This window comes from Ruditapes philippinarum, unplaced genomic scaffold (genome assembly GCF_026571515.1).
Source record: "Ruditapes philippinarum isolate M1 unplaced genomic scaffold, ASM2657151v2 ctg848_1_1_1_1, whole genome shotgun sequence".
Classification (NCBI taxonomy): domain Eukaryota; kingdom Metazoa; phylum Mollusca; class Bivalvia; order Venerida; family Veneridae; genus Ruditapes; species Ruditapes philippinarum.
Window position 1 is genome coordinate 353,925 of NW_026860662.1, and position 52,987 is coordinate 406,911.

Below are 52,987 nucleotides of genomic sequence, written 5' to 3' on the forward strand. Positions count from 1 at the left end.
TCTTTAAGCAAGTGATGATATCTACAAATCATAAACATACAATAAGCTAGGTTTTATTTAGGAAACAAAACACTAACCCATTTACACGGTTATGATCTGTGAAATCTGATCCTTCTGTTTCCAGAATATTCTTAGCATGGTTTTTGATAAAATAACGATGATATCCTATGTCCACCATATCTGTAACGTGTCACTGATTAAATTTGTTGAATAATCCTTTGTTGCATGCTTAGATCTTCTGCATGCTCCAGTTTGACACATAATTATTTACATTGTAATTACTTCCGTTGAAAACGGATGTTCATTTTTTGACTATTCAGCAAAAAGATATTTTATACGCGAAAAGCACACCAGGGTGCAAATAACTAAATTTTATGAGTGTCATAGGGACTCCAGAGGAGAAATTGATGTCCTATCGGGGTTTAACGTTGAAAATAAGAATGAATCGAGAGAAAAAATGGCAGCCATTTTATTTCATTTTATTTAGGAAATAGACCACGTGACCTCTTAAAAAATACTGTTACCTATGTAACAGTACAAAATTTTTAGTCACGTGGTACACTTGCATTAACAGTAAAAATAACTCCAAGAGGCCTATGGGAAATTAGCATTACGAAAAAAGTGAGGGGTAATAATAAGAAATGTTATTTTTTCAAAAATGAAAAACATCTAATGTAAAGGATTCAAGGTTTGCAAGGCAAATGACGAGATATCTAGCATCAAAGATTTCTAATGTAAACATATTGTCACTCTGTCTTTTTGCTTGTATTATCTAAAACGCGTTGATAAAAAAATCGCATTTTTATATATTGACTGTCAACATAAACAAACCAGGTTCGTTTGTCATCAAAGCGAGGTTTAAAACATCTTTGTAATGAATTAGTGTATCTCGCATATTAATAAGTCATTCATTTATGAAACTCTTTGTAAAAGAGAGCACTTTATATAAATACATTTTGAGTATTGTTCACATACACTTTTAATGAACATGACCATTTTAAATCTGAAAAAAAAATCATCATTTACAGTGAAAACATTAATATAAATACCAACTGAATAGTGAACAGCACAGATCATGATGTTCCGGCTGATATAGGCCGTACTTGTAGCATGAGTAGAACAAATTGCAGCTAGCAGATTATGGATTAAAAATAAGTAGATATTCAATATAATTGAGTGGTGTTATTAATTAAACTATAGCTCATCCTTTATTCCGTTTACATTGATCATATAACGCTGTACAAACATTACATTGATCTATTGTGATCTCCTGAATGATTTGATAGATGAATGACATGGGGGTTTTAGAAAGTAAATAAAGTGACACGGACACCTACTTGTATGAAATAATGAACAATTTGTTGTTGTCAATAATGCTGTCAACAAAAATATCTTGGATTTAAAGGATCTTTTAATGTTAAAAATGAAACGATGTTTACTTTGTACGAATATGCATCGCGTATACAATTGATGACAGGTCAAATCGTTCAAATCAAGACAATCAAACAATTCTTTCTAAACCGAAAAAAAAACGAATAACCAATAGTCAAAACCGAACTATTGTACGTTGAAATAATCAAATGTCAATGAAAACAAGCAATTATCATAGTATTGCAAGCAATCCATAAGTCCCCTACCGGTAAGAGCCCAAGCAACATTCTGAAGGGCCATTGTCCTTTCACTTATGTTCCTATTTAAATAAAAAACTAATAAATTTGAAAAGCCAAAATCGTTTAATATGCATTTTGTCCGTTAAAAAGACAAATCTGTTCTTTTTTCAATGACACGATCGATTAAATTACCGAATTTACTTATTTTACTGTTAACGGAAATATAATTCATATACTTGTTCCAAAATTACTTCAGTATCGTCAGCGAATAATATCAAATAGATCACAATTTGATTAATGTTTACACCAGAGTCAACATCGTCTTATAATTGCATTTCAATATCATTTAGCCAACGGAAGAAGAGGATACAAACCCAGGATACTATTAAATAAAGCACATTGTCATATATGGTAATTTACGGAATAACACGTGACCAAACTATTTATATACAAACAACGTTTAACTAATATCATTAAAGTTCATTTCTGCAGCTTTAACACCTATAATATATTTAATATACTAAATATAACTCATAAAGCGGTTTATATTTTAAACAAATCAAATATTTCAATAGGGTTAATGGCAGTTCAATTAAACATGTAAGATATTGTTTGCAATCAAGAGTTTAAAACTTTTATAGTAGTTTATATAATATTATGTCAATCTATAAATTATAAGATAAACATTTCAATTTGCACGTTTTATATATAAGTGCAAATGAGAATAAACCATATTAAAGTGTAATAGTTAGCAATTTTCGTTAACGTGAGATACCAGCCTTTAATATTTACATTTTTATTAATGCAATCATAAGTATACAAGAAAATATCATTACATTATTTGTTATAACATTTTCTATGGTCATACTGTCCAGTATAAACGGTTGTAAGATACTATAACCCGACCCACAAATACACGATAATAACATGCTATAAGACTTTATAACGAACTGACAATAATGCACAATTATATGTTTAATTAGATTATTATTTGTTTTAAAGTGTACTGAGTATATTGGTAATAAAAAACGTCATGACTGGCCAATGGAAAACGACGTCGCAAACGCGCAGTATTATAATGTAAGCTATTGTCTATTAAATCATCAGTCATACACATTTCATACAAGTGCAATTATAGTTTGTTTTTATAAGTTTTGTCTATATATGTGAAAGACAGAAAATGTGGTAAATTTGATAAAATAATTAGTAAGTTCAATGTACATAATTACAATCTAATAACATCTAAAAATGTAGATTTTGTACTATATTATTAATATCTGTAATGAAATGAAAAGAAAAAAATGTATCAATATTAATTTCATTTATATTTCAACTCAATTTGTTTGAATTTTGTGCAATAAAACTTATGACCAGAACACAGTTGTTAAAGAAATTAACATGTTCATTTTGCCAGTTCTGAATTAAATATTTGCATATGTTTTTATGGACAGTACCTTGATCAATACTTTTATTTAGTTTTACATATTGTATTTAATGGCTTTGAATGTGTTCAGGTTATGTTACGTTCATTTTTTTTATTCCGAGACAAATGTTGGAATGATGATCCAGTTATTTTAGTGTGATTCAAATTACATTAAAATGTATTAATGCCAGATACAGATCTTATATCTGATTATGCGAAAAATACGAAAATGAACATGCAACAATTTCACAAAGTTGAAAGACTTATCTTCTATGGGTTACAGAGATCCAGGAAGTTACATACAAACCTTTGTAAACAACAATGATGCCTTTAAAAGATATGGAATTCTAGACAAACATTGTATTTAGGCCCATTTCAAGAGACATATTTGCGTCCATTTTTAGGTATTTGATTTCATCTTAAGCTTAGTGTATATGTGTTTTTTTTCATTTCCTTTTTTTCCATAAGATGCATTAGTATTATCAATTTTACACTAGTGATGTGATCATCAGTATAGGTTATTAAACATTTTACTGTACAATACAGGAATATAAACAGGACATTAAACATTAAACAAGTACAATACGGAATATATTTGGACGGGTACACAGCTGGAGAAACCATATTGGAAAGTTATGTACGTATCCAAATTAAATCAAGGAAATGCGACTGAAATTGTTAAGGCTTGACGTTGCAAGAAACTTGCAACGCTCTTAGATTGAAAAGGCCAAACACACTTAACTGTCCAATACAGGATAATTATAATGGACTCTGTAGCTTGAGAGTATATTGGATAGTCACGTGGTAAAATTTGAAGGCAATGATTCGATGTAAATAATCAATATAGAATGAGAGAGTTATTGCAAAACATGTGAGGACTAGGATCAGTATTATTTAAGTTGATTTTGTGACTACTGTTTGAGCTAAAGATAGTTTGATCAATAGGTATGACTACATCATACCTCAAGTATTAAAATACAACCTGTATCATAACCAGGTTTTATCCTCACATAAATAGATGTCATCTTACTAATTCAAAATAAGCTGGAGTCACTAAAGGATTGACAAGATATATAGCATCATAGATCTACAATGTAAATATATCAAAACTTTGTCCTTATTAATATCAAAGATATCTTTTATTATCATTTTATCTTTATTGATGGGCTGTCAATCTAAACAAACTTTTATGCTTTAAAATTCAAACACGGTTTAAAAAGATTGTGGTCCGTCCATGTAGCGATTAATTAGATGTGTCTATTGGATCTCAAATAACAATCAGAATGATTTATTCATACAATGTCGTGTAAAATAACGTCTGTAGAACTATCATTAACAACACTGAATACGAGAGTGATATTTACATATATCAAGCTGGTAATCATTCTATATATTCTTAAAAGGTTTAATTAATAATCTTTATAACTGAACCTTTATTAAAATTGCATTGATCGCATTACGCTTTATTAACATTACATGTATCTACTAAATGATATGATATAACATGGAACTGTAAGAAGATGAACTTAGCGATGTAAAGGACATATTGGAAGGTATTTTTGTTTTTGTCAAAGTTTCGAATTTGCAGTATTGTTGCTTTAAGAACTGAAATAACATATCTGCAATTGAAACAAAAATAAGTTCAAAATTTCCGTAGTTTCACGATTGTTTCAAAACACTTATAATGTGATAGAACCTCCATAGTATGAATCAGTTCACTAACAAAATATTTATTGTTCATGCATGCAAGAAGTTATCTTACTTTCATATGTACTTGATGTTTTTCGTCCAATTGATTTTAATCCAAGTGCTGTTTTTTGATAGATATGATTGCCAGTGAATTACTTCATTGATGAAATAAGTAGGCCACAAACCATATACCTTCATGGAATCCGACACTTGTATTATTAGTAAATTATTTGCTTCGTGGATCAATATCTAAACATAAATGATGCTTTATATTTCAATCACTTCTGAAAATGTTTAAATGTCGTATAAATTTAAGCACGAAACACATTCAATTAATTAATATAAATGAGAAAATATTGAAACTGAAATATTATACTTGTTGAATATATAATATTGCACTTCGGAAACTTTATATATACTGTTCAAATAAACATTTAAAATGCATTAGGGCTACGATGCTACTGACAAACCAGTCAATTTAAAAGCAATAAGATTTTTTTAATCGTTTAATAAATTACATAGTTTAAGATTAATTCTGTTTTACATAATGATGTCTATCAAGAAAATATTGAGGTGGTGTATTAACATGTCGTGGCAGCATTTCGTCACCTTAGTGCACCCATTAAATGGGAGATATCCTGTTACTGCAGTAAGGTTACGACGTTGTTTAAGTTTGGTCTCACCATGTTACGTATTTCATTGCTAACTCACTGTAACACTTCTGTACCCTATCATAACTTTACACATTAAAAAACTATCTTAGCTGTTAATATTTCAAATTAAAAACATTAATCAATAAATAAGTAGATTGGCTTTTTCTAATTACACCTTTTTAAACTGACAATTTAAATGTTTTAATCTCGGCAAATTTGAAAATACATGCTTGCTTTGTGTTAGTAAAACAAAATGAATAATAAGTTTGGTGTGATCCGTCTTGATAGAATTTGGTTTACATAACATGGTGAAAGAAGTAATCAGCAATCGAGGCGTCAATAAATTTTGTAAGCAACACCATGGTTGATGGACAAATGTACTATACAATAAGCCACTATTAATGTTGGCTTTATGTATATAATACAATACAGACAGTATGGACGTCATATTTTGTTTAAGATTTAGTACAGTCATCACAAACACAAAGCAGTTTATAATTTTCCAGAACTTTCGTGTGTGAGAAAAAATTACTTTTCCAAACATTTTGTGAACTTATTTATTATAAGAAATTTCGTCCACAGTTATATTTTGCGTCAGTTCTTAAAAAAGGGAAATATCTTTTTAAAAAGGGAAATATACAATAACTAGAGTTTTGTATCATAGTTCGGAGACATTTCTGTTGAAAATGTGTCAGGGTTAAATCGTATAAATATACATGCACCGTGCGTTAACTGGAGTGCGGGTATTAGTTACCCGCACTCCAGAGCATGCCCATTGATTGGCTCATTTTTGCTGGGGTTTACATATTGTGACGGCAGAGAAAGGGAAAGCGACATAAATATCATATTCAGATGTTCGTTCATTGGTTCATTTTTGCCGGGGTTTCATATTGTGACAACAATATGTTTTTATGATACAAAAGAGAAAGAACACCAAAACACTCGGTAATCTGATTAATACTCGGGGGCTACGCCCCCTCGTACAAATCAGATAACCTCGTGTTTCGGTGCTCTTTCTATTACTTGTTTAATGCATCGCCGAAATTAACATAAACACCATGTAATGTTGAAATAACTGTAATGAAATAAACTAAATACTAATTGATCCAAATTTCATGTGACAAAATTTTAAACCAAATACTTTAGAATAAAATTAAAAAAATATTAATACCGTTTTGTTACATTATTAAGTCTAGAGAGGATAATTATATTCTTGCAGAATAATTAACAATGGCAAAAGAAAATAATGATGAATTTTGAGTACCTGTTCAGTTATTTTTTCGACAATTATTTCCAATATCCATGACTTATATCACATCTCACGATATATTTATAAGAAATATATTCTGATTACTCAATGTAATTCTTATTTTCTACGTGATAATATTAATTCTATTTACCAACAAAGTTAAAATAAACTTGTAGAATTAGTAAAGCAATGTTACATAAACACTTACCCTTACCAAATTGATATCTTATTATATTACTTTTATGTCACCGATACGTATATATAAATAACAATGGTATTTCATCGATACTTTCATAAATAAAACCTTTATGGTGCTACTGCCTGAGGGACAATGTAATATAAAATTATACAATAAAAGTTAACAATGGCTTAAATGATCACCATTTTATTTTAGATAGATCAAAATGTAAATAAATGTTTTACATCGGCGTGTATCAAGTATATTTATACATACAATTATCGGCATGCGACACCACATTTGTAAACTTTAACTTTCAATTTTCGTATATTTGTTTTCTTAATTTTCGGTATGCAATACAACATTCGTATGCTTCGATATTTTAGGTCTGAAAATTAAGCTGGCTTTTAGAGCTTTATATGATTGATTTAGATAATGTATAGACACAACACACGTAAGTACATCTTTGCTGATACGTTTAAAATAGGTACATGGCTCATCATATCAGTAATATTTAATCTTGATATGACTTCACATTACGATTAAGAAGTTCAGATATGCACCATTTCAACAATATTTACCCTAATTGCATGTATTCACAAAGAGGCGCAGGTAAATACCATGCCAGCACAACGGTATGTATTGAAAATGAGGCAAAAAAAATACGAAGTGCCATCCATAGTCCAAGATCTACTGTTGAACAGGAGGGACATTTGTACTTCTTTATTTAACTCGTCAGAACGAAATAATATCATGTCCGACAACATGATTATCTCATTTCTACAATGTGTTAGCTTCTTTTCATGAGTTAGTATCTTGTTTCCATGAGATAAATAAACCATTGTACATGTCATATTTAAGTCACCGTTACTGTGGCACAGGGGTGACAAGTGCACACCTTTATTTATCTCATGGAAACGAGATAATATCACATGGAAACGAGATAATATCACTTGGAAATGAGATAATATGACATGGAAATGAGATATAATCACTTGGAAATGAGAATATATCATATGGAAATGAGATAATATCACATGGAAATGAGATCATATGGAAATGAGATAATATCACATGGAAATGAGATCATATGGAAATGAGATAATATCAAATGGAAATAAGATAACATCACATGGAAATGAGATAATATCACATGGAAATGAGATAATATCTCATGGAAATGAGATAATATCATATGGAAATGAGATAATATCGCATGGAAATGAGATAATATCGCATGAAAATGAGATAATATCGCATTGAAATGAGATAATATCGCTTGAAAATGAGATAATATTGCATGGAAATGAGATAATATCGCATGAAAATGAGATATCGCATGGAAATGAGATAATATCACATGGAAATGAGATAATATCACATGGAAATGAGATAATATCACATGGAAATGAGATAATGTGACATGGAAATGAGATGATATCATATGGAAATGAGATAATATCGCATGGAAATGAGATGATATCACTTGGAAATGTGATAATTATGGCATGAACGAGATAATATCTCGTAAAGAAGAGCATATTTTACAGGTGTGCTACAGTAAACATCACTGAATGCTCGTGTGTAAGATCAATGGGTTTATATACGAGTATTGTGGTACGGAATTAGCAGGAATTTCATTTGTACAAAATAGTTTAATCGACGCTCATCTCGTGTCACAAAAGTGGTATAGATACGAATGCATACCTGTTTTTACATCTGTTCTGTGGATACTTTAGCTACAAATATAAACGTATTTAAAACAAAACAAAAACTAAACAATGACACAAGGTAGAAGTACCACGAAAATATAGCAATAGAAATACCTACATAAGACTAATCCAAATTGAGTCAAACATGTATTAATTTATTAAACAAACCTGAACTAGATGTTGAAAAGTTGTCGAAAGTTTGGACCATTTTATTGACAGTATGTGGCATGATCTATGTAGTACATAAAGATTTCATTTGGAAAAACAAAAAGAAACTATGCATATGAAACGTTATAATGAAACTTTAATAAATGTACATAGTACACAAAATCATTATGTATAGGATGCCATCAGGGCAAAAATTTCTAAAACAGAAACAGATTATTTAATAAATCACAATTATATAATTATGTCAATTTATGAGGTTACGAGATGATTGTTAATTATTCGTCATGTGACGGTAGACGTTGGATAATTTTGTCGACACCTATTTGGAACACGGCTGTTAGACTCGCCTGGCGTTGTCGTCTCTTGCCCTTTAATTGTAATAGCTTCTCTTGTCTCCTGTCTTCCAGGGCTTTCTTCACCAGACTTTTAAGTTGTGATACGGCCGCCTTATCATTAGGGTCATCCGAACTCTCGCCACTTCTCATTTTTTTCATCGCTTTTCTGTAACCGATCTTATATTCACTGAAATCATAATAATAGAGCAACTTGATGCATTATCTTAGTTATTACATTCTAAAGATGTGGATATATATGGGGAAAAGTACATATGTCCGTACATTAAAGGAAAATAAAGCCTAGCTGTCTAGTCTGTATCAGAAATACCAAAAGGTTTAGAATAAATTTTAATAAAGAAATTTTGAATTAACTGAAATTGAAAATTAGATTATATAATATTGGTATATATATTTTAGTGATAGAAACGGGTAGTTCAAAAGTATATGGATACTAAAGATATAAAGAATTAAGTGGTTATGAATGATAAGTATGAAACATGTTAGCAAAATGTTGTATGAACTATAATATTTCTATAATTTAGATGTTTACATGTTAATCATGAACTCAACTAAAACACAGTTAGTGCAAGGAAGGATATACAATACTATACAATGTTAAAGTGACCATGCAAAACATCATCTGGTGCTCTTTAAACGTGCAACTTCACTGTAGAAACATATATAATTACATATAAGACAATGGGAACAGCCTTGGCATTTATTTTCGTATCTGAAATACAGCTTGTAAACTTTGTCGTCGTTGTAAAACTCGTTGTGCAGCATTTGTTCGCATTGCAGTTCTTTTTTCTGCCAGAGCGGTATGTATGAGTTTCCTTAGTCCAGCCATTGCATCTTGTTGCGCCTCACCGTCGTTCCCTCGAATCTTTGATACAGTCTTTCTGTATCCTGATTTAACCTCGCTATATTCGGGGTAAAAGTTGATATGTCATGACCACAAAACTAAATACATGTTATTAAAAACAAACAATGGAATCCATGGAGACTTTATAAACAGTTAACAGATACGTCTCCAATACGATGTCAAGATAAGAGAGATAAGCAAAAACGTAGCGTAAGACCCATTTTGAATTGCGCCCCTTTAAACTTTTAAGCAGCGGTATGTTAAACTGTCATACTTTTTTCATACTCCATAAATATTTGTTTCTATTATACGTATGGTTATAGATATTTTTCTCAGAAAATTTTACATCAAAAATTCGACATCGAGATATTTAACAACTGAAAGGAGAAGAAATCTATAAGACCAAGTCTTTCGTTCTAATCATCCTAATATTGTCTAATGTTGTATGTGTATATATTTCAAATGTTATCATGTAAATATTCTGAGAATAAATATGGTTAAACTTAAACTGCCATAACAACGACTTTGAACAACAAATTTGCATGCCTCGTCGAAAACTTTCAATTAATCACATAGGTTCAATTAAACATAGATATACCAAGAACACATTAAGATGTCAGAGTAAGCAAATTTATCAAACAATTTAAGCTCGATCGCCAAAACAATCATTGAAATTTTGTATCTGCTTTCTCAAACTAACCAGTACTGATGTCATAAGAGACAATACTCGTGACTAGAGAAGCGCCCTCTACGATCAACATGTTTTATAACATCAATTAAAATAACATACTCGTATTCAATTTCGTCATTGTCGTTGATATCGAGTCTCTCAAACAGTGAATCAAGTGCATCATCTGTCAGAGGCATGTTTATTGTCTGTGAATAAAAACATTATCCGGTGAAGTGCCGGCCTATAATTTTGCAGTATTTATAGAGTTTTTATATTTTTCATAAACGATAAACATTCATGTATTCTTATAAAAACAAACATGTGATGTGAATGTTATTTTATATCGAAAACAACATCGTTAAGACAATCATCAAAAGTATGGAGATAGTTTAAGTATAGTTACTTACTACAAAACCTTCTTTTAGCTCATCCTTAGATACAGATTGGCTAGAATCCGTATCAAACGTCCGGAACAAGTCAATGAGACGTAGATTCTCCTGTTTCATATATTCAAACAGTATCATAGCAGGGTCGTAGTCTTTTAATGTTCTCTGTCTGATAATTGGGGTCACTTTTTTCTTGTTCGGGTCGCGATGGAACACACGAACTTGTCGAATCTTTAACAATTCATCTAGTTCGTCCAGGAAATCTGGGTTGATTGGAATATCCTGGAATACAAAAGTTTGTTTTCAGGGAAACAGTGACACGCACTATAGTCAATTAGAAGTATATATATCCTTTGAATTGTTTATCTCAATCTTAATATGTCACCGAGACTCATGTCATAAAATCAGGAAAAGTTAAGACCACCAAATTGATAAAGCATTTGTTTTTGTTTTCTATATAATTTACGTGACTTACTGTCATGTATAAATCTGTGAGCTGAGACACTTTTGACTTCTGTAAACATTTTATTACAGCAATAGCGCCATCTGTTGTCAGAGGATTCTGGTTGATCTGAAATGGCATCATTACATAGTGAATATTAGGATATAGTTATTACAGTATTGCTGCTTTGTATGCAAATGAAATATAAGTTAATCCAGTTGTAAAAATAGCACACCATTAGTTCTGATTGATTACCAATCTAATATACAATAACAATATAAATGTGTACATGTTCACATATGCATCTGGACCAGCTGTTAGCCTATTAAATATTTTTAGGTAGGAAACGGGGCCAGATATTTACCATGTTTTTCTTAGAATGCAGTAAGACAGTCCACAGTTTCATGACAGTCTTATATTATATCTTATTCATATCTTACTTTGATTAATAGTTGTAGTTTAGTATAAAAAAAACATTTGAGCCACGTCACGACAAAACCAACATAATGGGTTTGCGACCAGCATGGATCAAGACCAGCCTGCACATCCACACAGTCTGATCAGGATCCAAGCTGTTGGCTTACAAACCCTATAACAAGTAGAGAAATTGATAGCGAACAGCATGGATCCTGATCAGACTGCGCGGATGCACATGCTGGTCTGGATCCATGCTGGTCGCAAACCCACTATGTTGGTTTTGTCGTGACGCGGCTCATTTTATGCCATTCTTTGAAATGAGAAAAATCACATACAAATAATATCACACTGTTAAAAATGGAAGAAATTCTAAATTTTGCTTCCCGTTCTTCTTTATGTTCATTAAAAGATAAATGAAAGAAGTACTCAGAATGGCACATTTATCACGTTAAATAAGGTCGAGCCATTCGGCGTCGGACTGGTAACATTTGATTATATTAATGCAAAAACGAAAAAACCAAGTACAATGTAAGACGACTTAAAAAGACAAACAATTAGCAAATCTTACTACAGAGTGACTAGTACATATTTACATTTTCACTGGCTTTTAACTTCTAGATAATAAATATAATACAATGTATGTTATTAGAAACATACCCTTAACACTTTAAGCGTGTCGTTCTTTTCAAGTCCTTTCAGCAGATCTTTAAGGCAGAATATACTTATTCTGTTACATGACACGTCCAACTCCTTCAGTGTGTGGTTACATGGCAACGCTTCTGCTAGAGCCCTGCAGCCATCCTCTGCTAAACCATTCCATGACAAGTCAAGTTCCTCTAGTATATTGTTAGACTACAAAAACATCAATAATATGTTGCAACTGTTACTGGTTTAAAACAACCACAAAAATCTTAAGATTTTCATTTAGGATATATATATATGTACATGGTAAATACAATACAGCGAATCGGGTTAGATAATGGTAGACCTATTCATCATTTTTTACTTATTTTGTGACATGAGATATGTCTCATTGAAATGATTAAAAAATATACAAGATTGTTAGACTTTAGAGTGTCTATAATCACAGTTATATGTCTCCTAGAATGCATGCTCTATCTAGATGTTTTGAGATATATTGACACCGTTACTAGGCCATACAGAAAACTGTCAAGTTTTAACTGGTGGAGGATCAGCTCCAGTACACCTTCAGATTTAGTGATAGAGTAAAACATCTGGTGTCCTTATATGCTTTATATCAGACAATAGCGAACACTTGAGTAGAACAAACAACTTTAGATTCAGTGACCACAATTTAGCATTTCAGACATATTCACAAATAGTAGGTACACATTTTATAACTACTATTTAAAGCAAGAGCATGTTTTAGCTCGTTTGTGACATTTTGCTCATCCAAGTGTCAATGTTGTCAAATTTATTTCAATACAAACTTCCATCTATTTCTACATTGTGACAACATTGTTATCATACAAATGAGGGGGTAATCTGATCGTCATTCGATCAATTTAAGAATAACTGTTCAAATCAAAACAGTTCTTACTTCAATAATAATAATAATAATAATAATAAAAATAATAATAATAATAATAATAATAATAATAATAATAATAATAATAATATTAATAACAATAATAATAATAATAATAATAATAATAATAATAATAATAATAATAATAATAATAATAATAATAATAATAATAATAATAATAATAATAATAATAATAATAATAATAATAATAATAATAATAATAATAATAATAATAATAATTATAATAAAAATAATAATAAAATAATAATAATAATAATAAAAATAAAAATAATAATAATAATAATAATAATAATAATAAATAATAATAATAATAATAATAATAATAATAATAATAATAATAATAATAATAATAATAATAATAATAATAATAATAATAATAATAATAATAATAATAATAATAATAATAATAATAAAATAATAATAATAATAATAATAATAATAATAAATAATAATAATAATAATAATAATAATAATAATAATAATAATAATAATAATAATAATAATAATAATATTAATAATAATAATAATAATAATAATAATAATAATAATAATAATAATAATAATAATAATAATAATAATAATAATAATAATAATAATAATAATAATAATAATAATAATAATAATAATAATAATAATAATAATAATAATAATAATAATAATAATAATAATAATAATAATAATAATAATAATTATAATAATAATAATAATAATAATAATAATAATAATAATAATAATAATAATAATAATAATAATAATAATAATAATAATAATAATAATAATAATAATAATAATAATAATTAATAATAATAATAATAATAATAATAATAATATTAATAATAATAATAATAATAATAATAATAATAATACTGTTGGTTTAATTTTAATAGTAAAATGTTCCCTTACTTTTAATGACATGCAAACAGCTTTTGCGCCCTCTCGTCTAAGATGATTCCAGCTCAAATCTAGTTTCTTCATACCTACATTACTCCCTGTAAACCATTAAGAACTTTGTCATTATCTTTTGTTCTATAAACATCAACGAAACGTAATAAGGCATGAAGATGAATAATTATCTTCAATTCATAACATGATACCTATTGACAAATAGGTCACTCCTCTACAAAACATATAAGAGCACAGCATGCGCTACTAACGCTCGTCTGTTAATTACAACAATTTAAAATAAGAACTGACTGAGGAGAAGCACGCTCAACTTTTCACGATACTGAATAGTAAACTGCATTTTCCAAATAAAAGAAAGAAATAATTATAGTAGATGTTGAAATATGATTTTTTTTTCAAAACGGCTTATATTAAGTTTATATATATATAAAATATATACATCAGCTTTTAAAAGAAATATTTAAATATATATATATATATATATATATATATATATATATATATATATATATATATATATATATATATATATATATATATATATATATATATATATATATATATATATATATATACAATGTATATATATATATATGATCGGTACATGTGCTGGGATTGACAAATATGCATTATATTTGGATTTTATAGGCGTTTTGAGCTACACATCCCAAGTGTCTGTGCATACAAAGTATAGAACCTGGGTCATTGCAATTTGATTTAATTATCAGTTTTATGCTTTCTAATTGCAGATCCCAGTGACCTTGGTCTTTGACTACTGTATTTGATTTGACAATAAGTCCGGCAATTATAGCTCGTCAGCATGTACATGTATCAACATGTATCAATTTGAAGTTCTTAACTAAATATACTTTTAGAATTGATTGAAAAGGTTTCATGTGATTTCTTTAATTTCACATGTACCAGTGACCTTGATCTATCTTTGACATTTTGGAAGTCTAGGTACATCCACGTTTAAAGTTTGAATTTCCTGGGTTTGGGAATTAAATATGATTTAATAGTCAGTTCTATGTTTATTACATGTACCAGTGACCTTGATCTTTGACCTTTTGGCCTAAAAGTAAATGTGACAGACAGAACTTACAAATTCGCATACAATTTGTATGATGATACCTTCTACATGTTTTAAAACAAGGGCTACATTAAGGTTTTTGACGGCAATGGCTGCGGCAAGGTCGACAGCGTCGAAGCAGCGATCGTATTTTAGCTCGACCTTTTCCTCGAAACAGATGAGCTATAAGCACTTTGATAAAATTAAAACAGATATTCATGCACATTTAAGAATATATGATACATTGCAAGACTGAGAACTGCTAAATGTCATACCAATAGCTTTTCCTAAATAAACCCCGCCAACTTCATCAAATTTGTTTTCTGATAGTACAACCTCTTCAATGTAGTCGTTTTTCTGAAAATAGCAATCAAATAATAAAATTTATGCAAAACTCGGAAATTGTCGCCATGAAATCGTTTTTTTTTTAAAGTATGCGAAAATGTGAATGTTATTCACAATTTACTTTGATTATCATCAGTGGAGATAAGAAAATAATGTTTGGCATTATCCCTTAAATTGTATCTGGTATATATATTGCTAGGTTATGCTAAATATATAGGGAATTGGATGCTGTCGGGTAAATTGTGCACACAGGACCATATATTTACTACAAGTCAGATGTAATTAATATTAGTTCACATGCTTGAATCGGAAACTATCATTTAATAGTAGTAGATGAACAACTAACCCACCTTGTATCAAACATACACGTTTTAGAAGTTAGCAATTACTATTATGTGTCTGATGTACCTACCTGTATGATATTGGCCATGATTTCTGCATGTTTTCTTTCAAATTTGTTTTCTGAAAGACGAAGAAAAAAATAAATAGAATGGGCATCTTTAAATCACAAAGTTGTACACCGACCTGCTTTCTTTTTTCAGGATATTTACAAGAACCAAAAAGGAAAAATTATCAGCCACTATTTTGCAAAGTTGATAATTCGATTACGGAAAATAATTATGTTCGTTTTTATTTTGTATGACAACACGTCTAAAAGACCAACCATACCTATAATTTTGTTAGTTAAAGTCCCAACATTTCGATCTTGTACGTATAATAATTAACAATAAGATATTTAATAATAACTTACTGGATAGGTCTATCCTCGTCATTGGTTTCTGTTCTATAAATAGATCACCTAATGCTTGTAACCCGGGTAGGTCTATATTGCACCGGCTTAACGACTGTAATTAAAAGAAAACATTAATTCCATTTCTATTTAAGTCAAGAAAAGTCAACACTTTATAATTCAATTTATTGCCATACTTAATCTTTCAATTTGAGGCCTAATTTTTTAAACATTTTGACCCACGTCGCTCCAGTGAGATGTTTTAATCTTTTTTTTTTCTTATTGTTAGCGTATAACTATTATGAAAACCGGAATTTTAAGTAGAATAAAAGACAGTTGTTGTTATATGTTTATAATATCAAAAAGGCCCTACGTGCAACAGATAACCCCGATATTTTTATGCAGGAACATGTAAATGATAACTCTTCAGCATTTTTACATGCAATCTTGTCGTTTATGTCAATGACATGTTATCAGAAAGGGTTATTTTTTGAAGAGAAAGAAATAACGCATTGTTTGTAATTAACATCAGCTTTTAAAAGAAATATTTAAAGCAACTGATAACATAACAAATGGACATACAGTGGATATTAAAATTTTAACCATTTCAAATATATTAGAAAAGAAGTCTTTGCCATGTGCGAATGTACAAAAACGAAATATAAGAAAAATGATACCAACCAAATCCTCTACAGTATTGTTTTCTCGGAGAGCCTCGGCAACGTATTTTGCGCCTTTATCTGACAAATCATTCCCTGACAAATCCAGTTCTTTTATAGTTACGTTTGACTGCAATAAATATTTGAACATACATTATCAAACGATGATAATTTGCTTACATAAATAAGATTGTTATGTTTGTATCTTACACATATTAAAGGGACTCCACTTGATTGTCTTTTTAAATGACGGGACTCTTTTTTTCCAAGAGTACTATTCCGTTTGATGCGGATTAAGACAGATAACTTGTGTGCAAAATTTGTGATCATTCGATACCTTCGGGGTTTTTCCAACAATGATTATTCTTATTCTGATGAATAAGACAAAACTGAAAAACGTTGGAACGCTTTTCACTCAGACCGAATCATGAATAGCACACAAAAAAAAGATTTTCAATTTATCTGAAAGCATATTTCTAATTATTGTTTGTATTTCTTTCTGTTTTAAGTGTCCAAGCTGCTCTATGTAGGAAATTAAAATTTTATGTTTTTGGGTTTCCGACCTCAGAGGAGCTCCTTTAATGCTGTGATATTGGACAATGAGATCAGTTGAGTTGTAGTTACTGGGTACGGATCATTTTGTTAGAATATTTAACATAATCAAAACATTGAAATTAGTATGGTAAATGGTTATGTGCAGAAATAAGCTCAAATTATAGATATAATTTTTCCTAGTAGACAAAAATGAGATAACTAGGTATTCAAAAAAAATCATTGATAAAATTATTTATTGTAATACCGTATATTAGCAGGAAAATCATACATACAATTATGATTTATTTATATTATGTTCTTGTTGTTAGTAAAAAAATAGTAATACAATGTACGTGTACAGGTATTCATTAAATAACGTCATACCGTTGAAAAAAGTTTAAAATATAGGCCAAGGGATTAGGTGACGTCATTAATCCAGATTGATTATTATTACGATATAAAAACAGATATGAAAAATGTGTGACACTGTTAGCGTTTCGGTTTGATGACTTCACAATAATGGCTATATTATCTATTACCATTTTCATCTCATTATAATGTATTGTACACACGCAACAACAAAATCAACAATATGTCGGGGGGGGGGGGTAAATAGCAATTAAAAGGATTTGAAAAAGCACAAAACGAGTAATTTGCGGAAAAAATTAAGGGGGTCAAAACATCACAAAAGGTATGAATTGAGCCAAATACTTTATTTTTAGTAAAGTTTTCTGACTTGAAAAGTAGGAGCTAGTATAATGTAATGAGGTGCGTACATAGTCACTCATCATTGAAGAAAAAAAGCAATGTCATTTGTTGGGACCCAATGGACAACAGAAGTTTCCTGATGTGAGGTCATTTGGACAAAGCTCAAGGACACCATTACCAATAATAGCTTGTCAGACTAACAACTAAAGATCGCTTTGACCCTAAATCTCAATATTTGGTGTAAAACCATTATATGTACTTGTAAATGATCACTACTAGGTTAGTTGGTCAAAGGTTGAGGTCATCATGTTCTTTGACCATTTAAAGCTTACACAATCAATAAATAGAGAAAGCTTTGGTCTACAGTTCCAAGATTAAGTGTGGACGTCGGTCATTATTAATGCAGGACCGCAAATAACTTTGAGGTAAAAAGGTCAAAGGTCACATAACATTGACTACTAAACGCTTGCCAATAATTAACCAAAGTGTTGGCCTACAGTCTTAAAAAGTGGTGTGGATGTCGGTCATCACTAGAAAATAATCGCTCCTCTGTTTCAATGTCTTTGTGTAAGGTAACAGTGTATGTGAAATGACATCATTGATAATGATCAATCATTTAAGAAGGCCTAAAGTCAAGTGTTTTAAGCTTAGTAGGAAAATTTCCCTTGGCAGACAAGGCGATACCGCTTATTTGCTTTGAGGTCATCAGGTGAAGGTCATAGTGATACATGAAATACTTGTCTTGTCAATAAAGATTTTGTCCTGACATAGGTTTGTAAAACTTGCATTGGTTGAGAACATACCAACCATTCATTGTAATTCTAATTATAGGTATATTAATTCTAAATAATATGCAGAAACCCTAATAGAAACACATTGGAATTACTTATAATGATTAAAATGTTATTTTAAATACACCCATACCGCCAGAGACACGCATATTGATTTGACATCTTTGGTTCCTAGAAGACTGTTTGAAACATCGGCGACACTGTCGGAGATCTGTCTTTTAAAACTTCCACACGGCGTTATTCCCTGTAACTTGCACATCCGGTTGTAGTTGTCAGTGTGCATGTCAGTGATGGATTTTTGCTCCGCCTGTTTCTCTTTTTCCGCCTCGTCATCATCTGGTGAATTAATCAGAAATTGAAATAAAACTATGTAGATCAAAGTACAGTACTATGGTTTCATACTTTTAACAAAAAAAGAAACAAACGACGGTATTGGTAGTGTGGTTGACGCGTAGATTTTTTTATCTACGAATTGCCAGAACTCATATAAAAGTGTATCTATAAGCTTATAAATTTTTATTCAATCATTTTAAAATAATTTTCTGCGTAATCTAAATTAAGCCCTATATTAAAATTATATCAGATAATATTTGTCAAATATCTTATAATGTAAAAGCTAATAAGCCTATATAAAATGTTGTAAAAGACATGGTTATTAAATAGCCACGTGTTCAGTCTCTAACATTGATTACAAATATTGTTGAAATTAGTACCATAAAAGTGAAGTACCTATCAAGGGAATGATTCGCCCAACATCCAAGTCAATCTTTAATCTATCCCACTGAATCATAGTAACTTACGTTTTATAAAAACTTTCACCTGACAAAGTGTTTTATAGCATTGTTCGTGGATATTCTTATGAACGGCATGTACATTGTATACATGTTCCAGATCATATGCAACATTAATTTGTTTTCTTATGATTCTTTCCATGTTTTGTGTTAAAAACGTTCCATATATATTTGAGAAATATTTAAAGAAACAAAAACAAAATACTAATGCAGCGTGATGTATGACCTAAAGTTATGAAATATAAAGATTAAAGGCATCGAATTATTTTCTAAAGAATTGAAATATGTAATGTATATCATCAATCAAAGTTTACTATAACTGTTTTTACAAAGTTTTACGTTATCACAATATTGATTGTAGTTTGACCTTTATCATTCTCTAGATTTAAACAAGTCAGAATAATATTTCCCTCACATGGCGTCAACTCGTGTATTTAGAATGTCTTATAATGACTTATATCAAACTAGAACTGAACCGAACATGAAACACGTTTTATAATGATATACGCCAATAAAATTATATCTATCGATATGAGATTGCAGCAATATAATTATATAATTATACACATGACATGGGTTTTTTATGTTGTATAATAGTTAATAGATTTATTTAATAAAATAAAGTATATCAAAAATTAAAGATATGAAGAATAACCAAGCTAGGATATGTACGATATATTAAATGTTGTGAGCTTACTAACTCACGTGACAGTTTATGTCTGAAGGCTGTTGTCGTCATAGTTATTGGTTAGTACATGCACTACATACGGAAATTTATTTTATTAAACATGTTCAATACGACAATCAGATTCTATCATATAAAATGTGTATAATTATAATTAGTTAGTTAAGATTACCCGAGTACATAAAAACCTGAGTCTTATATATAGACTAAAAGGTTATATAACATTGCACACAATAAAGCAGCAACAACAAAAAATACATTTTTACTCAAAATTGACGTTTTATCTTGCCGCATTGTACATGTACATGTAATAATAAAAAAAGTCTATTTGGCGATTAGAGCGTACAGCATTTATACAAACTCAACTTTACAGCCATTGTTGTACCCATGTGCCATATACACTAGTTACTGATACACTGAAAAAGTGAACAAGAATATTTATATTTCAGAAGTAATAAAATGATGGTGAAAAAAAAATACATTTCTCTTACCGTCTGAGTCAAAACTGAATTCCTTTATTGTGTTTGGCAGTCTAGTTTCCTGTGGCGGTTGGTAACCGTATCCCACCGATATCCTCCGACTTCTAGCCTCACTGATTTCTGTCTTTGGATTATGTTGAACCTGTTCGTTACATTTACTTATGTCTTTGTCTCTTATTATATTAGTTTTTTCTGTAACATTTTGTGTATCTACAGATTGAACATTGACAGCTTCTGAAGTACGGTTAGATTTTGAGTCTGGGAGGTGTATTTGTGTACTTGCACATGAACTTCGTCTGCGGCTGTTTAACTGTGTCAATGCTGATTGTGTTACTGGGCCCGTTTGAGGGTCAGAAATTATCCTCCGTGTCACTGGCTGTGCTCTAGTATGAGTCGTGTGTGAATGAACAATCTTGGTACGAGTCCCGCCTAGAGTGGTTCGGCTCATATGTGCCCCTTTATGTAGCTTCAACACCGCCGAGTGGCCTTCAACATTTCCACTTTCAGTGCGCATTTTCTAAACCTTGTGTCGTCACACCGATCTTTTATATCCTGAATGTTACATTAAAAGTGCATACTAGTATATTATTTATTGAGATTTGAGAAGTCACCATGTACTTTTATATATAAGGTTTGAGCTGATCTGACCTAAATACAGATTTAAATATACAACAATAATCTTTTCGCTAATTGCCAAAACTTCAAAATCAATCTGTTGAAGGGATATAATACAATGCACTTTACAATATAATAGCACATGTCGTGGAGTGGACAAGGTCAGTAAATGGCGACAAATATAAAACTTATTATACACTTTTATTTTTATTACTTTACTTGCATAATAACACATTTTCATTCACAAACATGAATGCAATCCCCATTTAGTATCAAGAACATAATATAATGTAATAATTGTAATTAAAATTGTCTGGTAAAATGTTTTTTCAGATTGATGTAATACATTATGTATTTTAGATACAAATATACATGCTTTTTTTATTTTTAAGTACCCTGCAATTGACATGAAATGTTTAAAGATCCTGAGGTCTGATTATCTTGGTGGTTGTTATTTTATTTGCTTATTTCTTACTTAGTACAAACATTTATTTATGTAATGTTATGTTATTTTCTAGCAGTCCTAGATGTTCATATAGATATATATATTTGTATTGTTTTAATCAATTTCGACCGATCATGCAAGTGAACATAAAATAAAAATTGATAAGACTACCTTGTCATTTAACAGTGCAGTAAACTAACCCTAGCAAAACGTCCACGCTATAGAATTTTTCATTAAAAACAGAAATAATGTAGGATAAATTCATTTATCCAATTCAATAGATATTCTTGAAAGTAAGATAGTTGAGATAAAATAGAAAAAATCAAAATATGCTAAAATCACGAAAATTGCCATAAAAAATGATGATAACAACAACAAAAAGACCGAACATTTGGTGATTTTCATTTTTTCTTGAATGAACAGCATACCTTTTTATCTGAATGCATTATTTTGTGAAGTAAAAATTGGCTGAAACTATTGGAATTATTCAACGGAATCTAATCAGAAATAAGGTAATTTTTACATGCCAACATTCAAGACGCTACTCGAAATATATATTTATAAACTACAAGTTAAACTACAGAAAAAACGTATTTAGATATAAATATCATATATTATAAGTCTCTGTAAATATGTATTGTTTGTAAAAGGCAATCGCCGTGTATAGTGAGAGATACAAATATATCAAACATAATGTTATATAGACAATGCATTTTAAACTGTACGCTAATCAGCAAATCTCATTTCTTTTATCTTTGACATAATGCATAGTAAATAAAACCAAAATTCTTTTAATTTACGTCGAATGATCATTATAACATTATATCATCAAAAAGACTTTAAAAAACACACAAAAAATAACAACAAAAAAGCATATGTACTCTGCAAGAATATTAATGACATTTAGTACTTTGAAATAACATATTTTGTAATACGTGTTCAGTGAAATTAAAATACCTACCTTTGCTTATTCCTGGATTCACGAAAAGAAACTTTTTTAAAATGTCATTATTTTTTTTTAAGTTCTTAAAGTTCGATTTATTTGTTACTTTATCTATATCTTTCTAACGTTTAAGAAAATAATCGTTTCCTGATTTACCCTAAAGTCGTGCCCTAACTAGTACAATCAGAACGTAATCAGCCTTTGTGACATTTCTTCCTGGGGAAAAGGTGTGAAGTTTTAGGTGGATTAATAAAACTTTTAAAGAAAATAATCCAAATGTTAATCCATGAAACTATTATATGTCAAAGGACTTAGATCATGTTTAGAAGTTTGTTATACTTACTGTCCCACTTTTTTATATTTATAAGAATTATACATAAACATATTTATATATCTGATTTGAATAACAAGCTTTATCAATTAAGTAAACTGGTATTACTTTGAGTGTCAAAAAAATAAATTAGTTAACATTATTAAGAGCGGGAATACGACGACGCGGCATTGATTCAAATTAAAATTATGTGTATTTATTTTCATAAAATTCTACGTAAACGTTTTTTTATATAAGAGATTGTGCTTATGATAATTATTTTCATTTGATCGAATTTTCTTTTGATCGGTTTTAATTGGTATTTACCGAGACATTCCTGTGTGGAGGAAATTAACATTTTGTGTCAAGTTTCCTAATAATGAGAGATACCGGGGAAGACTTGTTTCCCCGTGCTATACTGTACGTAAAAAACGTTTCCTATAAATTAGCTTCATTTTTTATCAATACATAGAAGGTAAAATTAAACTAGCGCGAGGAACATTCTTAAAATTTGCACAATTAGAGAATCCTAATTGAAACAAATCTGTGAAATTAGGGTAATCATGCTATTTCATTTAATTTAGTTATCTGCCCATAAAAAGGAGTTTTTTTTTTCTTCAAGTATGATTCTCTATAATTATGCAAAGTTGAAAAAGTTAAAGAATATTCTACACCCTAGTTTAATGTTTCCTTCGTTAACATCTGAAAAATGGCGCCACTGAAACGTCTTAGATATTGTTACAGTTCATAACATATAGCAGTATATATGCAGAGGTATATATTCTTTAATTACAAAATGAAAATTGTTGGTATATGTGAGGAGGGGATCGAAAGACCGAACATGTCCATAAAAATGTAAATGGTTGCAAGATATGAACAAACTACATGTGTTCGGAGATTCTCAATGTACGTTCATATTGTTAAATGCATGAACATAACAGAATATTCATTTTGACTTTTAAAAGCATGTACAGCTTATCAGCAATTATGAAAATACGATCAGTGATCACATATGTGTCGCCTGATGATAGCCAATTGCATGTTGCAGCTACTGTGTAGCGGAATACACAAAATCATTATCAATAGATCAAAGATTAGAAATTAATGATAAACTATAAACTGGTCGTCGGAAATATATAATAATACAGAATGAAGGATTTAGATATGTCTGGGAATTTCCAAATTAGTCGATATAGATATATTATATCAGTGCTGATGTGCTCACATTCTGACTACAAAACAACTAAAAAAGTCTAAAAGAATAAAAACAATTTACAAATGTTTTATCATAAATAAATAAAATAATTAACACGAAGCAGGCACAGGCTGTCACCCCCCCCCCCCCTTACCCCCCGCAAAAACCCGTTCTGTATCCGCCCCTACAAAATAACAGCAGCTAACGCCTCGTGTTACATTTTCCTCGCGTGATATTGTTTTACTGTTACTCACAAACCTATAAACATAGATACCCATTATTCATATATAAAATATCATTATGAATTTAGTACATAGAACCATCATTATTCAGGACATTTAGTAGGTCTTTACCAGATAAAATTGTCTTGTTCAATTATATAGCGACACCGTTAAAGGTCATTTCCGGGTCAAGAAAGCGGTCAATTATTAACATTTAAAAATAACAATATCTATTTGCGATTTTGCTGTCAACGAGCCGCTGATTTTATATTTAGTTGAAAAGGTAAGGACATTATTTAAATAGTTTTTACATATATCAAAATTTCTGATCAGAACCTATTCCGTGAATTTATTCAGTAGATAAATCGAAATGTTTTTTATCCATGGCAATGTTCTATTTTTAGCGACCTTGCCCTTCTTTTAGCCTAAATTTAGGTTTATTTCTCAAATATTTATTCATAAATGTGCATGGTTTCTACATATGTTCATTTGATTTCGAATCATTTATTGCCAATTTGTTTAGAATATTTCAATTGCGTACTTCTTTGTCGTCGTTTGGTGAATTCGATAAAATGGCGGCCATCAATAGGATCAACATTATCTCGGCCAAGAGTTCAAGGTCAAGGTCGAGTGTACTTTCATGTGTTGAATTGTTGATAAACAGGAAAGTAGGTCAAAAAGAGGGGAACATGTGGATATTAAAGCTGAAATCTTTCAAAAATGATGATGTAGATTTATTTTTCATGATTTTATAAAAATTATTGAATGTTTATAAAATTATTGATCTATAAATATCAGGGTCTTTTAAATAGAACTATTTCACTAATTGAAAGACTCTGAATTAACAGTGTTAAAAGTTTTATGTATCTGATGCCAAGTTCCATATACATGTATGGTACTCACATCTTCAGCTATTGCTTCAAGACACCTATGGTAACATAAAACATACATTACAATAACTAAAGAAATATTGTTGCCGCATTTTTATGTGTTTTATATGCAAAGCAGCATGTTGATATATGTGACACTATAGAATGTGTTTATGTATATTTCCCTGAATGAATCAAAAAAGTACCTTATGGCTTACCCCTCTTTGGTGAAACTTGATTGAAAATCGTGGTGGCGCGATATCTCAGTTGGTTAAACCACTGACTATCACTCCTGAGGTCCCGGGTTCGATCCTGGGTTACACCCAGGGCTCATCCGGAAGGGCGATTCAGGCGAAAACTTCGCCGTGTATATTCCAATTTCGCTCTTCCGATTGATCAAAGAGAAGTCAACATCGCCGATAAAATCTTAATTCCAAATAGTAATTACTTAGCAATGTAAAGAGCAGAGATTGTATCCGCCCATATGACGACCGCTAATTATCATTATCCAATCAGAGCGTCGCTTTATACTACCCTTCTACCTGTAGGCGAAGCGATAGACCGCCTACTCTAAACAGTAAATAATGAGAGCATCGGCCCGAAACGGTATAATTGTGTGATAGTTTGCAAGTTTAATACGGGATTTGGCGATAATTATACATTGTTTTTTCCCCGATTATCTAAACACGTGCAATCTTCCCTAATTGATATACAGGATGCACTTCGATGGTGGGTTTTTAACCCGAGTAAAGGCGATGTGCAATGGATTTTTCACGGCTTTCACAAAACTGTTAGTCAATTAAAAATAATCAATTTCATTAATGATCAGCGACCGGATTAAAAACTTAATCATAGTTTTGAATGATTTCAGTCTGTTAACATCAAATTTTTACTGTAAAATTGTTATGTCGCTCACGTCATGGCTACAGGGCGAAATGCCCAAACCTAGCATTAAAACTAAAAGAAAGTTACTGATTCTGATACACAAACGCGAAAATTTAAGAAAACCATTTTGCAAAAATCTTGCGATTGGTATGTTGTAGACAGTGGGGGTGTTTGGCATTGTTCTGTTTTAAGAAATGCCAAATTTGACACAGTTTACGCACGTGGGCAAGACATCCCGGCGGCTAAACTACATATCGGTCGTATATCATGTAAGGTATATAACAACAAAATTTGTCAAGAAGAGGAGTTCTTATTGTTTCAATATACATATTTGTTTTAATGTCGTAAATATGACGCTCAGATTAAGATTTATCAATTTTATAAATTTTAAAAAGCATTATTTATAAAGATATTACCGAATTTAACATTTCATGAAAATAAAGGGAGGTAATTAGAAATTAATTTTCTACAATTTCTCAGTCAAAGTTTTCAATAAGGAATGAATGTATGTAATTTTAGTGATCAAATATAATGTGCACAAATGTTTGCAGTACATATTTTACATATTCTTTGATGTTTGAAAATTGTTTTATAAGCATAATTATATGCATATAAATCTGACATTACAACATTCAGGACGTTCAAAGAAATTTCTGTTACCAGAACAGAATAGAACAGATTTTATTAATCAATATCCAAGCTTCATCTTCTAATAAAAGTGAGGAAAGAAAAAATATGAAATTGATTTTATCACATTATCAACAAATGTACATGAAAATATATAAACACATATTTTGAGAAAGCTTATAAATAGCTGATCAATAGATATCAAAAATAATTTTTTATATTCATATTTGCAGCTCAAAAACATTTAGATGCCATTGCCAGATCTACTACTAATTAATCTACTTTTAATTAATACTACTATTAATTAATCTACTATTAATTAATTAACTGGAGAAATATTATAAGTGATGTCAATTGTGTTTATATTATATTTAAAGGATGTATAGCCATGCATGTTAATGCATACACATTGGGTTGTTTCCCTTCTCCCTAATTTTCGCGAGGAAGTCACTTCTCCCTAAAATTTCCCCCCAGGATGAGCCCTGACGCCCTTGGGATTTTTCAGAGACACTTTCAGTGTTTCCCACCTACATAGAGGTGTACTGGTAAGAAATCCAGGTAATCCTCGCATGTATCAGTGCTATACACTGGGCATGTAAAGGAACCAAGGGGTCTATTCAATAAGAGCTAGGGACTGGTTCCCGGATTCCCTTGTATCTTAAAAGCTGTTTCTTAAATGTATACAATGTATACCTGCCTGTAACACTCGTAAGAGGGGTTGGCAGTATCCAGAGATAGATAGATTCATTTGCATTTATTTTGTTTGTTTGTTTCATTTTACACCTTTTGCCAACAGTATTTCAGTCATATAGGCGGGTTGTTTCCTAACCATTGTTCCTGGAGAGTTACACCAGTACTATAGTATCTTCCTCCGTGCTAAACTACCAAAGAATCTCCCAGGGATCGAACCCACACCAGAGAGGTAACTGGATTAGAAGTCATCGACTCTAACCCCTCGACCACGGAGGCGGTTCATTAATTTTGTAATTTACAAACATATTGATAATGGTGACACATTATATCAATGGTGCTGCATGTACTATATTTATAATCGTTTTAAACATATGATATTTTTATCATAATCTTGTTCTCTCTAATTTCATGCTAAAATTTAAATCTAATCTTGGAGAAAAACTGCTATAAATATGTTTTTTGTGCCCCCACGATTTAGATTTGCCGTTGTCCATCAGTCCGTCCATCCGTCCGTCCGTTCACTTTTGTGTCGCACATAACTCAAAAAGTATTTGACCTAGAGTCATGAAACTTTACAGGAATGTTGATCAACATGTGTAGTTGTGCACCTGGGTATTTTCGTCTGGATATTTTTAGTATTTTCAGAGTTATTGCCCTTGACTTAGTAAAATTTTTGCAATTTTCTACTTGTGTCGCATGTAACTCAAAAAGCATTTGACCTAGAGTCATGAAACTTTACAGGAATGTTGATCAGCATGTGAAGTTGTGCACCTGGGTATTTTCGTCTGGATTTATTTAGTATTTTTAGAGTTATTGCCCTTCACTTAGAAAATCTTTGCAATTTTCAACTTGTGTCGCAAGTTACTCAAAAAGGATTTGACATAGTCATTAAACCTTATGGGCAGGTTGCTCAGCATATTAAGATTTGCACCTTGGGTTTTGCTTGTGAATTTATCCAGTATTTGTAGAGTTATTTCCTTTGACTTAGTAAAAAGATTGACAGAACAGTGGCGCGGTGGGGGCACCCGTGTCCTATGGACACATTTCTAGTTTGATTTAAAAGAATGATGTACTGCAGATTTGGTTTATGAAAATCATCAAAATATGAAGAATGTCCGGTCATCCTTGCCCTTGGTCACCTTATTGCTTTTTTATCAGCTTGTTCTGAACAAGTCAGGGGCGGCAATCAATTGTCTGTATTGGCCTGTACCAACAATTTGAAATTTTCAATAATTTATTTATCAATTAGACAGGTTAAGAATTGCTCAGGCATAGAAACTTAAGCCCGCCACCCCCCCCCCCCAAAAATAAAAATAAATTAATATTTATTTTACTATACATAAGGGTCATTATATGTGATATATCAGTAAAATCAGTTAATTTAATTTTATGTAATTGTCCCCGCCTTTTTAAAGAAAAAATGGGAGCATAGAAATAGGCTCCATCAATCCATCTGACCTTCTGTCACACTTTCATCCTAGTATAAAGTTAATTTCGATTTGAGATACATATGTATACTCTTCCTTGTGTGGAAGACAATTTAGAATGTCAGTCAGTATTCATGATTGTGTCACTGTCTGATTATAAGTAATAGAAAGAGCACCGAAACACGAGGCTATCTGATTTGTACGAGGGGGCGTGGCCCCCGAGTATAAATCAGATTGTCGAGTGTTTTGGTCTTCTTTCTCTTTTGTATCATAGTCAAACATAAAAGCACGTTCCCTGTATCACAATATGAAACCCCGGCAAAAATGAACCAATGAACAAACATCTGGATATGACATTTCTGTCGCTTTCCCTTTCTCTGCCGTCACAATATGTAAACCCAAGCAAAAATGAGCCAATCAATGGGCATGCTCTGGAGTGCGGGTAACTAATACCCGCACTCCAGTTAACGCACTGTGCATGTATATGTATATGATTTAACCCTGACACATTTTCAACAGAAAGGTCTCCAAACTATGATACAACATATATAATGTCATATATTTCACACATATATCTGCATCCTCTTTAAAACTTTGTGGTACAGTTATGATTTTAATTTTCAGTGTATACTGTCATGAAAGAATACAGTTCAGAGTCATAGGATATAAGCTGGATTGACCAGTTTTTGGATGGTTCATTATTCTACTATACAAGTTGGCAGTGCTGTTGAGAAGACTGGTAGGATAAAAGGACAAAAGGTAGAACTCCTTATTTACCTTGCATGTTTAAATATGTTAATTTGTCATGATAATTAACGATTACATATATTAAGCATATATTATTCCAATGCTTGATTTGTTAGCTGGATTTTTTTATCCCAGTCATTAGTTAGCATGTGGTTACTAAACACTTTTGTTAAAGTTTTGCTCTCAACTGTATTATCCTCCGTGGTTGAGGGGTTAGAGTCGATGACTTCTAATCCAGTTACCTCTCTGGCGTGGGTTCGATCCCCGGGAGATGCTTTGGTAGTTTAGTGCGGAGGAAGGTTGTCTAGTACTGGTGTAACTCTCCAGGAACGATGGTTAGGAAACTACCCGCCTATATGACTGAAATACTGTTGAAAAAGGCGTAAAATGAAACAAACAAACAAACAAAAGTATTATCCAACCCCATATCACACCAACAACTGATGCTATTTGCTTGAAATTTCACATATATTGTTATTAGTATGTTATATGGCCCTATATAAATGGTTGTTTGTAAATTTACCCAGAGCCGCTGGGCGAGGGTTAAATTGCCAACAACCTTTTTTTTACAGTCATATATCATGTCAGAAATATTTATAACAAATTTATTATACAGCAAGCATCATTTTAAGAGGATTAAAGGGTGATTTCTTCATAAATCGACAGCAGCCGTATATATAAAACTACATAAACATTATGATTATCCAATGAAAAACTACGTTACAAATGTGCAGTATCGTAAATGTTATTGTATTTCTGATCATAAGTGGCCAATATTGAAATGAAATATAACATCAATTTGACTAAATCCCTTTGTTAACATTTGGAATATTTCAGGTGAAAGGTTTCTGAGAGCTTTTATAGCTACTGTACATAAGTGTTTTTGCTTGAAACTTCATATACCTAGATCTGTAGGATCATATTTGAAGGTCAGTATAAAATACTCACTAGTTTCTCAAGCTAGGGTCTGGGCTGTCATTGAAACTGCAAATTTAATAAATCATCAATTTTTTGGTTGACCTTTTTTCCCTTGATCATTACTTTTAAGTTCTTGTCTTCATAATTGGACACTACAACTTTTGAGATAAGACCTTTGAAGAAGACCAGGCTAAACATGACTTTCGTTCATAATGACCAGCTATGAAATCTGGACCATGTGCTCAGTTTAAAATGTAAATTTGAACTTTGATATCAGCTGACCTAGATTTTGATGGATTAAGCTACTGTCTTGTCCTTTGATGAACAGCTATGAAATTTGGACCATGTTTTAGATGTAAATTTGAACTATGATATCAGCAGACCTAGAAAATTTGACAAATTTTTAAAGCTTATGAAGTTCTTGCAAAATCTGTGCTATAACTGGGGACATTATTATGGATATATATTGAAAGCTGAATGTTGAAAATATATGTAATTAAATAGTTACTACAGTGGACAAAAAAAAGATAACCAAAATAGAGCCACAGCTACATTCACAGAACACAGATATTTAAATATCCTACCAAATATCTTTGAGTTTGTTGCTCTTTACACAGATTAACACATGGTGCCTTTTACCTAAAAAAGAAAAGTAGCAAAAATTAAAACGCATTTGTGAGTATTGTTCCAAAATCTTTGACAAGTGATTATTAAGCTAGACAATTAGAAATTTATCATTGATTAGAACCTGATCTTTGACCAAAATGTATATTTATGATCAGTATTAAGGATGCGTTCAGGAGTTTTCATATTAATATTCTAGCAACATGCCAAGTTTAAAGAAATTCTATTGAACAGTTTTAATTTTGCCTATTGGTCTATATGAAATCTCCTGAAAATGTCTATAATCAATTCTTATGTTAATGTTTAAAGCCTTTTAAGGATTGTTGAATATCATCCGCAGGCTGTCTCCCCCCCCTCCCCCCACCCCCACATTTGTTTCGTAAACACTCTAGTGCTCACATTTTTGTCTCAATTATCATCAAATTTTGTCAGGATGCTTGTGTAGGTAATTTCTCGTATGAGTTTGAACGTGGGTGACATCTCGGGTGATAAACAAGGTCACAGGAGCTAAAAATAGAAAAATCTTGTTAACACTCTAGTGGCTACTGTTTTGATTCAAACATCTTTGAAATTGGTCTGAAAGTTTGTTTTGATGATTTCTAGGTAAAGTTTGAATATGGGTCACCTGGGGTCAAAAACCCCACCCAAATGTGGAAAAACCTTGTTTAACACTAGTGGTCACATTTTTGACTCAGTTGTCATGAAACTTGGTCAGGATGTTTGTGTAGGTAATTTCTCACATGAGTTTGAACATGGGTCATCTCGGATGAAAAACTAGTTAACAGGAGCTATTTGTTAACACTCAAGTGGCTACTGTTTTGATCCAAATATCCTGGAAATTGGTCTGCAAGTTTGTTTTGATGATTTCTAGGTCAAGTTCGAATGTGGGTCACCTGGGGTCAAAAACTAAGAAACACCGCCCAAATATGGAAAAACCTTGTTTAAACACTAGTGATCACATTTTTGACTCGATTGTCATCAACTTAGTCAGGATGCTTGTCTAGGTAATTGCTCGGACCCTCTAGTTTCTCTGTCGTAATGCTTTACATATATTGTTATAATTTGTATTGGACTTTTGTTTTCATATTTATTTTATAGCTGTGTGTCATATGTGCTGTTAACAACAAAAAGATTTCCAATGTATTTGTAAAATATTTTTGGGGGATAGATTTGGCCTTAAAATAGCTCCATGATATTTAATAAATACACAGGTCACATCACTTAAAAACACCTAGATGCCTTTGCATTTAAGAATGGTACAAAGGGATCTTGTAAAACAGACAATATTTACTAAATGATAAAAAATTAGGGACTTTTAAAGCTGACGACTGTGTGACCATTCATTTGAAAGACTGCAATTCTATTACTGTATTATACAAAAAATAATTTCGAACACTTTGTCTGATTTGGATAAAACTGAAATAACTTATTGACGACAATCTGCCATTATTTTCATTATTCTGTTTAAAGTTATTCTTGATGAGGAAGCACTGTCGTTTAATTATGTAGAAAACTTAATGAATGTTTTTGTGAAAAACATTAGTCTGATACTAAAATTATTCTTGTTTACAGCTTATTGTGAAAAAATAAAAAAATATAGTTTGTCATATTACATTTGTATATGATACATACATCAACTGTTTTTTTACAGTTTTGTTTTTAGTTACAGGGTTTTAAATCTATGATTTTGCAACTTTGTTTTGTTATGCCCCCATTTCGAAGAAAAAGGGTATATTGCTTTGCACTTGTCGGTCCGTCGGTCCGTAGACCAAATGGTTTCCGAGTGATAACTGAAGAACCCTTAGGTCTAGGAACTTCAAACTTGGTATGGTGATTGGTCATGACCAGTAGATGACCCCTATTGATTTTGGGGTCAAGGGGTCAAAGGTCAAGGTCACATTGACCTTGTAAGCAAAAACGGTTTCCGATCAATAACTAAAGAACCTTAAGGCCTAGGAACTTCAAACTTGGTTTGGTGATTGGTCATAAACAGTAGATGACCCGTATTGATTTTGGGGTTAAGGGGTCAAAGGTCAAGGTCATATTGACCTTGTAAGCAATAACGGTTTCCGATCAATAACTAAAGAACTTTAAGGCCTAGGAACTTCAAACTTGGTATGGTGATTGGTCATGATCAGTAGATGACCCCTATTGATTTTGGGGTCAAGGGGTCAAAGGTCAAGGTCACATTGACCTCTTGGGTAAAAACGGTTTCTGATCAATAACAAAAGAACCCTTAGGCCTAGGAACTTCAAACTTGGTATGGTGATTGGTCATGACCAGCAGATGACCCCTATTGATTTTGGGGTTAAGGGGTCAAAGGTCAAGGTCACATTGACATTGTAGGTCAAAACGATTTCCGATCAATAACTAAAGAACCCTTAGGCCTAGGAACTTCAAACTTGGTATGGTGATTGGTCATGACCAGCAGATGACCCCTATTGATTTTGGGGTTAAGGGGTCAAAGGTCAAGGTCACATTGACTTTGTAGGTAAAAACGATTTCCGATCAATAACGAAAGAACCCTTAGGCCATGGTGATTGGTCATGATCAGTAGATGACCCCTATTGAATTTGGGGTCGAGGGGTCAAAGGTCAAGGTCACATTGACCTCTTAGGTAAAAACGGTTTCCGATCAATAACTAAAAAACCCTTAGGCCTAGGAACTTCAAACTTGGTATGGTGATTGGTCATGACCAGTAGATGACCCCTATTGATATTGGGGTTAAGGGGTCAAAGGGCAAGGTCACATTGAGGTTGTATGTTAAAACAGTTTCCGATCAATTAACTAAAAACGCTTAGGCCTAGGAACTTCAAACTTTGTATGATGATTGGTCGTGACTAGCAGATGACCCCTATTGAGTTTTGGGTCAAGGGGTCAAAGGTTAAGGTCATGACCAGTAGATACTTGATAACCCTTATCAATTGTTTGATCACTGGGTCAGAAGTCATGCATTATAACCTTGTCACATGACTAATTGGCTGCTGATAGGGGGCATACATGTTTTACAAACATATCTTGTTTTTAAATTCTAGTTTGAAAATTGCCAAGTCACAGAGTGGATGTGGAAAGATTAACACATGGTTATGCAGTGAGGACCGTGGACTTGAAAAGTATGTTAATATATATAGTGAATTTTCAGTATGAAAAAACATTGACATTTGGATGGGTGTATGTACTTTGAAAATGTCATTACAAAACCAAATGTGTAACCTCAGTAAATGAATACTTAACTTACTTACAGTGAAAATTATCAAATATAATTTCACTGTAAAAAATTTGAATTATCAAATATAATTGTTCTTTTCACTACAAAGGATGTAATAAAATCAGCATATTAAATGTTTTATCAAGTATAATTTTAATTTTTCATCTGAACGAGTTCTTTCCCTTACCTAATCACTTTTATTTTTCATATTTCAGCATGGCAAAATTACCAACTAGTTATTCAGGGGCAGCAAACCATACAGATATTATCCAATTGCTTCATGATGAAGTTGTCTCCCTTTGTCAGAAAAACTACAGCACAGTGTCTGGTCTTGAAATAGATGGAATCATTTGTATTTCATTTCTTGACACAAAAGAACAACAGGTGGTAAAAATTCACAAGACCCTGAAATCTGTATATGCTGATCATAAAAATAAAGCAAAGAAGCAGAAAACACATGATCAGCCTTCTTGTTGGCTTCAGGGGAATTCAGGGCTCCCTGCAGAAGCTAAAGGTAACAATTCAGAAAATTTCCAGAATGATATTAATGTTCTAAGTAATTTACTTAGAGATACAAATGCTGCAATTAGTAGAGAGCTTGTACAGAAATCAGATGGGGAATCTGTCTCGAAACAAAGTAAACGAAAAAGAAAACAACCAAAACAAAGAGTAACAAACGATACTGAGCCAGTAGATAAGATTAATGAAACAAACAATACATGTTTGCCAATGGTAAACAATGATCAAGTTTTGGAGGGAAACAGTGTTGAAAATTCCCCAGGAATTAATCCATTTATTCATAAAGATGTTATAAAAGTAAAGGAAGAGAAGATAGATCCAGATTATGAATCAGCTGAACAAAGTCATCTGAAGATTGTAGATGTCTCGTGTGGTCTTACAAATAAAGACATGACTGAATCAGACCCTGTTGTAGAACAAACTAAAGTTTCCTCTATAATTGATCGGCTTATTGAAAGAGAAATTCCAAGGGATAGAGATTCTGATACAACTGAAGTGAGCCAAGAGAGAGATAGTGTAGATAAAGAAGTTAAAGCTGAACCAGATGGAATGTGTAATGGAGATGAATTCCAAGCTATTGAAGTGAAAGTAGAAAAAGTGGTTGATGAGAGTGAATATGGTGGTGTAAAGTATGACCAGGAAGAGGTAAATGGAGCAAATTCTGTTAGTACAGGAGGCAGTAATTCAGAAGCAGAAAACTTTGAATGTCCACAAGATTGGTTGTATGATGATCATTCCTCCCTAGGTGAAATAGGAAAAAGTGCACTTCTGGACAAGTTACATGAGAAAGGAAGTATAGCTTTAAAAGGTTATCCAAGAGAGATAGGGAGAGTGGAGCGTGATCCTCGGGGAAGGTCCTGGATTGAAATGGTTAAGGACAATGTTAACAAATATCAAGCAGCTTTGGAGAGATCTGGTAAAGCCAGGCCAGATGTTGATATTGAACGTAACGCTGTCAGCTTGAATACTGTTCAAACATCGCAGCTTGCAAAAACTTCATCTAGTCTTGTAGCCTTGCTGAAACAGCCAGCAGCTAATGCTTCTAGATCAAAAGAGATAACTTCAAATGTAAAATATGACCATACTAGAACTTCTCGTGGTTCAAGTGTACCAATACATGGGACTAACCAAATTCCTGAAAGAAGTAGCTCAGTTTCTCCTGTTGTAAAGATAGAGGTGGATGAAGATATGTCTCCTGATGTCTATTCTCAAAGTGACAGTGAAGTAAATGGTGATAACAAGAATAGCTATCATAAGTCAGAGACTCTTCAAGACAACAAATTGGTTACAACAAAGGCACCTCCAGGTAAACTTGAATCAAGATATCCAGCATTGTTTAGCCATTTACAGCAAGCTAAGCAGGCAAATGTAGACAATCAGGACCAGCCAGACTCTCTAGTGAACAGACTCCCATTTATATCATTCCAGGAATTATTCTCTCCAACCCCGACTGGAACGCCTGCAACAGGACTTAGTGAAGCAACCACCAGGCAACTTCTTGCTCAGGCTAGAATAAATCCTTATCCATTTAAAGAAAAACACAAAATGCCGAGGAAAGTTTGGAATTGGAAAAAGCGACAAGTGAGGCCTAAAGATGCACATGGTAATGTAATGTCGCCAATTCCTTTTCATTTGAAAAGTCATTCTTCCAGTAAAAAGACGTTTTCTAAGAGGGGTGCACGATCAGAGCAGGAAACAGACAGTGATTGGCAGCCTGAAGAAGAAAATGTAGATGTAGACTCTGATAATAATGACAATATTCCAATCCCTGTAGAAACAGTATGTTCCCCAGGGAGGAGAACTCGCCTGTCATGTGGTGAAAAACCAAGAATCAATTTTGCTGAGCTTGATAATTCAGACATTGAAATGGATGAGGAAGATATGATTCCAGTTTCTACCAGGAAAGTATTGACTGAAAAACCAGGGGAGAGAACTTCAGTATTTCCTGGAGGTAGTAGTGATCAGTTACTGGCTGCATTTAGTGCCAGAAGTGAACAGTTAAATAGTGCGAGTAACTCAGCAACAGAACAGTTCAAGTGTTCTCTTTGTGGTTTAGAGTTTAATCAGGAATATAGATGGCATTATCATCTGATAAAAGTTCATGGTATCACTGCGGATAAAGTAAAATTATTTAGGTGATACAATGTTTTGACAGAAAATATGTAAACAAGATGAATGATAGCATGTATACTTGTGTGTGGTATATCCCAGTGATTTTTTTTTCAATTTTCAAAACAACCTGTGGCTCTCCGAAGGGGAAAATAAAGCGCGATAAATCCGAAAAGGGGGAAATGAAATTATTGAATCTACCCACACATTTTGTAAAATGTTCAATTTGAATTTAATTTAACATGCATGGTACAAAACAAAGGCTATCTATCATGTCTATAAGGACAGCTAGCTGATACAAGTCAGCTGCTGTTGAGTGATGGTTATGGTGAAGAAATGTGCACAGGGCATTTTAGGGGAAAATATACCAATTTTGGCTAGGGGAAACAGCCTTTATTCGGCTATAAATACAGGGGGAAAATCACTGGCAAGTTTAAACTAAGTGTTATATCTATACATCTTATATATATGTGTATATCTGGGACATATCTAATGGGACAAGCAACTGGAGCTTAGAGTCACATTAACTTTTTCGTCCAACAATTGTGCACAAGCTGTTACCTTTGTGAATAGGTATATTTTTGTCCATGAAAACAGTATTAATAAGAAGAATATAAGTAGATTTCAACAAGCCATTGTCTTAAAATGATGTCGTGAAAATATGAGGAAAACACTAAGCATATTGATCACTGGCTGTCAATTGGACGCCAAAATAAGATGCTCTTACTTTGTTGTAAGTTCCTTGTGCCATTATAGTATGTTCTAGTATATATCTCAGTGTTAGCGATTTTCCCTAACTTTACTGAGTACCTGGGACTCAGTGCTAATAGATCTGTTACGTCCCAATTCAAATGGAACGAGTCCTCAGTTACAAAAATGTCAATGTTTGCATAACTTCATAATACAATCAAATTTGTGACTGTTGATGTTCGCGGATACCATTGATAGGTTGGCCCAAAACGAGGCCGAGCACTTGCTCCTAGTCTACGTTTGGGATATAAATCTGCATTGCTAATGAGAAAGGAACAAATGAAAATGAGGTGAAAGTCAAGTTCTTATAATACAATTTATTTAAAGTGAATAGAAAATCATTTTCAAGCAGAGCAAAAAAACTTAAGAGAGAATTGACCAATTATCGGGGAAAAAGTGTTTCATCCCAGGGACTCAACAGCCCTTTTTTTCTTTCCTCCCTTTTAGAGAGTAAATTGATATGTTTACTCAGTAAACGCGAACACTGTATCTGTGTATTTGAATATGAAATGTAAAATGACTTTTAACTATTTCATATCCTTATAAAATTTTAGGGTTATTGAGAACACTGATATACACATTTTCAATCCAGTTATTGCTCTACACGCATTCATTATTATTATTGTTATAAATTCTGTTCTTCCATTCTTATAATAAACATGTATTTCTATAGATTCAATGACTCAGCAATTGAAAGATATCAGATATTTTGAAATTTTAGAAACATTTTAAAGAAAACCTTGTTATTCAGTGACATTTTAATTGTTTTCCTTGTAAATTACTGTATCTGGGGAATATCTTAATAACAAGAGAAGGTTGGGGTAAATTTTGTCTGTTATTAACATGTTTAAATTTAAAAAAAAGACAGAGAAAGACTTAGGTTTAATTTTTTTGTATCCTTTAATAAATTGGACAGTTTAGTTATTTAGTTGTACCTTGTGTATAAATATTTGACTTTAGTAAATATATTTTTGTCTGATTTACGTTGAAAGAAAACTTGAAACTGTAATTAAACACTTCCTGATATAGGTATATAAGTTAAAGCAGCATTCAGCTTTTATGTTTTGTTGGAAAACCAATTATGTATTTCAGTAATATTACTTAGGAAAAGTGCATCAGATCACTGATAAGTCATCTTAAAACATCGCCCTGAGAGCTATTTATAAGGCATTAGTGATGTTTGTTTCTAAAAATAGGAGATTAGGAAACAAATTGTTGACTAGATACGAGGTATGGGGGATTCTTTATTGTTTATGTATTTTATTAACAACAAATTAAATTTTAAACCTTAAATCTTTCGATTTGACAATTAAAAAATGTTTTATCTTTAAACTTTAGAAAATCTGATGGCCACTTTAAATTAAGTTACAACTTGTCTGCTTTTGAGTAATTATAATTTACTTTTGCATTATAACTATGTCCTAAATTTAAATGAAAAATCAAGGTTTTTCAAGGTCATAATGGTAGCTCACTGACAAAGGTCTATAACTGTGACCCTGACAATGAATGAGGGCTATTATGTTAATATCAGCACTAAAACTAGATTTATTCAAGTTTTGAAACTTCATACATGTCTATAGTGGTTATGATAGTTATTGTGACTGTCACTGATCTAGACCAATATTTCTATAATGGATTTTGACTTAATTAAACCCCTTTGAAGTTAACAATACACCAATAAACACTTTTAATATGATCTACGTAAATAACCGAGGTATATCAAGTGAAAAATACGAGTTGCTTCCCTTATCTTCGAGTAAAATCGATACCGCTTATGCTAAAACAATACAAAATAAGCTGTTTTTAAACCGCTTGTTTGTTGTGATTAAATGTCCGATTTTAAAATGTATTACACCAATAGAAAGCTTTGGATCTTAGCTTCATCATAGTATAAACTTTAATACATCTTTTGACTCCAAAGTATTAAAATTAACTGTTAAACCTACCATATGTCAGGCCATTTTACATGAGATCTATACAGTGAGATACGCAACTCGTTATCTTTAATCGAAATACAACTGATAAGAATAGCCTGTTGTCTGCTAGTTCTGAAAGTGTTTATCGGTGTATTTTTGGTAAAGGTTTTAGATAAGTTGTATCTTTGGCAAAACATAAATACATGATTATGATACAAGTTAATTAAAACATACATAAAATACAACAATACAACAATTGAACGATGCAAATAAGAATTATTTCAAGTAAATGAATCAAATGAAAATAATCTTACCACAGTGTCTCAATACAAGAAGTAAATAACTTAATAAGTTATTTCCTATCAAAAATTCTATTAAATAAACTTATAGAATCAATGAAAGTACAACTGTGTATCTTAACTCGTAAGAGAATAAAGAAGAAGTGAAGTGAAGAAGGAAAGTTCGCGGGAATTTGGAAGAAAGAAAAATGTTAAAACCAATCTAAAACTTTCTCTCAAATCTCTTTCATACAACATACAAAACGATTGGACATACAAAAACAGTTCACAAAATTGCACGAGATACAGACATAGGTGAATTGTTTCGGCTGTTTCCGTCAATTTCGGCTAATAAGTGTACATTACGGACCCATTCGATACAATACAATAGCAGACGATAACAGACGCCACGGAGACAAACAATAATCGACGCATGCGCAGACATTAAGACTTTTCCCACGACTAAATGACAAACATTGCCCGGCAAAATGAACAATTAACATAATAAATAAAACTTCCCGTGACATAAGGTATTCACTCAAAACTTTTCACACCTGGGGTTATGTTTGTAGGTTGGGTACAAAGACACAACAGGCTACATGTAACATGACATTTCACTGTATTATTCCCCTTATGTTACTCATAGGATCGATGTTGCTATTGTTGTTATGGGGAGTACAGAGAATTGTTAGGCATTATCTTAACGTCTATTGTTGTTTTATTGCTCTTCAAATTTTTGAAGCTGAAGTATATTTTCAATTTAACTGTGCTACATACTTGAGTTCACTATAAATTTTATTGTAAATTTCTACAATATAAATCAAATTAGGAGCTGAATATCAAAAGGTAATTTCTTACTTCTATCTATCCTTCAGTATGTCTGTCTTGGTATAAGTTTCTCATATCACCTTAATATCACTATATTAAAGCTACATTAAATAAATATGTAAAAATATGTTTGCCGTCAGCCTAAAAACCAAGCATTCTACAGTTTCATTAACCTTTTTAACAGTATATCGTTATAAATCTCATCAAATATTGTTCATAAATTAGGATTTTAAATGGAAAACCCCACGGTAACACTAAAGTTCATATACGAATTTTAACATGCAAATGTAGACTATAATCAGCTCGTGTATGCGCTACGTCACAGGGTTAATGTTGCTTTCCGGAACATAGCAAATATAAGATTTTCTTGTGCAAACACAATTTAACCGTTTAAGCTTCACGGTGCATTAGGCCTGGGGTTCAGAAAAATAAATCATCTCATAAAAAAGATTAAATTTGTATGAAAATAACCGTTACAATGTGGAAATATACCGTTAAATTAGGACTGCTACATGTACTTATAGTAATGTTTGTTGATTTAACATTGATGTACGGATTATCTGAAGGCGGAGTTTCTCATGCAAACAAACATTGTCCTTCCGAATTCGTCACAATGAGGTTGCACATTTGTATGCTCATAAAACTCATTTTGGTTGTCTGGACACCAAAATAAGACCTGGAGTCGATATGAAACCCGATTTATTAATGAAATGTCGCTATTTCTGTTTTTATGAAATTTATTAAATGTAACTTTAAAGTGTATAAAACTATATATTTGATGCAAAAATTATTGTTTGGATTTTTAAAAAGAATACTTCCAAAATGCTTGAATGAAATGAAAATGGTAATAAATTGTCTTAGGGCAAGTTGCGCATGCACAAATTCATTGCTAATCGGATAAAACCCTACTTGAAATAATAAAACAATATTTTGTTCTGGAACATTTTATTCTGTTTACGTACATTTAAATTCATGTGTGTTAAATAACAGAGACATTCTATGTTACTACATTTTGGGAATCAACCATATAATAATGGAACCAATATAATTATACTGTTGATAATTTTATTTTAAATACTTCATAAGATACAGATTTATAAGTAAATTAAGTAATATGTTAAATGTTTGTGTGTTGATACCCTCTACAGACAAACTCTCTTTCCAGTTTAGTTTTTAGGTTGATCATGTATAAAGTCTGTGACCTTGAAAATACATGCTACTTTTTGACATATTAAGGACATGATTTTAAGATTTTGTCAAAGCAATTAGTCATTTTGTGTATGATGTTAAATGCAATATTAGTATTCTACAAGTCCCCTTTCTATTATATTATGTATATTTTTTCCTGGACACTACAGGGTTAATTTTGTACATTTTACTGTATATAACTCCTTGTATAGAATAACTTTAGTAAACTTGTTATCTGTTGTACATGTAAAATTGTATTGATGTTTTTATTATTCAAGTATCACAGATTGTATGATACAGTTTTATTGTTTTGATTTCATTCTTCTCTTATACAGTCGTATAAATGTGTGTACAGGTTCCAGAAGTTGTAGATATTGATTTCTTATGTCTAAACAGTCTTTTATTCATAAAATAATACACATGTACATTACAAACAACATGGAGTACACACATTTTAAATTTACATGTTTTTATTTCTTATTTCTTTTGGAAATGGGTATAAAAACAAGTATGAACTACTTATATTAATTCATCTCATTTTCTTATGTTTATGTTTTATTGTCAGCTTATAAGCTTAGTTAGGAGATGTTTAATTAGGTCACATAAATTTCTACTTATAAGCCAGAGTCACATCTAATTGTATTTAGCTCATCTGAGCCCTTAGTACTTAGAGGTGAGCTTTTTGTGGAAGCATTCTAGTTGACCCCTAATAAAGTTGAATCAATCATAGGGTTTCAAAAATGGTCATTCCCCAATGTGACACAATGACCTATGTGTACATCGAAAAAAATTATGATGTTTCTCTTGAAATGGGTCTCAGGTTAGTTATGTAGGGCAGCCATGGCCCTCTTGTTGTATATAACAATAGTATAATTCTTTTTGTCTCCTATCATTACTTATAATTTGTTAAGTTACCGGGGGTAAAAGCAGGATAGTTTTATTTTTAGTACAAATGTTGACATGTTGTTATGTAACTGTCCATTTTTATATGACTGATACACAGTTTATTTGACCCCCCCCCCCCAATGTGATTTTTATGCTCCCCGAAAAATTTCGGGGGAGCATATAGTCATCGGGTTGTTAGTCTGTCCGTCCCGAATTCGTCTCCTGCCCATAACTTTGTTATTTGAAGTCGGATTTTAAAACTATTTCACAGAAATGATCACCATATTGAGACGACGTGTCGCGCGCAACATTTGGCTTGCTACCTTGAAGGTCAAGGTCACAGCATGACCTTGCAGCAAAATCGTGTCCGGTCCATAATTTCATTATTTGGAGTCTGATTTTAAAAATATTTCAGAGAAATGATCACCGTATTGAGACGACGTGTCGCGCACAACATTTGTCAAATACCTTGAAGCTCAAGGTCACAGCATGACCTTGCAGCAAAATCGTGTCCGGTCCATAACTTTGTTATTTGAAGTCGGAATTTAAAAGTATTTTACAGAAATGATCACCATATTGAGACGACGTGTCGTGCGCAACATTCGGGTCGCTGCCTTGAAGGTCAAGGTCACAGCATGACCTTGCAGCAAAATCCTGTCCGGTCCATAACTTCGTTTTTTTTGAAGTGGGATTTTAAAACTATTTCACAGAAATGATCACCATATTCAGAAGATGCGTCTCAAGCAACATTTGGCTCGCTACCTTGAAGGTCAAGGTCACAGCATGACCTTGCAGCAAAATCGTGTCCCGACCATTACTTTGTTATTTGAAGTCGGATTTTAAAAGTATTTCATAGAAATGACCACCATATTGAGACGACGTGTCGCGCACAACATTTGGGTCGCTACCTTGAAGGTCAATGTCACAGCATGACCTTGCAGCAAAATCATGTCCGGCCCATAACTTGTTATTTGAAGTCGGATTTTACAACTATTTCACAAAAATGATCGCCATATTGAGACAATGTGTCGTGCACAACATTTGGGTTGTTTTTACACTTTGAACTTTGTCTGTGACATAACTCTGACACTACAAGAGGTATACCTTCCTGTGTCCAAAACTTATTCTGGGAGCATCACCCGTTTCAACCGGCTCTTGTTTTTTTATTACTCAAATAAAATTTTCATTTTGACGCATGTCACTCAAGTCAGCAGATATCTTGTTTTTAATTATAAATATCTCAATGTTTATAATGTAATAATAATGTAATAATAATTAATGAAATTAATATAAGCAGTATGTTCTTTAGTTAAGTTCTAAACTGTCATGCCCACAGAATTATTATTAGGTGTACTGTAATGCCTATTGTTGTAACCCTTAAGCTTGACATACATGTCATGACTATGTGGTCTGTTTCTCTCAACCGCAGTAGTGTTATCAACAAATGTTTTAGATACAGTTAACTCCACTTGTAACGCTATTGCTTATTACCATATACCGCTTATAACAACGCTTTTGTCGCAGTCCCTACTCTTGTTTTCAAATTGTTTGCCGCTCAGATATAATGCTATATGGATATTACAATGATATTATAAGAATCTTACACCGGCTGCCGGTACAGGCCGGAATATCTAGCTTGAGGGTAACTGTTTATGGCGATAACAACACTCTGTGACGACAGCCTTTGTTTGATTTTTTTTTCTTGCATATTACAAATTAAGGATATTGCGAAACGAAGTTATGAGACTAATATTTTCCTTTAGCATTTTTTCTTATAGTAGCGTATAAATTTATAACTTCATTCATAGTGGGCAATGACGTCATCCAAAGAAAGCAATTCATTCATAAAAGGCGGGTGGGAATGACATCATTTTAAACAAGCGACTTAACTTACATAAGAGGGGGGTGTAAGATAAGAGTTTTCTGGCACCAGTGTAAATGGTAGATAATCCTGTCTAACATGCAAGAAAAATTTGTCGGTCCCCTGAATATCATTTTAAGTGGAGTTAACTGTATTTGTTTGTTTTATTAGCAAATAAGTTTAAATCTGTTACCATTTTTCTATCATTATTACTTTCACATGTGTTGTTTTTATCCATTTATGTTATACTGTTACATTGTTAAATCATTCTTTGATTTTATGTTTCTGTTGCTAGGTTACAAAGTGTGAATTGAAGGTTCTTGCAATACTTGTTATTAAGTAAAAGAAAAAAAACATTTAGGAGAAATAACTAAATGTATTGAATTTCTAGATATAGCAGTTAATACATTATCAACTCCTGCTTTGACATAATGAAAAGGGACTTGAAGCAACTGGAGATGTGCACTACATTATGTTTCCATCAGAGCTGTTTATTTTGTCATATTGTTACAGATTTTGAAGTGAGGCAAATAATTCTAAAATTATTCTTGCTAAGTAACATCCCTTTTTAATTGTCCCCCTCCTTTTCGAAGAAAAAAGGGGGATACAGTAATAGGCTCCGTCCGTCTGTCCGTCCGTCACACTTTCGTGTCCGGTCCGTAACTTTGTCATTTATCAAAGGAATCTGAAATAACTTGGCACAAATGTTTGTTATAATAAGAGGATGTGTCATGCGCAACAACCAGACCCCTACCTCCAAGGTCAACATTGTCTATTTTAGGGTATATGTGGTTTCCGGTCCATAACTTTCTTATCTTTTAAGGGATTTTGTCAAGAAATTCTTCGGGATTTTAAAATAACTAGGCACAAATAGTCACAATAAGAAGACAATGTGTCAAGTACAACATCTGCACCCCTACCTCCAAGGTCAATTTTACACTTAGAGGTCAAAGGTTAACAGTCTGTTATAGGGTATATTTTGTGTCTGGTCCATAACTTTTTAGCTCACCTGTCACAAAGTGACAGGGTGAGCTTTTGTGATTGCTTTTCGTCCGGCGTCCGTCCATCCGTCGTCCGTAAACTTTTACTTTAAATGACATCGCCTCATAAACCGCTGAGCCAATTTCATCCAAACTTCACAGGAATGTTCCTTTGGTGGTCACCTTTAAAAATTGTTCAAAGAATTTAATTCCATGCAGAACTCTGGTTGCCATGGCAACCGATAGAAAAAACTTAAAATATCTTCTTTTAAAAAACCCAAAGAGGTAGAGCTTAGATATTTGGCATGAAACATCTTCTAGTGAGTGTCTATCAAGTTTATTCAAATAAAAGCCCAGGGGTCAAAATTGGTCCCGCCCGGGGGTCATTTATTTTCCCTATATGCATATAGTAAAAACTTATAAAATCTTCTTTTAAAGAACCCAAAGAGCTAGAGCTAAGATATTTAGCATGAAACATCTTCGAATGGGTGTCTACCAAGTTTGTTCAAATAAAAGCCCTAGGGTCAAAATTGGCCCCGCCCCAGGGGGTCATTGATTTTCCCTATATGCATATAGTAAAAACTTATAAAATCTTCTTTTAAAGAACCCAAAGAGCTAGAGCTAAGATATCTAGCATGAAACATGTTCTAATGAGTGTCTACCAAGTTTGGTCAAATAAAAGCCCTGGGGTCAGAATTGGCCCCGCCCTGGGGGTCATTGATTTTCCCTATATGCATATAATAAAAACGTATAAAATCTTCTTTTAAAGAACTCAAAGAGCTAGAGCTAAGATATTTAGCATGAAACATCTTCTAATAGGTGTCTATCAAGTTTGTTCAAATAAAAGCCCTGGGGTTAAAATTGGCCCCGCCCCAGGGGGTCATTGATTTTCCCTATATGCATATAGTAAAAACTTATAAAATCTTCCCGTCCCTAGATTTGCCACTAAAATGCCACCCTTTTCAATGGTGGAGTATTTAGACAATTTTCCACCAATAATGCCACCAAAACGCCACCAAAACGCCACCCAAATCATGAAAATGGTGAAAAATTTGAGCAGGACTGATGTTATATAATTTTCCAGTTAATTCCACCTTTTTTACACTAAATTGCCACCAATGAGTGGAAAATTGGTGGAGTATTTTAGACAAACTTTCACCATAATGCCACCATTATGCCACCTTAGGTGGCAAACTCATTTTCCACTAGATGCCACTTGTTTCCACTTATTGCCACCATAATGGTGGAAAATTGGTGGAGTATTTAGACAAATTTCCACCATTATTGCCACCATTGAGTTGGCAAACTTATTTTCCACCAAATGCCACTTATTTCCACCTTTTGCCACCATAAGGGTGGAAAAATTGGTGGAGTATTTTAACACTTTTCCACCATTTTGCCACCAGATAGTGGCAAATTCAGTTTCAACTAAATGCCACCTATATTTTCACCCTTTCAGAAATTTTTCCACCTTGTGGTGGCAATAGCTGGAAAACTGCTTGAAAGTCACCCTGTACCCTAAATTGGAAACAAAAAAATTTTAAAAATAATCCTTTTTAATGTTTCCATATGAAATTATATATTGTCTCAAAAAAATAGCAAAACATTAGTCCATTTATTTCTTCAGTTTATCTTGCTATTCCTGGACGGGTTGAGTTCAGTCCTTTAGGTTGTCAGGGCAACTTTTCGAGCGCACAATCTAAAACAAAAAAAATTATGAATGATTAATACAATAATTAAAAACATAAGCTTACATTTTTTATATGACTATTGGATAATTCTATATTCAATTTGAGTGCATAGATATGATTTAAAACACTTTAAAAAACAGCACTGCAGATGTGGAAGAACTCAGACTTTTCTTATTTACTCCCAAGCAGAAAATATACGCAGAAATCAAAAATTGATATTTTCATTCAGTTCATTAGTTACCCTATTCCAAGAACTTTAAGTTTTGCCTGTCTGCACAAGAAGGTCTGGCGTCAGACTCTCTGTTCCCTTTCCTCATACCAAACAATGAGCGGCCTTTAATCTCTTCTATATTGAATAGCATTCTGAAGAGGCTTTGCTGTACCTTTCTTACTTTGAGGCGTATGCATCAGTTCTGCCATCACTTGGTCCTAAATATGATTAACAATATCAAATAAGTAAAGACAGAAAATGATTATCAAATATCTAATATGTAAAGACCATAGAAAATGAAACACTTTTTATAAGACCTTGGTATATGTTATACAACTCTAAAATTTTTAAAATAAGAAAGAAATAAAGAAATACAACACATCAACACTCAGTGCAAGTTGATATTAATAATCTTCCAGTTTCAGTTCTTAAACGAACCTTCATCAGGATAAATATTTTGATAAAATTTTTCAAAGTAAAATGTACAAAAACTCTAAAATTTGTGTAAAACAAAATGTAAATAGCAAATTAAAGTGTCATAAAGATTTTGAATTAAAGTAGGTTTGTAAATAGTGACTAATAGCCTATATTTATCAAGAACTGAAAAGTGTCTTTTTTGGGTTTTTTGTGGACACTTAAATTCTTTTCCTATTAATTCTAAAATAACTTTGAATTCAACACAGATACCTTTGTAAAGCCACTGAAGATCAAATGTGTTGCTCCAGGCTGCTCCTCATTGCTTTGTGTCTGCCAAAATAATAATTCTTATTTTAATTGCTGTTTCTGTTTATGAACTGTCATTCTCCTAATAGCATGTTACTCTAGACTGTCTAGTTATGGTTTATATAATTATCTTACTGCACCATGAAAGCTGAATTACAACAATGAAGGAATGAAACTTACTAATAAATTCAGTTACTGTTAATCTGCTCCACATTGAACACACAAGGAAAATTGTTTCTATAGCATGGAAAGTTGTCAGTAATAGGTACACTTCAGTTATCTATAGTTATGATTGATGTAATATATGCTACCATTGATTTTGTACTTATGTATTAATGTTCTTAATAATTTTTTTCTCACAACATTAAAATTTGCTAACATATTGATATTAAGAAATTGATGAAGATCTTCCTTAATTCTTTTATATTCCTACTATTCTTTATTGTACATTCGTACATGCAGATTTCTTTTTATCAAGTTACAAACCAAAAACAAATATAAAACACAATTTCTATCTACAAATACACTTCATATTATTACTGTCAAAAAACTAATACAGTGTCTGCATAAATTAAATCAATACATTATTGGATGCAAGTTGTTTACTGGACTTACTGGGACGATTCTGCTGTTTATCTTCCTTGTCTACACATTCACACTTAGTTGAAAACTTCCTCATATTTTTAATTTAGCCCACACCTTAAATCAAACTTTAGAATATTGTTCTTTGCAGAAAATCAAAAATAGTGCACCCTTTACATTGTTTAAAATCAAAATATCTCCAGAAATTGCACGAATAATCAAAATTTCCTTTGTAGTTTGCAAGCTTCTAAATCACCTCAATCCTTGAATTCAAACTTACACGTGTAAACTGCAATGACAGCTCCATTATAATTTTAAATTGTGAGGATTTTCCAAAAACCAGCACCATCATTTTATTTCTTTACATTCTATTTGATGTATAACTATATCTTAACATACCTAACATCAGATTAGTAGGAATAAGCTTGGAAAGATAAGTTTGCATTGTGTTTCTAAGACAAATTCTACATCAAAAACATTGTATAGATTGCCTTCTCCAAAAATAATTCAAATGGAAACATTCTGTCAGCATGAGAAACTATTAACCCCATTTATAGATTACTTAGTAACTGAGGCAGTTTTTATCAGATCTGACGATGCTAGTGCTTGTTGTTAAAGCTCTATAGAGGATGCCAAGTACTTTAACTAGCTAGTATTTACTTATCCCCTGATTTGTAAGAAATTTATCAGACATTATGACTTATTTAGCTTTTCACACATTTAATTTTTACAATAATTTACAAGCCTCTGAAAGCATTAGCAACAAAAAATGTTACGAGACAATAATTTTTAACTCCACATATAACTAAATCTCATTTATTGAGAAGTAAATGCCAAGAACCATACTTTTAGCGCTTATGATTTGGTGTTTATTGCCCATTCTTTTACTTCTCTATGCTTAATTTTATTGTCTTGATCATTAAGCTTCAAACAGTACTGGGAGAATTCAATTTGAAACCTTCACAGATATTAGATCTTTTTGTTGTAATTTGCTAGTGTCTTAAGACCCATTAAACTCTTTGCATACTTTTGAATTAATGCCCCTTTCATTTTTCACTTTTAATTATTTTAGCCTTACCATGAAAAGCTGTTATTACTTCACCAGATATCAGTTTTAATATATGAAGAGAACAATTTCATTATCAAATTAGAAGAAAAGACAAAAGTCAAACTTTATTTCAAGATGACATCTAAATATTTATAGCAAGAAGCAGCAACCAAACTTTATGCAGAAGATATGAACTTTTCTGGGCATAGAAAACATTTCAACTATTTAAATTAATGCTACAGATTATAACTAATAACAAATAACACTTTAAAAGCCGTAATTTTATTTTACACAAGATAGAATGGAACATAAACATTTTGACTTGAAAGATCAAAGATTACATCCCTAAGAAATACTGCCTATAAAAATTGTATTTAAGTAACCCCCATACTTTCTATATTTTTTCCTGATCAACATATTAGTGCTTAACGCCTGAAAGTGATTTACGTTCCGCAATATTCTTGTCTTTTCCCTAGCTTTACAGCTGGAATATGTCATACGTTACTGTGATACTGTAGACTTTTTATCAGAATTGTGTTCATGGCATTAGACTGTTATAGAAAATTTATGGTTTTCTGAATAAAATTTCTACTGCTTCACTTCAATACAATATAATATTTTTGATAAAAAGTTCAACCTTGATGCTTTCGTGTAGAGTTAAAAAACTATAACAGCATATATTCAGTTTGGAGCTTTGACTTAAATAAATCTAAACCCTGCAGCACAATTATTAGATTCTCAGTTTTTCTCCACAAATTTTATTACAACCAGAAAATAGTTAAGAGTTCCCTTTTCGACTAAAAGTTATTCACCCAAAATTTTCATCTAATTTTTTTCCACTATTTTGCACCCAGAAAATAGTAGAGTTCCACTTCTTTCCACTAAAACCACTCATTTTCCACCTTCAAAATAAACTAACGTTTTACATTTTCACCAATTCCACCCTTTTGCCAGCCATAAAAAAGTCTATGTTCAAATTTCCACTCTAACTGCCCCTACAAGCACTCAAAGGATAAGTGCATTGGTGGCGAAAATTTCCACACATGGAAAAAGAGTGCAATTTGTCTTTTCCAGTTTAATGCCACCTTTTTTACACTTAAATGCCACCCTTTTTCAGTCTGAAATCAGCGGCATGTATGTGGCAAATCTAGCGGGCTCTTTTAACAGAACCAAAGAGCTAGAGCTAAAGATTATTTTAGCATGAACCATGTTCTAGATGGGGTTACCCAAGTTGTCAATCAAGAGCCCTGGGTCAAATTTCCTCCCCCGGGTGTCATTGATTTTTCAAATATATGTCGTTTAAGCAAAAACTTATTAAATTAAAAATTCTTTGAAAAAACAAATAGCTAGAGTTTATGATCTACTAAGCATGAAACATATTCTACAAAGTTTTTTCAAATATAAGCCATTGGGTCAAAATTGGCCCTTTGCCCGGGGGTCATTGATTTTATTTATGTTTTATAGCAAAAATCTTCTTTGAAAAAACCAAAATAGCTAGAGTTAAGATATTTAGCCATGAAACATCTTCCAGTTAGTGTCTTCAAAGTTTGTTCAAATAAAGCCCTATGGTCAAAATTGGCCCTGCCCTGCGGGGACATTAGATTTTCCTTATATGTGTATAGCAAAAACTTAAAAAAATCTTCTTTTAAAAAAAAAACCCAGAATAGCTAGACGTTTTAGCATATCAAGCATGAAACATCTTCTAGTGCGTGTGTCTCCAAAGTTTGTTTCAAATAAAAGCCCTGGGCTCAAAAACTGGCCCCGTCCTAGGGGGTGTCAATTGCTTTTATACTATATGTGCTATAGTTAAAACTTAAAAAATCTTTTTTTTAAAAACTCAACGAGCTAGTCCTTAGATGTTTAGCGTGAAATATCTTCTAATGGGTGTCTACCTAGTTTGTTCAAATAAAAGCCCTGGGGTTTAATCTGGCCCGCCCTGGGGGCCTAAATACAGGTGAGCGACTTCAGGGCCATCATGGCCCTCTTGTTCATAGATCGAAAGATTTTGTAAATACTTGCCACAAATAGTCACTATAATAAGACAATGTGTCATGCACCACACCTACATCCCTACCTCCAAGTTCAAGGTCACACTTAGAGGTCAAAAATTAACATAGTCTGTTTTAGGGTATATTTTGTGTCTGATCAAGAAATTCTTCGGGATTTTAAAATAACTAGGCACAAATAGTCACAATAAGAAGACAATGTGTCAAGTACAACACCTGCACCCCTACCTCCAAGGTCAATGTTACACTTACAGGTCAAAGGTTAACAGTCTGTTATATGGTATATTTTGTGTCCTGTCCATAACTTCTTTATAGATCAAGGGATTTTGAAATACTTGGCACAAATAGTCACAATGATAAGATGATATGTCACACATGTGTCCCTACCTCCAAGGTCAAGGTCACACTTAGAGGTCAAAGATTTACATACGTCTGTTATAGGGATATATTTTGTGTCCGCATCTATAACTTCTTCAAAGTTCAAGGGGATTTGAAAATACTTGGCACAAATAGTTACATAATAATTAGAGATATGCATGCATAACCCTGCACCCCTACCCTTTCCCAAGTCAAGGGTCACAATTAGAAGTCAAAAGCTTAAACTGATAATTTTCAAATTTCCATGTT

The 52,987-nt window shown here is 32.0% G+C and overlaps 2 protein-coding genes across 4 annotated transcripts; one reads left to right on the forward strand and one right to left on the reverse strand.

Annotated features, from left to right (window-relative positions):
• Nucleotides 1-8,798: 8,798 nt before the first annotated feature.
• LOC132712954 (leucine-rich repeat-containing protein 74A-like) lies at nucleotides 8,799-23,162 on the reverse strand. Of its 2 annotated transcripts, XM_060695393.1 has the most exons (14): nucleotides 23,080-23,162; nucleotides 21,071-21,610; nucleotides 19,237-19,439; nucleotides 17,093-17,200; nucleotides 16,433-16,526; nucleotides 16,094-16,143; nucleotides 15,612-15,693; nucleotides 14,268-14,353; nucleotides 12,452-12,646; nucleotides 11,411-11,506; nucleotides 10,957-11,217; nucleotides 10,670-10,755; nucleotides 9,707-9,937; nucleotides 9,066-9,204 (listed from the first exon to the last, which is right to left on the reverse strand). In XM_060695393.1, exons 2-13 carry the CDS (start codon nucleotides 21,570-21,572, stop codon nucleotides 9,736-9,738), a joined length of 1,965 nt encoding a protein of 654 aa, XP_060551376.1. In that variant the 5' UTR covers nucleotides 21,573-21,610; nucleotides 23,080-23,162; the 3' UTR covers nucleotides 9,066-9,204; nucleotides 9,707-9,735. The 2 variants fall into 2 exon arrangements, with proteins under 2 accessions (XP_060551375.1, XP_060551376.1); XM_060695392.1 differs by lacking the exon at nucleotides 9,707-9,937 and having other exon boundaries at nucleotides 8,799-9,204.
• A 1,797-nt stretch (nucleotides 23,163-24,959) lies between these two features.
• On the forward strand, nucleotides 24,960-38,597 carry LOC132712943 (uncharacterized). Of its 2 annotated transcripts, XM_060695381.1 has the most exons (5): nucleotides 24,960-25,070; nucleotides 29,913-30,047; nucleotides 30,873-30,964; nucleotides 34,613-34,690; nucleotides 35,001-38,597. In XM_060695381.1, the coding sequence occupies exon 5, from the start codon at nucleotides 35,002-35,004 to the stop codon at nucleotides 37,441-37,443; it is 2,442 nt and encodes an 813-aa protein (XP_060551364.1). In that variant the 5' UTR covers nucleotides 24,960-25,070; nucleotides 29,913-30,047; nucleotides 30,873-30,964; nucleotides 34,613-34,690; nucleotide 35,001; the 3' UTR covers nucleotides 37,444-38,597. The 2 variants fall into 2 exon arrangements, with proteins under 2 accessions (XP_060551364.1, XP_060551365.1); XM_060695382.1 differs by lacking the exons at nucleotides 29,913-30,047; nucleotides 30,873-30,964 and having other exon boundaries at nucleotides 24,967-25,070.
• The last annotated feature ends 14,390 nt before the right edge of the window (nucleotides 38,598-52,987 follow it).

Bases quoted from the DNA above. Each gene is read 5' to 3' on its own strand.
- LOC132712954 (XM_060695392.1), bottom strand. From the start codon at position 21,572: ATGCGCACTGAAAGTGGAAATGTTGAAGGCCACTCGGCGGTGTTGAAG. The intron at 17,201-19,236 runs GTATGGGTGTAT...TATTTATTGCAG, and splicing joins CAATATGCGTGTCTCTGGCG to TCAAACGTAACTATAAAAGA. The intron at 16,144-16,432 runs GTAAGTTATTAT...TTCGTCTTTCAG, and splicing joins GACGAGGATAGACCTATCCA to AAAACAAATTTGAAAGAAAA.
- LOC132712943 (XM_060695381.1), top strand. From the start codon at position 35,002: ATGGCAAAATTACCAACTAGTTATTCAGGGGCAGCAAACCATACAGAT.